Genomic DNA, 72,089 nt, shown 5'->3' with positions numbered 1-72,089 from the left:
CATTGCAAGCATATACCAAACATAGAGTCCAGCATCTTATTGCCCAGTCAAGTTCAACGGCTTCTTAGGTAGACCCTCTTTGGTTTGAAGACAGAGCCAGCAGAGTATCATCCCGATCAGTTAAAAGCTCCAACATACCATCAGCAAAAATTTACATCATTTTTATCTCCTTATCATTACTGTGTGTTTAACACTGTGAAATTTTTTTGCTTCAAAAGACATTGTTCTGAGAAACCTGGAAATTCATGTAAAAATTAAGCTATTCCTATGTTCCACCCAAAATAAATACTCCACTCAAAGTCAATCAAAGTTCTGAATTTAATACCTGAGCTGTGAAGTTGCCACAAAGGTACCAGGCAGCACAAATCACAGGTGAAACATGAAAAAAAGTATAAACAACAATTATTTTATAAGACCCAGGAGAACATGCAACAAAATCAATAATAGACCCAAGATTAATGTATTATGTGTCTATGTTGATAATTTCCTGATTCAGTTTTTTATAACATTGCTTATAGAGCATTTTTTAAAAATACTAGTTTAAGTTTTTTAGAAGAGATTTATTTATTTATTTGAAAGACACAAGTAGGTTTTCAATCCACTGGTTCACTCTCCAAATGGCTGCAATGACAGGAGCTGGACCAGTTAGAAGCCAGGATTTTCCATGCCCCCCCACCCTGTGCAGGGTTCCAAGTCCTTAGGCCTTGCTTCACTGTTTTCCCAGGCACATTACCAGGGACTGGACATCAGGACTTGAAATGGTGCACATGTGGGTTGCTGGCATCTCAAGTGGTGGCACCTAGCTTATATGTCACAATGCCAGCCCCTATTTTAAATTTTTTTTTGAATTTATTCACATTTTGTTTGAAAGAGATTATCTATCCCACCTTATAACCCCACAATATGCAGGGTTGGAGCAGGACAAAACCAGGGCACCTAGAACCCGTCTAGGTCTTGGGTGTATGGGTAGCAGGGATCCAAGTATTTGACCCATTGGCTGCTGCCTTCTGGGGTGTGCCTTTGCTGAAGTTGGGCTTAAACCAGGATAATACAGGAATCCCAAGTGGTGACCTAATTACTACACTGAATAACTACCTCTGAAATGATGATTTTCAGCCTTTTTACTTCCTCCACATTCCCTTAACATTTTAGTTCTCGAAGCTCATTGAGCACAGGAATATGAAGGGCTGATTGGCAGCTGAGCCCTGTGGGTGTTCATGGAATGTCAAGGAAAAGACATAGTCAGCCGATCTTACCCTGAAAACAAAGTGAAGAACAAACTGCAGCAAAAATCAACTGCCATTTCCCAATGTGATCTAAAAGGACACAAATGGCTGACTTACATAGCAAATTATGATTTTCCTTAGCCAAGTGATCTGCATAAAACATCTGAGTCTACCTATGGCTATGTGATCTCATAAACGTGTGTCTTTTGAAATGGTTTTAATATCTACAGAAAGTACATTGCCTACTATCTATAAATCTTTAAAATTTAATGATTTTTTCTGCTATTATTCAAAATTTCAACTTACTTTATTTTTATTACATTATTTTTTAAGATTTATTTATTTATTTATTTATTTGGAAAGCCAGATACAGAGAGAGGAGAGACAGAGAGAAACAGCTTCCATCTGATGGTTCACTTCCTAAGTGGCCTCAACAGCTGGAGCTGCACAGATCAGAAGCCAGGAGCCCAGAGCCTCTTCTGGGTCTCCCATGTGGGTGCAAGGTCCCAAGGATTTGGCCATCCTTGACTGCTTTTCCAGGCCACAGGCAAACAGCTGGATGGGAAGCGGGAGTGCCGGGGTTAGAACCCACACCCAGATGGAATCCTGGCACATGTAACGTCAGGACTTTAGCCGCTAGGCCATCATGCAGGCCCTAACTTATTGATTTTGCAATGGACACAATAATTGTACATATTTCTGGAATGCAGCCCAATACTTTGGCATGTTGAGCACTGATCAGTTCTTGATATTTAGATTGTGCACTATCTCAAGCATTTGTTATTTCGTTGTGACAAGAGTACTCAAACTCTTTGTTTCTAGCTAATTTAAATGCGCAGTCTGTGAAACCATACACCAGAGCTGATCCACCTAGTTTATCATCTTTTAAATTTCTTCACAAAGGTTTACTCACACTCCCGGTCCTACTCACACACAGAGACATACACATATACACACACACAACGCCACAGGCCAGCCACAACTGGGTACTTTTCTGTTAGACTAGCTTGTGTAGATTCGACATATAAATGAGATAATGTGATGTTTGCCATTCTGTCCCTAGTTTACTTCACTTAATGTTATGTTCTCCAGGTCATCTAGTCTCTTAGTCACAAGATATATTCGGATTTTGCTAAAATTTATTGTTGAATATCATCCCATTGTGTATACATAAGATGTTATCTTTTTTAAAAGATTTATTTATTTATTTATTTAATTGTATGTGTGTGTGAAAGTCAGATATACAGAGATGAGGAGAGACAGACAGGAAGATCCTTTGTGTGCTGATTCATTACATAATTGGCTGTAATAGCCGGAGCTGAGCCAATCTAAAGCCGGGAGCCAGGAGCCTCCTCTGGATCTCCCATGCAGGTACAGGGTTCCAAGGCTTTGAGCCTTTCTCCACTACTTTCCCAGGCCACAAGCAGAGAGCTGGATGAGAAGTAGGGCCACTGGGGCACGAATTGGAACCAATATGGGATCCTGGCATGTGCAAGTCAAGGAATTTGGCTGCTAGGCTACCATGCTTGGTCTACCATCTTATCTTTATTCATTCATCTAATGGTGGATACTTCAGTTCAATACACATCTTAGTTATTATGAATGGTACTGTGATAAATGTGATAAACTTTTTAAAAAAATATTTTATGTTTTACCGTTTTGCAGGTCTAGGATTTCCTCCTTCCCCCTTCCCATCTCACTTCTGCATTGTCCCTGGTGTTTTACAGAATATAGTCCTTCAGCTGGAGTCTTGACTCCAGCATTCTGCTCTTTACGTAGGTCATGGCACTGTAGGCATAAGCAATGGTAGAGAGTCTAGTATCTTGCTGTCTAGGTGCATTTAGAAGTTTTCTTGGGAGCCTACTTTTGGGAGTAGAGAGGTACTCTGTCAGTTTTTAATTCTTGGTTGTCTGGTCTCCATTGCATTCTTCGTTTGTGAGATTACGTGTATACTTTGTTACCTTTGTACCTTTTTGTTTAGTAATTTGAATGGCAATTGTCTTGTATTAAAGAGAGCATATATTTGTTCTTTTGGGACTGGCTCATTTCACTGAGCATAACAGTCTCCAATTGTGACCACTTGGTTGCAAATGGTGGAATTCTGTTCTTTTTTCTTTTTCTTTTATTTTTTTCAGCTTAAAATAAATTTATCATACAATACAAAAAGCAGGCATACTGGAAAGAAAGGTACATTATTGAATATGCAAAGCAAATAAAACAAAGCCAAACAACACAAATGTTTTACTCCAAATGTTTCAATACAACATTTATGCCAAAAACAATATATTTCAGGAAGAATACACCAAAAACAGAGAAAACAAGAACTAAAATGCTGTCTTGTAAGATGATTGAATATCAAGAATCAGTGATGACATGAAACATGAAACCCAACAGTACTGGGTACTTTCCAAGAACTTTATTTGAAAAGGTATTAAGAATACTGAAAGAATCAAAATATACTATTAAAACTGACAAAGCTTTCCTTTTTAAGCTTGAGGACCTATTTGCAATATCTTACCTCTTCTCCCAGTTATACCTCCTTATAAAAAAATCAACATTCATTCCAAACAGCAGTCTGTAAAAACAGTAGCTTAGATAGCCTTGCTTCAAGCTAAGTATATATTCAAGCCCTACCAACACTACATTAAATGCCAAATTAGAACCTAACTTTGACATCTACACAAATGTACACAGAAAACTAAATCTTCATGTTATAAAGTTAAATGTCCACAGTTAAGGGAAAAAATAAACCTTTTTAAACCTCAATTCAGGCATTCAGTCACCCCAATTACAAATGGCCCTCACAGAACTAACTCAGATGTGATACTGCCCAAAGCAGTAGGTGCAGTGCATAAGCATCTTCAGAGGATGAGCATCTGCACAATGGAGGGCTACTTAAGAATGCACAAAATCCTCTTCAAACTCCTATGTGATTCTGAAGTTTAGAACTTAGGTTACGCCAAAAAGGATCCTCCTTTTCTAATATCAAAATATTATTTGTTCAACAATTTCTATGTTTACACTAGTATTTCAGTTACTCAGTGAAATCTGTTTTGCTAACATGTTTTCTTTTACAGACTTTGCACATTCACATATATTACTATCGTACTAAAAAGCCATGCCTATTTCCTTCTATCCTACCACTAATTTACAAATTTAAAAGTAAATTTAAAAAACACTTGCGTGTATGGGGAGAACCAGAGAGGTACGTAAGAAGCAAGAAATGTGAGTAGGTCCTACAGATTTTCACAATCACTTTTGCCCAGACTTTGCAATGCTTTGAACAATTCCTTGAGATCAGTTTATGTAGAACCTAGAGTTCTCTTCACAAACAAGTTTTGATTCTCAATATTGCATTTTTGCAACCAAACGAAAGGATTCAAATCTAACAAAATATTTTAGTAGCATTCTTACTATCTTCAGATTTAATTCATTTCATAAGTACTGTAGAAGAGCTTCAACAGAATTTTACATAATAATTCATCACAAAAGTATTTATGAAATTGCTAAGATAAAATTGAAAGCTGACAACCAAGATTTTTCATTTATGCTTAAATATAACAGAAAAAATTACATGGACAGTATGAAAATAAGACTGTTCGGGACAAGCATTCCATGTGGAAGCATTCACTGTCTCTCCTTCTGAGTAACTAACAATTATAGTTTTATAACCATGAAACATGTCGTTAGCGCTCAGGTGAAATTCTTTGGATGAAATGTTTCAGTAACCTAAGACACTCCCACAGACACTTTTGACAGAACACAGGCGTTGCAAAGTAAAAAATACATTTTAAAGTGCTGCAACGAACTTTACATTTTTAAAATTTAAAACCATTCTAACACTAAAAATGGCATCCATATAAATTCAAACCACTCTTCTAATCTCACTGCTATTTTAAATAAAGCAATTTGGGTTAATTATTTTGCCTTTTAATTTTATATTCAGCATAAAAATTGTGAACCTCCGGTGGCGAGGAGAGGAGCGGCCACGGGCATCGTGGGGCATCATCAGGAGCCTCCAGAGCAGTAGGGCAGCCTCTGTGGGAGCCGGAACCACAGCCACAGTTCTGCCCACTCCTCCAGCAGAGTCCACCGTGTTCCATTCCAAGGGCGGCCACTCACACCTGGAGCATCTTCCCCTGGCAAGCAGGGAGGCCTGATGCCGCTGCGAGGCTCAGGGATGCTGTGGGAATTGCTCCTGCAGTCGCCAGGCACCGTCAGTGCTGCTCTAAGGTCGGCACAGCCCCTGTTCACCCTCAGCCAGGTACCGCCCCTGATCACCCTGTGTGGGGTACAGCCCCTGGTCACCCTGAGCTGGGTACAGCCTCTGGTCACCCTGTGTCGCCCTATGCAGGGCACAGCCCCTGGTCACACTGATGGGCATAGCAACTGGTCACCTTGTGTCGGGCACAGCCCCTGGTCACCCTGTGCTGGGCGCAGCCCCTGGTCACCCTGTGCTACCCTGTGCTGGGCACAATCCCTGGTCACCCTGTGCTGGTGCTCTCGGGGTGGGGATTGGCCGGCCTGTGGGGCCCCTGGCACGGGGGCTGCCCAGCTACCCCTCGGAGATCCTGCAGGAGCTAGGCAAGGGGACAACTCAGCCACAGCCCAGGGCATTGCCGCCTGTCACTCCACAGGCACCCAGCCCCAAGCACAGCCAGGGGAGAAGGATGTGTTCTGCAATAACGCAGGTAAACAGCTGGTGGCTGCAGGCAAAAATAAAGTAAAACAGGGTCTGCTACCTAGTTTGGAAGATTTGCTGTTCTATACAATTGCAGAAGGACAAGAGACAATACCTGTCCATAAATTCACTACAGCACTCAGATCTACAGAACTGTGAATATCTGATCCCAGGTTGAAACAGTGTATGGATATGCTAAGATGAACTCTTCAAACAGCATCAGCTGGTGTCATGCTAGACAAAGATCTTTTTTTAAAAAAAATGTGTTCAAAGCAACATTGCTTTGTTGACACAAACTTTTAGAAGAAAGTTGGTCATTCCTGACTTTATATCTTTTACCTCACACATCGGTGAGTTATATGAAAGTGCTAAAATTTACAGGAGGATAGGTTGCAGATTATATTCCTCAGCTGGCCAAGTTCAGTCCTGATTTGTGGGATGTGTCTGTCTGTACAGTAGATGGACAGAGGCATTCTATTGGTGATACCAAAATTCTCTTGTCTGCAATCTTGTGTAAAACCTTTAAACTATGGCGTCACTGTGAATTACCTTGGAACTGAATATGTACATCGATATGTTGGGAAAGAACCAAATGGATTAAAATTCAACAAATTATTTTAAATGAAAATGATAAACCACACAATCCTATGGTAAATGCTGGAGCAATTGTTGTGACCTCATTAATAAAGCAAGGATTAAATAATGCTGAGAAATTTGACTATGTGATGCAGTTTTTGAATAAGATAGCTGATAATAAATATGTTGGATTCAGTAATACATTTCAGTCTGAAAGAGAAAGTGGAAATCAAAATTTTGCCATAGGATATTACTTAAAAGAAAAAACAAAGTGTTTTCCAGAAGGCACAGACCTGGTTGGTATGTTAGATTTCTATTCCCAGCTTGCCCCATTGAAGTGACCTGTGAATTGGCTAGTGTGATGGCTACAACCCTGGTGAACTGCAGTTTCTGCCCAACCACAGGCCAGAGTACTGAGCCCTGAGATGGTTCAAAACACGCTGAGCTTGATTCATTCCTGTGGCATGTATGATTTCTCCAGGCAATTTGCCTTCCATGTTGGTCTTCCTGCAAAGTCTGGAGTTGCTGGGGGCATTCTTTTAGTTGTCCCAATGTCATGGGCATGATGTGCTTGTCTCCCACGGGCAAGATGGGCAACAGTGTTAAAGGAATTCACTTCTGTTATGATCTTGTCTATGTGTAATTTCCACAACTATGATCATTTTAGTCACTTTGCAAACTAACTAACTAACTAAATAAATAAATAAAACCTCGAACCTTGAAGAGAAGGTGGTGATCTAAGGCATTCCTTTGGACCATTGGACTATGAAAGTCTCCAACAAGAATTTGCTTTAAAAGAGACAGTATGGAAAAAAGTGTCACCTGAGACAAATTGAGGACATCTCCACAACTGTATTGTATAGAATGGAAAGTTTTGGAGAGTAAAGCTAAAGAAACAGGTTCTAGTTTCAAAATGGTTCTCTGTCTAACCTTTAAAATACATTTTACAAGCTGCAAGTGTTTGAGTTTTTTTGTGTTCCCATTTTTGAATGCTGGAGCCATAATTTTTTTTTTCCTTTAAAATCTTACTCAAGGACACTAGGTTAAAAGTGACTGTTAATTTTTGAGAGTATTTACAAGTCAATAAAGCAAATTTTCTTTGGTTTTGAAATAATTCAAAAAGGAAAATTAAAAAAAAAATCTTGATGTAATGAAAATTTTAACTACCTGCTCATATAATTCCATTTTAAAACAGTGACAGAAAATTTAATTTCTCAGTTTTAAGACCCACAAATCTACATGTAAATTATAATTCTGTTAAAACAAAACAAAAAAAAAGACCCACAAATTGGATTACTAAATTTTGTTACATTTTGTTTTTTTCTAGTTTTTTTTAAAGATTTATTCATTTTATTACAGCCAGATATACACAGAGGAGGAGAGACAGAGAGGAAGATCTTCCATCCGATGATTCACTCCCCAAGTGAGCCGCAAGGGGCCGATGCGTGCCGATCTGAAGCCGGGAACCTGGAACCTCTTCCGGGTCTCCCACATGGGTGCAGTGTCCCAATGCATTGGGCCATCCTCAACTGTTTTCCCAGGCCACAAGCGGGGAGCTGGATGGGAAGTGGAGCAGCTAGGATTAGAACCGGTGCCCAAATGGGAACCCGGGGCTTTCAAGGCGAGGACTTTAGCTGCTAGGCTACGCCACCGGGCCATTTCTTTCTAGTTTAAAACTGATATGTTGGTTCAGGCCTTGGGTTTGGGGGCAAGTGCCGCTCCTCACAGTGTGGCAGCTGTGGGGGGTGCCGCTGCTGGGTCAGACCCAATGCTGGGGGCTCACACCAAAGACACTGCTGCAAGGCAGTGAACGAGTCCTCGGACTCCCCCAGGGCGGCCAGTGCTCCATGTGGTGCCAGGCTCTGCCTGCTGGCCACTCGGCCAGGGAGCTCTGGGGTATTGGTTTTGTGAATCGCTGCTTAAGTAGGTATGTGAGTCAAGGACACTAAATCACACTGTCTAAGGCAGAGGCCAGGACAAGTGAGGGACTGAGACAAGCTAAGTCAGAGCAACCACTGCTGTGCATGATCTATGGCTAGGAACAGGCCCAGTTGGGGAGGTAAAGGGACACCTTAACTGGGTTGAGGTTCCCATCAAGGGGCACGGTGTGCTGGAATGGGGGCTGCATTCTATCTAGGAAACAGTTGCAATATCCTGAGGCACTAGTGTGGCCTGGGATTGGATGCACCACGCCAGGCCAGACCCCAACATCATCTGGTGTCCTGGAGAACCAGGGTGGATGTGGGACTGACTAGGCTGGGTCTCAACCCCATACTGAGCCATGTGTGAGCTGTACGTGGGTATGGACGAGCCATGGCTGGGCTGAAACATCCAACAAGAACCAGAACGGGGTGAAAGCAAGCCAGGAAAAGCCACTGTTCCTGCAAGGACAGGAGGTGAACTGAATAGGGCTGGCTCAAGGACCCCCTGGTATGTGCAAAATCTGGCATTGGGAGAGGTTCTGATGGAGGAGCCTAGGCAACTTCTCTGGCAGGACACAGTCCCTGCAGTTAAGCGCAAGAAGCATGATAGGAAACAGCCCAGAATAGCCCATGGAAAGTTTCCCACTGGCATACATTTGGCATGGGTCAGGGGCAGACCAGGCTGAATCAGTTCATGTCATGCACTGGCAAATCCGAACACCAGAACAGAGTGTGGGTTGAGCCAGGACTGGTCGCGACAAAACCAGTGCACACTATGGAACGCTAGGGTGAGGTTGCCTGTACTGGATTTGACTGTAGCACCCAACCAGCACATGCGAGATCCAGGAAGGGAGGGTCAGAGCTGGCAGGGAGATTAAGGGGCTGGTCCCCTCGCCAGACAGCCACTCCCACTGGAGAGCTTGGGCTAGGATGGCGACAGACCAGACTAAGCAAGGCTGCAACACCTGTGCCATGCATGTGGACTAGATCAGGGAAAAGCCAGGCTAGGCGGATGATGCCTGCTGGTGCAAGCATAAGTTAGAGTGGGTGAGGGATGTTTGGACTTAACCACAGCATCAACTGGCAGAAGCTGGCACTGGGGACTAATTCTGTCAAGTCAAATCACAGAACCACCCGAAGAGTGCATAAGCTGGGACTGAGAGAGACCTGGGAGGGAAATAGTTAGTGGGTTCCCCCTTCTTGGGCCACTACTCCCACGGGAGGGCATGAAAACTTAGACGAGGGCTGGGGTGGCTAGACAGAGAGGCACTCAACAACATCCGTGAGGGCTGGAGAGTTGAGTTGGTTAGATGGAACTAAGCTTTAATACCCACTGACAAGTACAAGAGCCAAATAGGATGTGGGACAGACTGGACTAGTCTGCTATACATACTGGCAAACCAGGGTAGGGGGTGGGCCTGGTGGGGGTTATTGGGGGTCTCCCCAACCAGGCTGCAGCTCTCACTGGTTGATGCAAGAGCCAAGTGTGTGCTGGGTAGAGCCAGGCTGGACTGCAACACCCATTGGTTCCAATGGAAATCAGTACTGAAAACAGAACCAACTCAGCAATTGCAACCACCAGTTGATCGTGGTGACAGACTGTGCCGGGACCTGTGCTTGCTAGAGCATACAAGAATCTAGTCTGGGAATACCTTAAGGTTTCTTTGGAGATCTCCCCAATCGAACTGCTGGACTCAGAACCCTAGATAAGAAAAGACAGAGGACAGAGCAAGTCAATCAACCACCTCAGCTATATGTTGGCAGCGAAATACTGGGCATATGAAGACTCTATGATGGACTGTGTCAATCAGTGGATGACCTCATCGAGTGAAACTGGCAGTGATTCATAACTGGAGAACTATTAAAACCATTTGAGCAAGGATCTCAGAGCATGCCCCACATCTGGGACTTGGGGTGGGTGGGAAACTGGGTGGAGCTTCTCCGTCAATATCCCCCTTTACCTCAGATACATGATGGAAACAATATGGACATAATACTATTACCCACTTCCCTATACCCCCTGAACCTTTTTTTTTAATCGTAATTAACTATGTAAAGATTGTCAACAAAAATACAATAAACTGCAATAATTAACCAATAGTAATCCCATTAAAAACAACCTGAGGTAGAGCAAGTGACTGACTAAGCAGTTATGTAACCATTTAGCACACCTACATCCCAGAAAAGAGTACTTAGGTATGAGTTCTAGTTCTGTTCTCAATTAAAAAAAAAACTGATATGTTTATAGTGGCTACGGAAAATAGCTTTATAAGTTTTTAAAGATTTATTTATTTCAAAATCAGATATATACAGAGAGGAGAGACAAAGAGAAATACCTTCCACACAATGATTCACTTCCCAAGTGACCACGACATCTGGTGGTGTGCCAATCCGAAGCCAGGAGCCCAGATCTACTTCAGGGTCTCCCATGCAGGTGCAGGATGCCAAGGCTTTGGGCCATCCTCGACTGCTTTCTCAGGTCACAAGCAGGGAGCTGGATAGGAAGTGGAGTTGCCAGGGTTGGAACTGCTGCCCATATGGGATCCTGACACATTGAAGGTGAGGACTTTAGCTGCTAGGACACCACACCAGGCCTGGATTCTTTTCTTTTTAATGACTGATTAGTCTGATTAGTATTCCATAGAGTAAGTGTACCACAGTTTCATTCTTTCTTTCTTTCTTTTTTGGTTAAGATTTATTTATTTTTATTAATAAGTCCAATATACAGAGAGGAGGAGGGAAAAGACAGAGAGGAAGATCTTCTATCTGATGATTCACTCCCCAAGTGGCTGCAGCAGTCTGTGCTGTGCCAATCCGGAGCCAGGAATTTCCTCCAGGTCTCCCACACTGGTGCAGGGTTCCAAGGCTTTGAGCTGTCCTCGACTGCTTTCCCAGGCCACAAGCAAGGAACTGGATGGGAAGAGGAGCTGTTGGGATTAGAACCAGCATCCATATTGGATGCCGGCATGTTGAAGGCAAGGACTTTAGCCACTAGGCCACCGTGTCAGGCCCAACCACAGTTTCTTTGTCTAATACTTTGTCAATGGGCATTGAGATTGTTGCCATGTTTTTGCTTTGCTTGATTGTACTGCAATGAATATAGGGATGCACATTGCTTTCTTGTGCGTATGTATCAGTTCTTTTAGATACATTCCCAGGAGTGGGATTGCTGGGTCATGTGGTAGGTGAATTTTCAGTTACCTGAGCACTCTCCATACTGAGCTCCATAGTGGCTGCATTAGTCTACAGTTCTACCAGAAGTGGATAAGGGTACCTTTCTCCACATGTCCTCACCAGCTGGTGTTAGTAGTTTTCTGTATGTATGCCATCCTTACTGGAGTTAAATGGAATTTCACTGTTTTTTTTTTCAGATTCATGTATTTTTATTGAAAAGCCAGACATATAGAGAGGAGGAGAGAGAGGAACATCTTCCATCCAATGATTCACTCCCCAAGTGGCCCCAACAGATGGAGCTGAGCAGATCCAAAGCCAGGAACCAGGAACTTTTTCCAGATCTCCCATGTGGGTGCAAGGTCCCAAAGCTTCAGACCATCCTTGACTGCTTTCCCAGGCCACTTGCAGGGAGCTAGATGGGAAGTGGAACACCCAGGATATGAACAAGTGCACAAATGGGATCCCAGAATGGACATGAACCTGTACTCATATGGGATCCCAGTGAATGCAAGGCCAGGGTTTGGCCACTAGGCTACCATGCCTGACCCAGTTGTTCGATTTGTAATCCAGCTTGCAATCCAGCCTGCTGCTAATATACTTGGGAGTGCAGTGGTTGAGGGCTCAAATTCTTGTAACCCTGCCTCCCACTTGGACGAAAGGATGGCATTCTGCTGTAAGCTTGGATCTGACCTAAGTATGTCTTTGTGGTTGTTAGAGGAGTGAACTAGTAGATGAAAAATCTCTTCTCTCTTTGTCACTCAGCCTGTATAATAGGAGAGAGAGACAGGGAGAGATAGGCTGACAAACCATTTAGATGTTATAAATTCTCATATGAGGTGATTATTTGTAATTTATAATGTTTAAGAAATATTTATTTTGTATTCCTAAAACAGAAAGAATGAACAGATGACATAACTCATTCATTTGAAGACCGTTTAATGAAGTCTGATCATGTCACCAAAAAGCTTAGCTTTTTTTTTTCCATGAAGAGTACCAACATAATGCAAAGGCTGAATGTTCAGCTTAACACTTCAGCATAAAGTCCTTTCTCATAAGCATCAATGGGATGGCTACAGTGGCTATTATCCAGTCAACAAACGTGTGTTCATTATGTTGTTTTCTTGTCCTTTTGCTCCAACTCTCATTCTCCATCAGAGTACAAGAACAGACATCCACTGTCACAACCGTACTGATTGTACCTGTTTCATCTTTTCTTAATAGATCCACATTCCAACATGCCTAGCAGTGCTTTCATTTCACGTTTCCCACCATTTAGGTTTGATATAAATGAACAACACTTTTAGAGACAGTGTACCTGTTGTGTTCATCTTCCCCTGAAGAGTTAATATTTCTTTAAAACTTCAGCCAGACACACTCTCTTCTGTAAGGACTGAGAGAAAAAAATTGTCAGGATATATACTCATGAAATACATGATTTCCATTGACTTGCACATTGTATGTATTTGGAAGCAATAAAATGACATCTTCATAAAGCTAGCATATTGCTAATGCTTAAAGCTTCACCCTTTTTTTTGAAATATTAAGCTAGCATTAAAATATTCAAATTATTGCCACTAGAAACATGTATTATATGTATAGCAAGTGACCACTTCTTGCATTCTGGGATGATCCCCAAATACTATTTTGATTGATTTCAGTACAAATAAAAAATCCATCAAGAATTATAGAAATTCAGTTTTCTGTGTGCCTGGGTGCTTCACCCATAATGAGCAAACCTGCAGATTCAGCTTATCCACATTCAGTAAGCAATCCCCAGTTCTGACAGAATTCAACATTACTGATACATACACAAGTTTGGACTTAAACTACTTTTTGACAAATTTAGTATTTAGCATATGTTTCCTATTTGCTTAGATAATAAATCATACTTGCAATATTCTTAAAACAGAAAGCTCAAAAAAACTCTTTGCTACTATAACATGAAACTATTTCATTTACAAAATTATTTTAAAGAAAAGTATTTACTTTACAAACAAAAATTACATGCTTATTAGATGTACAAAACACATAAATGAATTTTACTGTTAGTCTCAGATCCTATCCCAAGATAACCCATTAATATAGAAATACACATAAATATTCCAAAATCCGAAGGGAAAAAAACCCTCTAAAAGCAATTATAGTCTTAATCATTTCATATAAGGAAACCTTAGTGTATATTTTCTGGGAAGATAAATTAGTAATGCTCTTATCTGTTACTTTAAAAAAAAGAGTTCTTTATTTTTATTGGAAAGGAAATTTTTCAGAAAGATCTTCCATCCACTAATTCACTTCCCAAATGGCTGCAATCCACCACCGGAACCCAGGAGCCAGGAGGTTGTTCCAGATCTCCCATGCAGGTGCAGGGTCCCAAGGCTTTAGGCTGTCCTTGACTGCTTTCCCAGGCCAAAAGCAGGGAGCTGGATGGGAAGTGAAACAGCTGGAACATGAACTGGTGACCATATGGGATCCTAGAGCTTGCAAGGTGAGGTCTGCTATCATGCTATGCCCTATCTCTTGCATTTTTAGGTGCTGTTATTGCAGAGTTCTCAGCCCATCTCCATCTTACTAAAGGGTCATCGTCTGAGTCATATGCTTCTTACTAGAGAAAACTGTGTGATTAGGATTAGGATCCTTGGGGAAATAGATTTAAAAAACAATTTTCATACCCTCATTATAGGATCTTTTAAGGCGACCCCATAAATCATAAATGAAGCAATCGAAAATGATTAGGAACCAGAAGAAGGTGCTAGGATAGAGATGGTTTCTGTAGGCTTATAGGAAGATGGTGGAGGCTTCATAAAGAAGAAACATAGCCAGATGTAAAACCAGGGGGAAATCCACATTGCTTTGACCTAGAGACCTCAAGGACATTGAGATATCATTTACTGAGATGACATATCTGAAATACCACAAGCCTCCTTGATCATTGTCTCATAATTTTCCTTCTTTGAGTCATCAGAGTTTGGGTTTAGGGTTGAACAGTCACAGCAATAAAAATTGTAGGATACGGTAAGATGTTACCCTGTGAGTAGTAAGTCCATCAACTTTTTTTCTCAACAGAAAATTATTTAGTTTATTTATTTGAGGGGCACAAAGAGAAGAAAAAAGAGTGGATGAGATAAAATACCCATTTATTTGTTCATTCCCCAATTCTGGCAAGGCCAGTAGTGAGGTAGGCAATCGATTAGGTCTTTCATGTGCGTGTGAGATCGGACCTGCTATATCATAGTGGATACCTCCCAGCATGCATGTTAGTAGGTAGCTGGGCATGGCCATGTGTGTGTGTGAGTTCCTACCTCCTATATGATCACCTGGTACTGCCCAGGGTGCACATTAACAGGTAGTTGGGCATAAAGGAAGAGCCAGGACTGGAATCCAGCTACTCCAATATGAATGTGCATGCTCCGAGAGGGACCTAAAATGCTAGACACACCAGACATTTTGTATACATTATTTTGCATTGTCTTTTTATTATATTTAGAGAAGTATGTAAGGTTCTGGCACAGTAGCCTAGTGACTAAAGTTCTTGCCTTGCAAACAGTGGAATCACATATGGTTGCCTGCTCTAATCCTGGTGCCCCCTCTTCCCATCCAGCTCCCTGCTTGTGGCATGGGAAAGCATTTGAGGATGTAATAATGATTCCAAGCAGTCACAAGGATCTTAAAAACAAAGGAATCCCAATCTTCCAAAGGGGTCAGCGTTCACCAAACACCAAGGGCAACCTGGAACCACCAAGAAGTGTGTGTCTCTGGGCCGGCTAGCACTAAAGGTTCACTACAACAATCATTAAAACTTAAAAACAGAACAGCATGCATGGATGAGAAATGCTTGACACACTCAGATCTTCCATTGGAATCCTACCCATGTTCCTTTCAGGGCTGCCTTTAGCAATTCTGGTCTCCTTAAATGCAAACCTTGGTTGAGATGGTGAGACCCAGACAGGAGGCCACAAATGCATTTAGAACCCCAGAACATTTGCTCATTTTGGGCTCCCGTACTGTCCTGCACACCTGCCATCTTGTCAGCTGAGGCAGCCATCCGTGTGAGAACAGAGCTGTGAGAACAAGGCCCTAAACACTGAGAAGTTCAGTGGCAAGAAGAGGGCCTCCAGCTCAGGAAGCAGAGGTGGGAGCCAGCTCTGCAAGCAGAGTTAATGCAGACGCTGCCGTGATGTGGGCGCTCTACCACAGGGGAGTGTGTAATCGCTAGAGATGGCTGGGATGTTCTTTTATCCAGATTCTGACCTGCAATAAGCAACCACACAAAAATTCCTACTAGGCCCTAAGTGGGCCCTAAGAGCCTACTGCTGCAGTAGACCAAGGTATCAGCACTTTACTACTCATAGTGACTAGGTTTGAAGAGTTTCGTAGAGCTACTGAACTCGGACCTTGAGGAAGAACAGGGAACAGGCAGCAAGGACACAGGGAAAAGTGGAGACAGATGAGCCGCTCTGCATGCTGACATTATATCTTGAACTCCTTAGCAGGTCTGCCTGACTGACAATGACTCAGCATGCACTCTGGGCCCCATGGAGCCTCTGCAAAGGGACAACTGACCCTCCGGAATTGATGAAGGTCTCTCTTTTGTTGGCCTGTACTGGTGTTCAGGAGCAACTCAGGCTTGCATGCAGCTGCTTGCTGGGACTCTTATCTTTCTGGCTGCCCAGGGAGCAGATCCCAGCCATCATAGATTCTAAAGCCTGTAGTAGCTCAGTGAAGGGTCTAATGTGATCATAAAGTACCTTCACCTGCCCCAGGGCTCTGGGGAACATTGTAAATGGAGAGAACAGACAGACCCTGTAGGAGGACATTGTGACCCTAGAAGGTCAGCTGGCACAGGATTACAATTGATTGGATAATATCTGTATGACAACCCAATGGATACCTTTTGTATAACTGATTGGATATCATTTGTATGAGAATAGTTGAGTGGATAGCATGTGAATGAGAACACTTGGTAGACTATACAAAACAAAAGGAGTTCCAAACAAAAGTATAGAAACTGTTGATGGGTTTTGTTGATAAGCTCAATATCTCCTCCCTTATCCCATATGACCCTCAGTGTATAAAGTCTGATGCCACTGATAAACTTCGGCTTTTGATCACCAGTCAGAGTCCACGCTAGTTATTATTGGTTCTATGCATCAAGTCATCACTGAGGGACAGAGACAAGTGGCGCCTGAACAGGGACTTGAAAGAAGAGAAAGAGCAGCGGAGACCCCCACAGAAAGTGGTGAGTGGGACAATGGGCCAGAACCAGTGTAGAGCACAGTCTTTTATCTCTCTTATGCAGAATTTTTTAGTGAAAAGTGGAGCAAAAGTAACTAGGCAGAAATTGCATTCCTATTTAGAGCTTATTGGTGAATATAATCATTGGTCTCCAGATGAATGGACACTAGAAATTAGATCTAAGAATTTTACTCAGAAAAATGGTGAAAAGGCTGGAAGGATAGAAGATATTCAAGTTAGTTTTTTGGATTATATCGGGTTTAATTAGAGCTGTTATAATTTTAAGAGGGGAATCTGCACGAAACTCCTCTAAGAAGAGACATCCCCGAAATGTAGCTAAAAAGGAAATGTTACATAGTATGAACAAGGGAGAAAGAGAAAGGGAACTCTTAAGAGGTCCACGTAACAGGAAAGGCCACAGTAATAAGGCTAAAAAAGCTATGTTTCAAATTACAGATGAGGAGGATGGCAAAGAGGAGCCCATGAGAGATTTCCCTAATGGGAGATGCCACCGTAAGGTGAATGGGAAACTAATGGCTTATACTACAGATGAAAAAGATGAGAAAGAATGTGTGAGAGACCCTCCTAGGAGGAGATGCCACTGTAACACAGCTAAAAGAGAAAGGCCTTATACTACAGATGTGGAAATTAGGAAAAGAAAACTCAGGAGAGATTGTCCTAATGAAAGATATTGTCATAATGTGACTGAAAATGAAATTAGAACTAAGAAAAAGAAGAAAATTTTCAATGTTAAGCCACAGGATTTCTCTAGTGAGGTAAATGATGGGAAAAAGGAACAGTTAAATATCAGCCCAGGCCATTTCACTCTTAAATCTGATCAAAGATGTTTCCAAATGTCTGATGTTCCCCGGAGACCTGAATTCCCATTGCTTTTTCCAATCATACTTAGTCAACAAAATTATTAACCTACCTATGAAAGCCTAGATGTTAATGCTATCACAGCTTTTAAAATGACTTGCATGTCCTATGGACCTGCTTCTTTGTATGTGTGGGAATATTTAAATGGCTGGAGTCAGGGAGCACACTGGATTCCTTATGATTTTGAAGTAATAGCAAAAATAGGGTTTTCTCCTTCTCAATATTTACAATGGAAAATGTGGAGAAGCGATATGGCTAAAGAAAAAATTGCAATCCTTAGGAGTATCAGGTTGGCAACTCCCTGGAGGGGGGCCAATTGACTTATGATATGTTAGTAGGAGATGGAAAGTGGGTTACTACATAGTAACAGATACAGCTACCTCAAGTTGTGCTCATTCATATACGAGACATAACATTGTGGGGATGGGAGAAAATTGAAACTGGGTCTGAATTTGCAGGCAGTTATATAAAAGTCTTTCAAGGAGCCAGAATGATCACTGGCCTCTATCCCTGATATGCAGCCTAGGGTCATTCTCTGGTTAAAAAAAAAAAAAAAAGAGGATGTTGAGGAGTTAGATGGAATGATAGGCAGTTGGGTATGTGGTCCCTGGTGAAGTCATCTTTGTATAATATATAATGTTTCTTCCCATTTTTCTGCTGTTCTAAGAACATGTTCCCCCTAGCTACATCTTCCAGGCCTAATTTTACAAAACACAGAAGGGAGATTTGTAGAAGGACATTGTGGCCCTAGAAGGTCAGCTGGCACAGGATTACAATTGATTGGATAATATCTGTATGGCAACCCAATGGATACCTTTTGTATAACTGATTGGATATCATTTGTATGAGAACAGTTGAGTGGATAGCATGTGAATGAGAACACTTGGTAGACTATACAAAGCAAAAGGAGTTCCAAACAAAAATATAGAAACTGTTGATGAGTTTTGTTGATAAGCTCAATATCTCCTCCCTTATCCCATATGACCCTCAGTGTATAAAGTCTGATGCCACTGATAAACTTCGGCTTTTGATCACCAGTCAGAGTCCACGCTAGTTATTATTGGTTCCATGCATCAAGTCCATCACTGAGGGACAGAGACAAGACCCAGTTCATTCTTAACCGTTCTGCCCTGCCTTACTTCCCCGCACCTGCTGAGCAACCCCAAGGAATCCAACTGGGAGGATGCTTGCTGGACCCTCTCAGATATCACTGCTGGCAACAGGGTGCAGAGATGCACATCCTTGTGTTGGTTGATGTCCTTCTGAAAGCAGAGTTCCATGTAAGAGGCAGCCAGCATCATCGCCAGTGCCTCCTTAGGAGGAACTCCTACACAGACCAGGTACTTGGTCATGGAGCTGCTTCAAACTCCTGTGCGACTTGTTGACTGATGGATTCAAAGATGACATCAGTGGACCTCAACTGAAAGATCATCTTGAGGCTTGCATAGTGGCTCAGGAGTCTGTCCATGAGCTTGTCTCTTCAGCTGCATCAAGTTGCTCCAGTGCTGTGACCCCCATGAGATGGACTCAGCTTGGTTCCCCAAGGGGCTGGAACACAAAAACAGTTCATCTTTTAGCAGCCTGAGACCCCCGAGGAGTGCTTCCGGTCACAAAGTCTGCCTCCGGAAAGCAGGGAATACCACCAACCAGGAGGATCCCTGTCCAACACCTGGCACACAGCTCAGCTGTCCAGGAGACCATGCTCTTCACCTGCCCCTTCCTGGAGGGAATGCCTCCGTGGACACACAAAGCCATCAAAGGCTCCTGTTGGGGTATTGTGAGAAGCAGACATGTCAAGCTGACTTCCTTACCCTGGGTTTTGGCCACACATGCTTAACTCTGGAGCCCAGAGTATTACAAAGGAGGGCTGAGGTCATTGCATTTTTTACTTTATCTTCTGCTTTAATGATGATTCCCCTTCTGTCTAGCTTCAACATTCCCAGTTGTGTGCTTTGAAATTTACCTCTTCAGTACTGGGATAGATGGAATATTCTAGAAGCAGGAGGTAGGCAGGCAGGAGACAAATCCAGACAAAGTGTCTTTGTTTAGGCAGAACATTAAACTGTGTGCTTGAATTATGAAATATGTTTATTTTTCTTTTTAACATTTTTTTTCTTGGATTAAACTTACTCTTTCCTACAGCTAGGAGTTTCTCCTTTAAAAATACCAGCTACCAGTGTTGTCTGAGATGGGAAGACTGACTTGGGACCAAGGCTTCTCCCTCCCCACTTCCCTTTGTCCAGACCCCTTAGTTTGGGAGCTCCCCCTCACTTTCTGGGGTCTCTATTCCCCTGGAGGGGTGGTCTTCAATGGAGGCTTTCCTGTGGATAGATACGGGTCCCTCCCTTCCTATCACTTTCCAGATCATGCACCTGCCCTTAGGTCTTTACATGAAAATACCCCTTGGAGCTGAAAGTGAAGTGGCTGTTTTCCCCTGGGCTAGAGATGGGGAGCAGCAGTCCTTCCTCCTCCTGGGGAAAAGTTCCCTGTTCCCAAGGTTGTAGATAGATGTTAGGGTGGAGGACTTGCATACTGTGATTTTTGGAAATCCCTGCCTTTGGCCTTTCTCCCACTGTGTAGTTGAATTGAAATGAGTTTATTTCCAAATGAGAGCTGTCAAAAAGTTCCTTATTTTTTATATTCTGGGTGTTACATAGGCTCATCTTAATTGGTCTCCAAGGAAGAAATGCCTGTAATTTCTGTATGTAGACCAACATGGGGAAGACAAGAATTGGGAAAACTCTCCCTTCGGAGGCTTGCTCCTTTTTGTCTCTGCCTGGGCTCTGGACTGCTCCTTGGGATGGACCCACATCAAGTGGGTCTCTCTCCAAGATGCAAGAAGTAATGATGTCCTCAGGGCCTGGTGAAGGCCACCATTTCAGGCCTTGCAGCTGAGTACCCTGCCAGAGAGCAGCAGGGTTTTACTCATCCAATCTGAATGGTTTTTTCCACAAACATCATCAGGTATGGTGGCCTCTCTTATCACAGAAATTCAGCCACCAGAATAGCACTGTATGCTGGTAACTTTCCTAATAGCAATCCTTGCACATGGATTTTGTAGTCTCCTTTCCTTGTGATAATTAGCATCCAAATGCCTTCCTTTCTCTTTGCATAAAACTAGTGGAGTGCTACCCTGGCCCAATGGCTGCAGAAGGCTGTAGGGGAAGTTGTGAGCTATGTGTAGACCTGGGGGTTGGGGTGTCGTGAAGTCCGGCCATCTCCTTGGTATGGTGAATCAAACACATCCTGCTCCAGGTTATACATTTTTTTTCTTTTAACTCAGTAATGTCATTCATTATTTCTTTGCTCTGCATTGCTTCTAGCTTAGGTAAACCATATCCTTATGCTTAGAGATATAGTTTCAAGGGCTTCTCATCTGCCTTGGTCTTGAAATTACTCACTCCTCCTAATGTTGAGATCTCATCACAAGCCATTTTCTGGAGGAAAGTTCTTTTAGGGCAAATACTGCTGAAAAATCCCCCCAATATTGTGGTGCCTTGGTAAGGCAGGTGTCCTTTATCAGCTGGGAGTGAGGACTACCAACCTCTAATCTCCCAGAGAGGCAAGAAGCAGGAGCATTTTCACTTGACCTGATGCTACAGTTCAAAATATCCAGAATATACAAAGAGCTACAAAACAACCAAAATGTCAAAACAAGCAACCCACTCAAGAAATGGGCACGGGAAATGGGCAAACACTTCACAAAGGAACAAACCCAAATGGCAAATAAACATATGAAAAAATGCTCAAGTTCCCTGGCAATAAGGGAAATCCAAATTAAAACATCAATGAGGTACCTCCTAACGCCAGTAAGACTGGCCCACATGAATAAAAGCACCAATGACACTTGTTGGCGAGGTTGCGGGGAAAAGGGAACCCTACTCCACTGCTGGTGGGGCTGCAGGCTGGTACAGCCTCTATGGAAATCAGTATGGAGAATATTCAAACAACTCAAATTCGACATACCGTATGATCCAGCAATAGCACTCCTAGGAATATATCCAGAACACTTGTTCTATGAGAAACCAACATGCACTCCTATGTTCATAGCAGCACAATCAGTAATTGCAAAAACATGGAAACAACCAAAATGCCCATCAACAGAGGATTGGATAAGAAAGCTATGGTTCATCTACTCCATGGAATACTACTCAGCTATTAAAAAAAACAAAATGCAGTTCTTTGTGGCCAAATGGGCCAAACTGGAAACCATAATGCTAAGGGAAATGAGCCAATCCCAAAAGGTTAAATACCACATGTTTGCCTTAATTTAAGATGATATGATGTTATGTATAACATGTTATGTTTTGAATGTTATATGTTGTGTATAAACTAAAATTGAAGTATAGGTGAGGTGGACACAGAAGGTGGCTGGGAACCCGCATTTACTTTTAACATATTGGTTACTCATTACTATGTCAATTAATTCCATAATGATGTAAATTTTTGCTGATGGTATGTTGGAGCTTTCAATTGACTGGGATGATACTCTGCTGGCTCTGTCATCAGACCAGAGAGGGTATACCTAAGAAGCCGTTGAACTTGACGGGACAATAAGATGCTGGACTCTATGTTTGGTATACGCTTGCAATGGGGAAATCTCAACTGAACTTGAGCTGTGGTTATGCAACAAGGTGGAGGAATCCACCATGGTGGGAGGGTTCGGGGAGGGGTGGGGAGAACCCAAGTATCTATGTAACTGTGTCACATAATACAATGTAATTACTGAAGTTAAATAATAAATAATTAAAAAAAAAAAAAAAGAAAATCACTGCCACCCTTAAGTCATTCTTGCCATAAGGAATAAACTTTTAGGCTTGGTTCTGTACATTGCAGACAACAGTTGAGTTCCTGACATCGGAGCCAGATTCTTAGTGTGAAATGTGCATGTTCTGATTCACCAACTGTTTCTCCGAGCTCTGCTTTGGATTCAGTTCTGACCCAGATGGGTGACCGTGCTGGTTACCTGGCTGCTACTAAAAAGTGCATTTGTATCTAAGGGCTTCAGAATGTGGATTGTATTCCTGGCATGGTGTGGCCTCTGAGAGAAAGTTGGCCTCTAAAGAACTTCTGTTTGGGTCTTTCCAAAAGTATGCCTCCTCGTTGTCCTCCTCAAAACTCCTTTTAATCTACAGGTGAAATTCTTCCAGCCCAAATCACAGTTGTCTTCCTTTTCTACTTCTCTGCTTTGGTTGCCTTCTGAAGAGCCTCTTCATGGGCACTCCCTTCTAAACACCAGTGCCTGAACTCTGAAGATTAGTTTCTGGTCTCTAAATGGTTCCCGCAAGTAGAAAGGACCACCGGCTTGCTGAAGCAAATAGCCCAATTCGAAGCATATTTTGGGTTGCTCAATTTTTAGCCCGAGGCCCAGATAACTATTTTTAGATCCATGAAACTGTACGGTTGTCAAAGTGTATATTAACCAAACAAGAAGTTTTTCTTCTTCTTTGTTAATGAACTGGAAGACTCTTCTGAAGTGTACCTGCTAGTCTCTCTCAGTAATCCCTCTCATCTTCCCTGCAGGCATCACATCCATAACCATCTTCTCTGGCACTTAGCGTTTCTGGTCTCAGAACTGCCTTCATCTCCTACCTGTTCCTAGTAATCACTTGGCCTTGATCTTAACCAGACAAAAACTGTTCTATGACCAGAACACTGCCAAATGGATGCAGTTATTCCATTGTCCATTCCTGTACTCACTCCCAGATTAAGATCTTGTCAAGTAAAGAATTAGAGGACAAATTTGTGTTCCAGCTCTTTCTTTTCCAGGGAGAGCGCATGCTGATTCTGTACTGGCTGTTTGCAGAAGCAGAGCAGATGGCGAGTTAAGAATGGCAGCAGTCTGGGCCTGAAGCGATAACATAATGGCTAGGGTCCTCTCCTTGAATGTGCCGGATTCCCATATGGGTGCTGGTTCTAATCCCAACAGCTCCTCTTCCCATCTAGTTCCCTGCCTGTGGCCTGGGAAAGCAGTCGAGGATGGCCCAAAGCGTTGGGGCCCTGCACCCATGTGGGAGACCTGGAGGAAAGAAGTTCTTGGCTCCTGGCTTCAGATCGGTGCAGCACCGACCATTGTGGCCACTTGGGGAGTGAATCATCAGACAGAAGATCTTCCTCTCTGTCCTCTCTGTACATCTGCCTTTCTAATAAAAGTAAATAAATCTGAAAAAAAAGAATGGCAGCATTCCATCTGGGGTACACAGTACCCGTAAAGGAATAGATTTGTGTTGCAGAGTGCAAGAGTGATCACACTGCTCCCAGGTGTATGATGTTAGGACAAGTCTTTATTTCCTAACCTTGGTGACAGCAGCTCCTGCTACACTCCAGGAGCTACTGCACCAAGCCACTAAAGTCAGGCATTTCTAAACTTTCATCTTCAGGTCATACTAAGAATCAAGCAGTAGAAACAAAGTTTCAGGCAGGCAGTGAGTTACCAGAGCCTAAAGTTACAATGAACTAACCTACAGGAGGCAGGAGGGCCCTGAAGCCTCCTGGGTAACTTCCACACTATCAGTTGCTCTGAATGTTAGGAAAGGAGAAACAGGATGCACTTTTCTAGCCTTCAATTAACTTGAGTGGCGGGAGAGGATGTAGAAAGGATGGGGTGTGGAAATGTGAGACATAATAGGCAGACTTGGACACTGTAACAGCTAAACCAGTATTCACAACTCTTTCATAGAAAGTAGACATACAACAGAAGGGAAACTTAGAAACAGACTGGCCCAGCTGTCTCAGTGGCCTAGCAGCATCTAAAGTCCTTGCCTTGTCTTGAAAGCACCTGGATCCCATATGGGCACTGGTTCTAACCCCGGGACCCCTGCTTCCCATCCAGTTCTTTGCTTGTAGCCTGGGAAAGCAGTCAAGGATGATCCAAAGCCTCGGGACCCTGCACCCATGTGGGAGACGCAGAAGAGACTCCTGGTTTCAGATCAGCTCAGCTCTGACCATTGTGGCCACTAGAGGAGTGAATCAATGGAGGAAAAATCTTCCTGTCTCTACTCCTCTCTTTTTATCTGACTTTTCCAATGAAAATAGATGTTAAGAAAACAACCAGAGAAACACAGACTTAATCACTGGAAGTGATTAAGTTAGAGACTTGGAAAGGATATCTGACCTTTAACCTGGAGGCTTTTAGAATGCTGCTCATTGGCCTAGCATGGTAGCTTAGTGGCTAAACTCTTCGCCTTGCACACACTGGGATCCCATATGGGCACCAGTTCCAATCCTGGTGGCCCTGCTTCCCATCCAGCTCCCTGCTTGTGGCCTGAGAAAGCAGTCGAGGACGGTCCAAAGCCTTGGGACCCTGTACCCATTTGGGAGACCCAGAGGGACTCCTGGCTGCTGGCTATGGATGGGCACAACTCCAGCCATTGCGGCCGCTTGGGTGGTGAATCATCAGATGGAACATCTTCCTCTCTGTCTCCCCTCTCTGTAAATCTGAGTTTCTAATAAAAAAAAGAAAGAAAGAAAAAGAATGACTGAAATACACAGAGCACTCCGTGTCATTGGGAACTTCAAGAGATCAGTATAAGCCTCAGACGGAAACAAATATGAGATGGGAATATATTATTTTTGGAATTATAATGGCTTCAAACTCCTAAAATTGGATCATAACTTTAAATCTACAGAATGAAAATCCTCAATAAAGTCCCAGTTCATCTCTTCATCTCTCTCTCTTTCTCCCTCTCTCTCACTCTTACACACATACACCCACCACAAACAGAAAAACAAAACGTCTCATTAAAATTACCTAAGGTCAAGGATAACAAAATTTAATAAAGGCAAACATTTGGTAAAAGAGTTAAAATTTTATGTGCAGTAACAGAGTGTGCTCCGGTACTGGTTCTTGGATGAAACAATTTCAAGGCTTTTGAGTAAAAACTCAGCAGTAGGATTGCATGACCAAGTTTAAGTTTTGTTTCTAGCTTTTAAATTAAATTCCAAATTTTTCCACACTAACTAAACTAATTGATATTTCTTTTTTTTCTTTTTATTAATTCATTAATTACATTGTATTATGTGACACAGTTTCATAGGTACTGGGATTCTCCCCACCCTCCCCAAACCTTCCCACCATGGTGGATTCCTCCACCTTGTTGCATAACCACAGTTCAAGTTTAGTTGAGAATCCCCCATTGCAAACATATACCAAACATAGAGTCCAGCATCTTATTGTCCAGTCAAGTTCGTCAGCTTCTTAGGGACACCCTCTCTGGTCTGAAGACAGAGCCAGCAGAGCATCATCCTGATCAATTAAAAGCTCCAACATACCATCAGCGAAAATTTCCATCACAATGGAATTAATTGACATAGTAATGAGTAACCAATATGTTAAAAATAAATGCGAGTTCTTAACCACCTTCTGTGACCACCTCATTGACATTTCAATATTGGTTTATACACAACATATAACATACATAACATAACATGTTATACATAACATCATATCATCTTAAATTAAGGCAAACATGTGGTATTTAACCTTTTGGGATTGGCTCATTTCCCTTAGCATTATGGTTTCCAGTTTGGCCCATTTGGCCACAAAGAACTGCATTTTGTTTTGTTTAATAGCTGAGTAGTATCTTGAAGAACAGGAAGTTAGTAGGGTGAATCACAGTTCCGGACCTCTGGATATACTATAAGGCAGTGGTTATCAAAACAGCCTGGTACTGGCACAAAGATAGAGAGGAAGATCAATGGAGCAGAATAGAAACACCAAACGGGAACCCACACAGATACAGCCAAATAATCTTTGACAAAAGGACAAATGATAATCCTGGCAAATGGGAAGGTCTGTTCAATAAATGCTGTTGGGACAACTGGTTGATAGCTTGTAGAAATAAAAAGATAGACCCACATCTCTCACCATACACCAAGATCAAATCTAAATGGATACAAGATCTAAACCTGCATCCAGAAACCTTTAAACTTTTGGAAGAAAATGTTGGAAATAGTCTGCAAGATCGAAGGGGTAGGTCCTTACTTCCTAAGAAGGACTCCAAAAGCAGTAGAAATCGAAACCAAAATAAACAAATGGGACCTCATCAAACTAAGCTGCTTCTGTACAGCAAAGGAAACAATAAAGTAAAAAAGCAGCCCACAGAATGGGAGAAGATCTTCGCACAGTACATAGACGATAGAGGACTAATCTCCAGAATATACAAAGAACTACAAAACAACCAAAATACCAAAACAAACAAGCCACTCAAGAAGTGGGCACGGGAAATGGGCAAACACTTCACAAAGGAACAAACCCAAATGGCAAATAAACATATGAAAAAATGCTCAAGTTCCCTGGCAATAAGGGAAATCCAAATTAAAACATCAATGAGGGTACCACCTAATGCCAGTAAGACTGACCCACATGAATAAAAGCACCAACAACACTTGTTGGTGAGGTGGTGGGGAAAAGGGAACCCTACTCCACTGCTGGTGGGGCTGCAGGCTGGTACAGCCTCTGTGGAAATCAGTATGGAGAATATTCAAACAACTCAAAATTGACATACCGTATGATCCAGCAATAGCACTCCTAGGAATATATCCAGAACACTTGTTTTATGAGAAACCTACATGCACTCCTATGTTCATTGCAGCACAATCAGTAATTGCAAAAACATGGAAGCAGTCAAAATGCCCATCAACAGAGGATTGGATAAGAAAGTTATGGTTCATCTACTCCATGGAATACTACTCAGCTATTAAACAAAACAAAATGCAGTTCTTTGTGGCCAAATGGGCCAAACTGGAAACCATAATGCTAAGGGAAATGAGCCAATCCCAAAAGGTTAAATACCACATGTTTGCCTTAATTTAAGATGATATGATGTTATGTATAACATGTTATGTTATGTATGTTATATGTTGTGTATAAACCAATATTGAAATGTCAATGAGGTGGTCACAGAAGGTGGTTAAGAACTCGCATTTATTTTTAACATATTGGTTACTCATTACTATGTCAATTAATTCCATTGTGATGGAAATTTTCGCTGATGGTATGTTGGAGCTTTTAATTGATCAGGATGATGCTCTGCTGGCTCTGTCTTCAGACCAGAGAGGGTGTCCCTAAGAAGCTGACGAACTTGACTGGACAATAAGATGCTGGACTCTATGTTTGGTATATGTTTGCAATGGGGGATTCTCAACTAAACTTGAACTGTGGTTATGCAACAAGGTGGAGGAATCCACCATGGTGGGAAGGTTTGGGGAGGGTGGGGAGAATCCAAGTACCTATGAAACTGTGTCACATAATACAATGTAATTAATGAATAAAAAAATAAATAATAAAAAGAATTGATTATTTACTAATGGATAAAAACAATTTATTTGTTTTAGTCTGCACAAATGTAAAGCTGGATCTCCTAGGTTAATGTAAGACATAAAATAGGATGGGCCCTGCATGCTGGCTCATTGACTAAATCCTCATCATGTAAACACTAGGATCCCATATGGATACTTGTTTGTGTACCAGCTGCTCCACTTCCCATTTGGCTCCCTGTTTGTGGCCTGTGAGGGTAGTGGAGGATAACTCAAAGCCTTGGGACCCACATGGGAGATCTGGAACAATCTCTTGGGTTCAGATTGGCTCAGCTCTGGGCATTGTGGCCACTTGGGAATGTAGCAGTAGATGGAAAATATTTCTGTTTCTTCTCTCTTTGGATCTGTCTTTCCAATAAGGGTGGATAAATCTTTTTAAAATTAATCAAAAAGGAGGACACAAACATACATAGTCCCATTTAGTCACATTGATTACATGGGAAGTAGGTTTGACTCTTTCTGGAAATTTAGGCAATTGTGCAGTTATGGTTACCATGGAACCTAACCATAGACAAACAACTCATTAGAGAGGGCAACTGCTCAGTGGGGGGAGCAGCAGATTGAAGCCAGCTGCAAAATTTCAAACTAATTCAGATAACATATGAGTATCTGATATTTTCAACAAAATTTGGGGTTTTCCATATTCTGATGCTCACTTTGAGCGGGAATAATTATGAAACATAGCTTCATTTAAACTTCACTAAGTTTAGTGCATATTCAAAGATGTCATTGAGTGTAAACAATGAGACATGTAGAGCAAGGATCATTACTATTATGCTGTACACACAACTATACATGCATAAGATGCATGAATAAGAGGGAGAAAAGTGTGATATTGAATATATTTGTTTATATGCTGTCTAACCGTTGTGATTATTTGGCTCTAAAAAATGCCATTAGAAACTAGGGAATGGTACTTAATACATGATTGATCTATTTCTTTTCTGTATAAGAATTCAGATTTTATGTGCAGTTCAATTCGGCATATTTTCTCCATATGATACTTTATGAGTCATCAGAATGGAGTCACACCAACACCCCAAAACAGGAGAAATGCTTCTGTAATAGGGGTGCTAATGTTTTCAACAATATATAAACTTTACTTTCTGAACTTATAGTTATGTCTGTTCTCAACATTTAGCTCATGATATTCAGAATATGTATAACTTATAAAGATGAATGAAACACAAACTGCTCATTGAATGATTGTTATTCCATTCTCTATCAATCACAGACTTATGTAAGGGGGAATCACCACCTGGGAGCATTTTGGATGACAAGATCCTGGTCCAAGAGGGAGAAGATACATCTTGAAAGTTGCAGTGCTACACCCGTGACTCCAGTTTGTGCATGTCCTATGATGTTGGTAAGGAGATAGGATGCTCAAGGTCAGATAAATCAGGGCAACAGGAGGAGGAGCAGATCTGTAGCCACTAAGTCAATCAACAGCTGTGATAGAAACTCAGACAGCAATATATGTATAAGGTGCTGTTTTCAAGATAAACTGTAGTGCTGTCGTAAATAGGGGTTAAATACATTTTTTAAGATTTAGGTGACAAGAACAGTGTAAAACCGTTAATGGAATAAATCTGTTCAGCAAAAATAAATTCAGAGAAATGAAGATCAGGAACCAACTCTGTGCTAAGATGTTAGTAGGTATGTGATTGAATACTAAAATGCCTCTACAAATAAGCGCACTTATACTGGTGATAGTAGGTCAGATACAAAAGAATGTGTGCAATCGCACATCAAGCTGGAGTGAGCTACAAAGCCCAACCCTGATTGGCTTCACTTTCCCTCTAATATAAACAACTGCTTCCCAAAGAAAGGCTAGTATTGATGCCTTGAGGGAATGACAAATAGGGATCATTTCTGCAAGAATAGGACACAGTCCCTCAGTTCAGAGTTACCACATTTGATTTGGGACAGCTGTGGGGGAGGTTGTGAGCACTGCAGCTGTGTGCAGAATGTGATTGCAACCTCCCCAGCAAACTGAACACCTGCCCACATGTTCTACTGTTTCTCCCCAGCAATCCCATTTCTCCTCCTGTTAACTCACTCTTTCAAATGAAATAAGAGTGATTATTACACAACTTGTACTCCATGGCTTTCCCATATACCATTTCCCCCAAAGAAAAGGAAGCTAATCATGAATATCAGACTTAATTAACTGACTTCATCTTCTGCTTGGGCATAGTCCCAACTTTTCAATATTCTGTGAACATCTTCAGCAATGTCATATCAGAGATACTCAATCTTACTGATTTCTACCACATACACAATTTTAACAACTTCTCTTTTCTGTAGCAATTTGCATGGTTCAGTTATCTGTGAGAGCAAGTCCCATGGTAGGTGGTGGACAGGGAGGGAGGCAGTAATGCCTGAAGCAAAACAGCCACTTAGTATGCTCCTTTTAGAATAGACACAGTTAAGCCATGACACAATGTGTTTTCTTGTAATTTCCTCCTCAGAGTTGCAGCTGTTTCAACAAGATGTGCCTGAGCCATGTGAGGTCATGGAGATTGAAACATGAAGCCAGGCATCAGGAGAGAGTGATTCCAGCTTAGAATCAGTCTCCTCTTCAAGCACATCCAGAAATTCTAATGGAGAAGGCAAGGCAGATGCAAATGGAGTGTCTGAAGTTACCGAGGATATTCAGTTAAGCTGCCCAGGTCACTCCGTAATTACCTCACACTACCTCCAATTATACAAAAGTATTTTAAGGAAGAGTAAGACTGAAGCCTTGGGGTGGGACAAACAAACAATGTGTTCCCAAGAAAGAGCAGAGTCGTTCAGCACAGCATTGTCCAATGTGAGCCCTGGGAAAGGTGGCTGCATTGGGTGAGAGTGCCAACAGGTGTATGGAATCTTGGCTGGAATTTCCCCATGCAGACTGGCACAGAATCATGTTCATAGATCTCTACAAGCCCCATCACCTCAGACCAAAATGGCTCTCTCCTTTCTTTAAATTGTTCTTCTAACTACACTTCTCATGCTCTGTGCCTCTTTCTTTCTGTAGTCTCATTATGTGGGTACCTCTTGTATCATCCTCCTTGCAAACAGCCTTTCAGGCCTAACCTGTTACTGACTAATCCCTTGAATACCATACACACACTGACAGGACACCTATCTTAACTAGCCCTGGGACTAGACTAAACTAAAGAAAATCCTTGCATTTTGAGAGAATTCAGTTTCTAGTCAGTCTTTCTCTTATGTTGCACATTCACACTATCTGCAGCCTTTCAGAGATGCTTGATTTGACTGCTCGTGTGTACTTCCTATGACACTTTGCCTGCTCTCTCAGACAGGAGCAAAGATAGGAACATGCCTGTACTTGCTCAGTTGTGTTGCACATTACACAGTGTGTACACACACACACACACACACACAAACACACACAGCACCATCTTTTATAACACCAGAAAAATATGCCAAGTATGTACAAGATCACAGAATCATCTCTAGCAGATATACCATGCCCCTATTGTCACATACAAGGCTTAGTAGTTCCATCACATCTAGGACGTAGCATTTGAAGACACCTACAAGTGAAGAGTCACATTTGTGTATACATCCATCACACACATCCCATGGGCAGGGATACTCTGAGTGCCCTAGAAACACTACACCTTTATACAAACTTAGTCACGTTTTCTAATCCTTGAAATTTTCCTTCTTAGATATACATCAAAGCCAGCAGGAAGATCTCAGTGTAAGATCCTCTGACAGGCCTTTACCCCAGGATATGGAACAGATGACCTCCAACACCTGGAGTGATATATGCTTTCATGTGCACTTAGCCAATGAGCCCTGCTCAGATGCATTACATAAGAGAAAGGAGCGGGTCATGAAAATATATTATATGTATGTTAAAAGGCAGAGAGAGGCCAACACTGTGTATGACACACAGGAAGGCTTGCTGCCTCCCAAGAAAAGGGCAAGAATGCAAGAACTGAGCTGTACTGGGAAAGTCCCTTCGGAGGCCAGCTGTTCTTCTGTGCTTACACGAGATATGACAATCGAAAACGAGGCCAGGTTTAACACAGTAGATGAAGACAATTTTGAGGCTGAGGGCCCAGCAGAGCTTCAAGCCCTGGAGGAGAGGCCCAGAATGAAGACACCTGAGTGGCTCTTGTGGCCTGAGAGTGGCTTTAAATGCATGGCATGTTGCCGAGTGTTCCCCAGCTTGGAAATCCTTGAGGAACATGTGAAGAATGGGGTCAAGGAGGGTTTCAGTTGCCGAATTTTTCATCTGGCCTTTGCTTGGATGAAATCAAAAGAATAGTAAACCAGAAGACAAAGAAAAGAAGAATGCAGAAAAATCATGTGTAGAAGGCAGAAATGTTTTTACATGATGAAAACATCAAGCAAATAAGCAAAGTGCTTTCAGCCCATGAGAAAGAGGATGGGCAGCAGCCTCACTGTGCTGACACAGCTGCATTCACTCCAAGCACCCACTCCAAGCAGCTGGAAAACCTAGTGACCCAAAAGACCATGGAACCCTGGCAGATGGCATCTGCAATTCTCTACAGAGAGAAAGAAAAGAAGGCAGACCCTAATAGAAAGACCATACACCCTGCCAACACTAACAAACACCCTGATGTTACCACCAGCCCAGGTGAGAGGAAACTTACTCCCTGGAAATACAGACTGCTGTGGTCTCCAATTAAAATAGGTGAGAGGTAACAGGTAGGCAAGCATCCCCAAACACTCAGCAGTAGGATACCTGCTTGGTTGACAACACTAGGGCCAGGGTCCTTTCCAGGTCCTGCCAGTGAATTGGAGCAAAGGCTATTTTAGCAGTCAGCAAAACAGAGCAGGCTGCACTGTTTCTTAGATGATGCAAGCTTTGGAGCAGTCACACCCCCCTCTAGCAGTAGTCCTTGGTTCACTTCTGTAAGAAGCAAGACAGGCCTGAGGGCTCTCTGACCCTGAGGAAGTGTGCATGTGTACACCTAGGATGGGTCAGCCCCTTTCCCTGAAGGTAAGGCCTCAGGCTCTATTTTCAGATGCTCATGTCCAGGAGGAGCTGAATTAGAAATTATGACCCCCTTCAAGACCCATCACAATTGGGATTATATTTATTCCTTGGAGAAAGTTTCCATGACATAAGCTAAGTTTGAAGAATGAAGCTTCTTTCCTCAGTGTGTGCAGGAGTCAGAGGACAGAGAGGCAGAGGGGCTCTTTGCCAGGCAACCTTGTTCATGATTTCCATCCTGGGAGCAGAGACACATGTATTCATCCTCACAATGCTTATAGATACTTTCTATTGCAGAATGAAGTATTCTGTCATGAAACAGCAGCGAAGACACATGGAATGCAAGCACCACTGCAAAGAGTTTGCAAAACTAGCTTTGTACTGCAACAAATGTGTATTTGGGTAGCTGGCTGTCAAACGAAGGGCTTTTGATCCTTGTTCTGAATACTGTTTATACAGTGTGAGAAAAGAGTCTTGAATTTCTTGATCATGCTGGGAATTCTGAAAGAGGCAAACTCCTAGTCACTGCAATAACTTAGACTGCCTTTCTTACAGAACTGATCATCTTTGTTTTGATTTTCTTGTAGTGCCACAGGCTCACTGGTCTGCATCGAAGGTGACTATTACCATCTAAGACAGCCTTCTTCATGGCCCTGACTGCATCAAGTGAGGGCTTGTCTCCAGAAAGAAGCAAAAGATCCTTTGCAGCTACTCTCCAATTCGTTGGTGAAACTGTGGTGCCAACAGGAAGGAGAATATCCAGGCATTAGAAGCCCCTAGGTACTCTGGAAACACATCTTCTTGAGGTCTCTGCCTGACAACCCCTCAGGAGCCATGGCACAATTGATCACATCTTAGAGACTGTCTTGTGGAGACAGACCAGGACACATAGGACATAGATGAAGATCATGGAAAGTGAACCATACATTTGCAGAAGCCTGGTAACAGCTCAGCAGGAATTTGGGATGGAGATTGCTCAACTGACTGAATATTTAGGATATTCTTGTTAATCTTCCCATTGAGTCCTCTACCTTAAGACCATTTCATTTCATGTTTCCTTGAACACCTGGTGCATAAGCTCACACCCCAGACCAGACATTGCTCTCAGTCCTCACCTTCATTACCTCTCCTTTTCTCCTCACCCATAGGCACATCACTATGTGCTTCATGTAGAAAGCAAATTATATAGGACCTGAAAGATACAAACTGTAACATCCCATCACCGAGTTCCATTTACTCTCTGAGTGTTCTTCAACAACCATTTGATACACGTTTCTGCATCATTTTTAGCACAGACCTTTTCTCACACTTCTCCTAATATCCTTACCTGTACATTATCTGGTGAGGGGGGACAAATTTTTTTTGTCAGAAGAGGGAAATCAGATGCTATATGGATAAAACCAAAAGCAACTCAAAGCTAGTATTTGGCTCTCCTGAGCAATGCGCACATAGGGGAACAAGTGCTGCTTCTGTACTCACAGTGGAAGGATGGAACACATCATCATCTAAGACATTCAAATCTATGTCTCTCTCTCCTTTCCTTAAATTGTTCTTTTTACTACACTTCTCTTTTCCTTTCTGTAGTCTCATTACATGGGTACCTCTCATAACATCCCCCTTGCAAACAGCATTTCAGGCCTAACCTGTTACTGAACTTTTTTTTTTTTATTTGGAAAACCTCATTGCATATTTTATTTGCTTGCTATTTCTTATGTTGCCTCATGTGTTCACACAGAAAAGAAGTGTCACTCCTCACCTGCAGAAAGGTATTGAGTGGACTAGAAATGGGAGTAACTCAGCTTTTAAATGATGTTTTAGCTTTTACCCTCTTAAAATCAGTAAAGCTTGAGAATGCATTATGGTAGTTGGGCATCTGTCAGATACATATATTTAATTACCTTGAATTGAGTATGTGTTTCATCCTTCCTTCCTCATAACTGTGTGTATGAGAAGAGTAAATGACCCTGTGTGTGTGTGAACTCATCGGAGATGAGAGGTGGACTGCAGTTGCTTTTGCTTTTGCTTTTGTCTACCTACCAGCCTTCCCCTCTGCTTTCATACAAATACCTCCATTGCAGCTCTGTACATGGGCAAGTGGGCCACCTAAAGAGTGAGGTCTGTTCTTCTCCACTTGGCTTCTGGGGCTGACCTAGGAGTAGACATCTGTCTGTGTTAGACCAATCCAAGCTATATACTAACATTCAGAAAAAAAAATCACTATATCTAAAAAAGCCCAAAATACAGAACAAGCAATCCTATCTGAGGCTGTGGGCATTTGCTTTGGGTTGCATTTAGTCTGTGACAGAGTTTCATAGTTCTCTGCTGCTGAATTTGTGTCAACCCTCTTTTCTGATTTGCCTGGATATAAGTGCTGCTGCATTTTGCTAAGCATCCTACCAAACATCTGTGTTAGACCAATCTACATCTTTAAGACTAAGATGAAAGATTTTGTTGGTTTTTAATAAGTCATCATCTACCACTTGAATTGAGTTTAAAAAATTATCTGCCATTGCAGTATCTCCAATTACTCTTTGAAATATTTCATTGTTTTGTTACTTGAATTTACTTAACTTTCAGTAAAGGTTTATGTTATCTCCATTATCCTGAGTCCTTTACTGTTGTTATTTATGCACATTAGCTTTAACATGGTAATTTCTTCCCTTTTAATCACTGAAAGCCTATGTTCTGCAAAGTACAGCAAACCAAATTCCTTAGATATTATGTTACAGCAGTAAGGCTCTTCCTTGAGTTTAGTGGACACGATATGGACTTGATTAAGGAGGTAAAAATGAAGATGTTTCAACATCAAAACAAAAAGGTTTGGCTTCAAAACAGTAAAGCTGGGTATAAATTGCTTTAACAAGAGCCAGCTCTCTTAATGTGAAAGCAGATACTATAAAGTACGATATTTAAATAACACAGTGATGAAATGCTTGAGATAGTTTTTGTGAGCACGATAACACAGATAATAGCACACAATACAGTTCCTGATATACATTGCTATTCAGCACAGTTTTACTTATTTTTGCTCGTCTTTCACATGTTGTGTCCATCATCTAATGACATCTACATTGCAGAGGATGAGGTTAACATTCAGAACAGTGGAACTACTTAAATGCAAAATCCAGTGTGGCTCTACTGTCACACTCTAGACATTCATGAAATTTTTCTTCAATGTGAAACATGCATCATACCTAGACATATTTTAATTCCAAGATTGGCTCTGTTGAATAGTAACAATACCTGTGTTGATGGACTACTGTGTGACATGTCAGTACATTTATACAGCATGCACTGACAGATCAAATAAGAAGAAACGGTAATTTTCCCTTTGACAAGAGTTTTTGGTTTAAGGCTTAGAGCTCTAGTTTCTGCTAAAGAATTTTATAGAGGTTATTGTGAACTAAACTGCTCCCACTGTGCTATACAACACTAGGGACTTAATCTTTCAATCTGATTCTGATTTGATATTTATAATCCAAAATGCCTCTATACCTCTCATCCCTCCCAGCCTCTAAAAAATAAATCAAATTCTCTATTCATCTTGAAGCTCTCATTATTTTATTTTATATGTATTTATTTTTAAATGTTACATAGGTGAATGGATTGCAGACACGTACAAGCCTTTGGGTGGGATGGGAAGGGATGTGGGGATAGAAGATGGATGAGATAAATTATCCTGCATTGGGCAGAGCAGGAGTGCTCAGTGGCTAAAATCCTCACCTTACAAGCACCAGGCTCCCCGGTGGGCACTGATTTCTGTCCTTGTAGCTCCCCTTCCCATTCAGCTCCTTGCTTGTGGCCTAGTTATGCAGTAGTGGGTGGCCCAAAGCTTTGGAACCCTACATTCACATGGGAGACCCAGAGTAAGCTCCGGGCTCCTGGCTTGAGATCACCTCAGCTCTAGCTGTTGCAGTCACTTAGGGAGTGATCCAGTGGATCAAAGATCTTTGTCTCTGTCTCTCCTTCTCTCTTTCACTTCATCTTTCCAGTAAAAATACACATAAATCTGGGCCCAATGCAATGGCCTAGCAGCTAAAGTCCTCGCCTTGTATGCACCAGTATCCCATATGGGTGTTGATTGTAATCCTGGCAGCTCTGCTTCTTATCCAGCTCCCTGCTTGTAGCCTGGGAAAGCAATCAAGGACAGACCAGAGCCTTGGGACCCTGCACTCACCTGGGAGACCTGGAGGACGTTCCTGGCTCCTGGCTTCTAATTGGCACAGCACCAGCCATTGCAGCCACTTGGGGAGTGAATCACCAAACCCCAGTAAGTGTCGCAGCCTGGCGGGAGTGTCCCCAAAGATCCCCTTACCAGACCTACTGTCAGTCCAATTGTTGCACATCCTGATTGGTGCTGTAGCCCAGCCCACCTGGACCCAACCTCAACCCCAACTTTCACTGATGGGTATTGTGGCATAACAACAATCCTAAAGAACCTAACCAGCCCAAGAATGGGTCTCCTCAGCAGCATCAGGTGCTGCAACCTAGCCTGGCTTGGTCTGACCCAAGTCCCAGCTCTTGCACTTACAGGCAGGTGCTTTGGCCTGATTCAGGGAGGTTCCCTGGATTCCTCTTTCTGGTCCACTTCATCTCAGCTCCCTTGATTAACATTGGATTTTGCAGCTGGGTCCATGAAAGTCCCCAGTTGCTGATTCCTACTTGCTTCTGTCCCTGAGCCTCTAGGAATGCATGCCTTTCCTCCATATGTGATCATGGTGGCAGCGATGGTGTCTGGGTGGCCCTGGCTCGCATGCACTCATGGTGGCATGGAGAGCAATCTGTTCTTTCACTGCAGCTCCTTTAAAAATTAACAGAGAGATAAATTAGGCAACTGTTCTGGATGTAAGAATAGTTAATGCAGTGTTGGCATCAACCAGACCAGAATGCCTACCAGCTTTTGGCTGCTTTTCTCCCAGCAGTGCAACCTTTGTATAGGTACAAGACAGCCTACATCACTGCATACAGTTGGAATGTATTGAGTTCTGAGGGAAGACATGCAGTGTTAAGTTTATTGATCTCTCTGTATCTTGCCTTTTCCACTTAACATGATGTTGACTAGTTTCTCATGCATTTGACCAGTTTCTCATATATTTTCAATACTAAATGTGCCATTATGTGTTGTGATCAAGTTTTTGTTATGTATTCATCTTATTTTTAATTGAAAGTGTATGTGAAAGGCAGAGCATCCAAGAGAAGGAGCAAGAGGGAGGGAGGGAGGAAGCAGAGAGGTGGAGAGGTAGAGAGGAAACAAGTGAGAGGAGGAAGACTTTTTCATCTGTGGATTCACTCCCCAAGTGACTGCAACAGACAGGCTGCACCAGGTGGAACTCAGGAACTGGGACCCCCATCCAATTCTACAGAGGTCTCAGGGTTCAGGTGCATCACCCATCAAATGCTAACTTCCCCAAGTGCATCATCAAGAAGCTGCATTGGGAATAAAGTAACAAGATCTTGAATCATTGCATTTGGGGATGATGTTAGTGGTAGTTTAGTTTTAAATGTTTAAATGTATTTTGAAGTTAGAGTCACTGATTGAGAGTATAAGAGAGGGAGCTATCTTCCACCCACTGGTTCACTCCTCAGATAGTTGCAATGGCCAGGACTGGGACAGGTTAAAGCCATGAGGCAGGAGCTTTCTGCCACTTGGGTGCAGGAGCCCAGGAAATCGGCCATCCTCCATATCTATCCCCAGAACACCAGCAGGGAGCTGGATCAGAAGTGGAGCTGTAAGGACTAGAAATAATGTAAATATGAGATGCTATGTTGCAGGTGGCAGCTTCATGTGCAATACCACAACACTGGCTCCAACTGTCACTTCGCCTTGATCTGCGATAACACCTGCCTTGCATTGTTAGGGGCAGTAGGTGTTTTCACATCTTGGTTTGTGTGAAAAGTGCTGTAATAAGCATTACAGAGCAAATACCTACTGGCTACAATAATTTCATGTATTTTGGCTGGGAATGGAGCAGGGTAATTGCTGGATCATATAGCCATTCCATTCCCAGTGTTCGATGTAGTTTCCATACTACTTCCCACAGTGACTGCACCAGTTCACATTCCCACCACAGTATGTGAAAGTTCTCTCTCCACATTGCCACCAGTATTTGTTTTTCCCTGACAGATATTTTGATTTTAGAAGGTATTCAGTTGCAGTGTTTTCTTTTAAAAAAAATCTATTTTATTTTTATTGGAAAGGCAGATATACAGAGAGGAGGAGAGACAGAGAGGAAGATCTTTGAAGTGGGTCTGCCAGGATTAGAGTTGGCACGCAAATGGGATCCTGGTGCATTAGAAATGAGAACTTTAGGCACTAGGCCACAGAGCTGGGCACTGATTAAGAATTTCTACTAGTAAAAATACAAAATAAGAAGACCGCACTTCAGTAATGATATAGGCAAAGAATAAAAACATTGCCTTTTATTATGTGCATAATTTACTGAAATGTCTCATGCAGTAGTTTATGCTTTCTAGAGTCTACTAGAATGACACACAGTGTAAGAGAATAGGGCAGATACTAATCATCTTCCATGGGCCAGACATTGTAATGGCTGCCTGAGGTTGCTTTAGTTCTTTGTTACCATTCTACATATCAAGAAATCTCATCTATCTTAATTCTACAATTCTGAGATCAATATTTTCAGCCAAGGCTTTGTGAGACTGCAACCCACACATGCATCTAATAGTTCACATCCTCATTTGACTGTCTCAGGTCTGACCTCAAAGGCAACTTGTTAATAATGAATTCTTTTTTGTAAAGTTTGATGTGAAGATGTTTCTCTTTTAATATTTTCTGCCCTAGGAAATGGCTTAGACAACTCTCCATGAATTCAAGTAAACACCTAGGAAGACTTGTTTGTTTTTCCTCTGTAGCATCAATTCAATTCTCCTTATTCTGTTACCTTATAACCTCTAAAACGTCTCACCTGCATCTATCATTTATTCATCCAAAGGCGTATTTAGTTTATTTTTAAACCAGAAGTTTGCCTAATTTCATGCAATATAATTAGCTGAATTGTGGGGAACATTACACTAGGTATGATTATATTAAAACATACACAGTACACTTCAAGTATTTACAGTTCTTAATCTGTAAATCATACCTTGTTATGTTGGAATAAAAAGTTAAATTTGTTTCTCAAAATATCTGCAATGAATGACCATTAATTTTGTCTTTTAAGAGGCATTGGAAATGGAGTTCAAAATGTGGAAGATCCTCAACTTGATTACTAGCTTCACTTAGTGAATCCAATTTCCCACCTAAGATCACCAGGAAAGGAAAGCTAGAAATGTAACTCTTCGGAGTGTTTGTGTCACCCTTGCTCAGGGGCTATACTGATCTTTTCTATTCCCTTCCAGTTTAAGATATTTACCTTGGCTGACAAATAGTTTTTTGTTTTAATTTTCAAATAGTTATGGATGGCTTCTTTGGTAAAATACAGTGATTATCAAATGCTAATCTAACAAAATGGAAAGGGACATGCATGCAAAATAAGAGCCCCAATTCTTAATTATTAGATTTAATAAACATAGAATTGCTCTTCATTTTATTGTATAAGTTTCTAAGTGTTTCAATTTTTACCTCTTTTATCGCACACTGGTAACGTTTGCAAACCGGTGTCTTCCATTCATGGACTTTATTTTGAGTAGTACTAAGGAGAGAGAAAGAGAGAGCACAAAATTGATCTTAATTTTAAAAATATGTTGAGCAACCAAAGGGCACTACTGCATACTTGTCAGAACAACCAATACACAAAGCAGCAAGCTAACAACACCCAAGCTTAATAGGCATGTGGAACAACAAAAACTCTCGGGCCTTGCCCTCTATGACAACGGACAGTCATGTCAGAAGATGGTTTGGCAGTCTGTGATAAAATTAAATGCACACAATCTAAAACCACACACCTTAGTTATTCCTAAAAAAGTTGTCAGCTTACATTTTAAACATAAAAATAGCTGCATGTAGATGTTTCTAATAACTTTGCTCATAACCTCCAAAAGCTGCAAGCAGTCAACACAAGCAGTCAAAATTATGACTGTACAAATACAAAAGGGAATTTCATTCTAAAACAAATAAGCTGCTAAGACATGAAAGAATGTTCAGGAAGCTTAGATGTGCTAAAATTAATTATAAAATTATTAAGCAAAAGTGAGCCTAAGAGGATCTCTCATACAAACAAAATTTACAGGTGCAAAGGTTAAGCAAAAGGAGAGAGACATGAGTGTGTGCAACACATTCTCAGCACCAAGCTTCAGGCTTGGTTCCATCCCCCAAGGTCAACACACCTGGTCTATTGTACGTGTTCTTCAAACTGGCTTCTGGGGTCTCTGAAGATTCCATGATGGAGTCTAGCAGACAAGAGTCTAAGAGCTTCAATTACTTCAACTCAGTGGCTTTAATTATTATATGTATTGAGATATTCACATAGAAGGGGCTCCACATCAGAAAAAAAAAATCAAGCCATGCCACTCTGTTATTATCTCTATGAAGCAAATTAACCTTAAAGCTATTTTTTCCACATTAAGTCTAAGCTATTTGATATCTAGATCAAAAAGATGGTGGTCACATGTTACTCTGCTTCTTGTCAACTGTCCCTGGAATTCATGTCTTTCACTTTTCTTTATCCCCCAGCACAATATTAAATGATATTTATTTTAAAAGTTTATTTATAATGATGTATTTACTCCTTTTATTTGAAAGGCCATTTTCACAGAGACAACGAAGTAGAAACAGAGAGACAGGGAGCGATCTTTCATTCACTGGTTTACTCCCACAATAAGCTCAATAACCAGAGTTCAGCTGATCCAAAGATAGGAGCCAGTAGTTACTTCTGGGCCTCCCATGTGGATTCAGAGTCCCAGGGACTCGTTCATTCTCTATTTCTTTCCCATATTAGAAGCAAGGGAGTTGAAGCAGAAGTGGGGCAGCTGACACAGGGACCAGCAGCCATAAAATGGATGCTGGTCCTAGCAGGCAAAGAATTATCTTGTGCTGGTCCTCCAAAGTTGTGCTTAAAAAGAGCATGTATTGTGTGATTCAAACTCTGACATTGTAGGAAAAGCAAAAATGTTGGGATATTATAGAAATCAATGTTTGCCAGGATTCAGGGAATGGAGGAATGAAGATGCAGGTAAGATGGCTGTGGCAATGAAGCTATTCTCAGAAGTGACAGCATGATGCACTCAAGTCATTACACATTTGTCCCAAACCACAGAATACACAGCACAAAAAGTGAATTCTAATGTTATCTATGGCAATTAGTTACTGATGATGTTTCCAGGTATGTTTATTTAAAATAATCTATATGCAGCTCCAGGGCAGAATATTGTTGAGGCTGGAGATTCAACATGCTTGGAGCCAGGGATAAATGGGAAATTTCTTCCATCTTCTCAATTTTCTCTGAACTTACAACTGTGAAAAGTTCATACATATATATATATGTATATATACATATATACATTGTATATAATATAAAACATTTGTTCACCTAACTATGTGATATATATATATATATATATATATATATATATATATATATATATATATATCCTTAGTTTGTATTTACAGAGGAGAATGTCAAGAATCAATAGAATGTGAAGAATCAATCAGGATGCCCACATTTCCGCTTCCCAAGGATAATTAGAGAGTTTACAGTTTATGGTTTGTGTGTGCATGTGTGTGTGTGAGAGCTCAGAATATATTTTTAAGCATATTTATTTCTATGTAAAATGAATGACATTACAGAGTGCATACTCTTCTGTAACTTTATTCTTCATTGAATTTAACATACTTTTGGAACATTTTATGAGCACATACAAAACACTGTTCTTTTAAACTATTGAACATTATTTGCATGAATCCACATGAAATTGCCAGTATATAATTGTGTTTTGACCCACCACATGGCAATTCCCTGTAGACTAATGGTGTATTTCAACTTGACCACATTTTTATAAACATTTGGTTTATTTTAGTGTTTAACTTGTAGCATCCTTGCAAGCTACGAGTAGATTGTGGTTTTGGCATATTTCCTGGGTGTGATCATAGAACTAATCTTTTTCCTATAAGTTTACTTCTTAGAAACTAGAAATCAAGTATAATGCATTTTAAAAAGGTATCCCTGCTTTGATTCTCAATCTTGAGCAATCTGGATCTTATAACTACTTAAAGAATATCAACAATATTACAGAAAGTTAAAGCAACTGCTAATGATAAGCAATAGTTTCACACTTATAAATGCAAGTGGTTTCAAAGGGCAGGGGAAGTGCTCATAAAATCCATCACTGTCTGCTCACAGAGGAAATACAAAAACCAACTCAAATAGCTAGCAAATGATCAGTAATAAAGGATGTCTGCATTGCAAGCTTTCATTTCCACTTGCTAGCAATGAAAGGGCCCACAATAACTGTCTGGGACAATGGCAAAATATGCTATTTTCTGTTTAAAACCAATAGCTAAATGAATACATTTACTACATGAGCAAAATGAAACAGAAGAAATAAAATTTGTGTCTTCCAAACCATGAAACCTAGATTTCACATCCAAGAGATAAACTCAGGCCTTGAGCAGAAGAGTAGCAGTTAAGTCCTTGGCTTGAATGCCTTGGGATCCTATATGGGCACTGGCTCTAAACCCAGCAGCCCCACTTCCCATCCAGCTCCCTGATTGTGGCCTGGGAAAGCAGTCCAGGATGGCCCAAAGCCTTGGGACCCTGCACCTGCATGGGTGACTTGGAAGAAGCTCCTGGCTCCTGGCTCCTGGCTTCATATTGACTCTGCTCCAGCTGTTGAAACCACTTGGGTAGTGAATCATCAGACAGAAGATCTTCCTCTCTGTCTCTCCTCATCTCTGTTTATCTGATGTTAAAACACAAATAAATAAATCAAAAAGAAAACATGCTGTTACTGTGATTGTTAGTCACTTTTCTAAGAATCAGAAGTCAGCACAGTTTCTTCACAGAGATTGCGTATAGGAAGAAGCTAGGCAGCTGCATTGTTCTGTAGAGGAACCAAAACTATTGCTAGATTGACAGGAAAAGCAGTTAGCTCTGAAATATAAAGGAGCTTTCTTTGAGGTAGCTCTGCTTCTAGGATCCTCTTGCCCCTGTCAGGACTGCAGGGGTGCCTGGAGGCATTCCCCAGGACCATTTCTCTTACCTAGAGGAGATTGCAGGGGCAGATTTCTGTCCTTTCTCTCCTTCCTTGTCCATGAAAGGACAATCCATGGAGAAAGAAGCATGTGACAAAAAACTGCAAATCATTAAGCTGCTGAGGTGAAGCCTAGAAGCTAAAAGCAAGCTTTCTCAACAAGAGCCAGGCTCCTGGGTCCCACAGGAGCAAGGGCAGGCATTCCTCTGATATCTGTGTGATTTGAAAGAGCATACTGCATCTAGAAAAAATCCATTTTCTAAATAATGCCTGAGCTGTCTTATAGACAATTCACTAAGTCATAATTACCCACTGAAACTGTGAGATTATACCTGTGTGTTGTGAAACTGCAAGTTTGCACTAATTTATTATGCAACAGTAGAAAACTATTCAGATTTTTTAAATTCTGTGCAGAAAAATGTAGGGTATATAACTATGGTAAAAATGAAGAAAAGAGGACACTCTTCTTAATTTAACTCCAAATTTTATATATTCATAATATGCCAGAAGGCTATAAATGTCTAGTAGCTAACTTCTCACCTTCCATGTGCCAGGATGCCGTGTGGGCACTTGTCCTGCCTCTTCCCTATTTGTGTCCTGGGAAGGCAGTAGAGGATGGTCTAAAGTCTTCGGATGCTGCACCCACGTGGGAGACCTGGCAGAAGCTCCTGGCTTCAGCTCAGCTTGCGTCTGGCTATTTTGGCCATTTGGGGAGTGAACCAGTGGATGGAAAATCTTTCTCTTTGTAAATCTGCCTTTCCAATAAAATAAATAAATCTTAACAAAAGTTTTAAGTTGCTTCTCATGATGTATAAACAGCTAGCCACAGAGTAAAAAAAGAGAACAAATCCTTTGGCATTTTTCTTTTTTATTAAAAATATTTTTATTATTATTATTTGAAAGGCAGATTTACAAAGATGAGAGAGACATACAGAGATCTTATGTTGGCTGATTCACTTCCCAAATGGCCAGAATGGCTGAAGCTTTGCCAAGCGAAAGCCAGGAACCTCATCCAGGTCTCATATGTGGGTGCAGGGACCCAAGGACCTGGGCCATCCTCCACTGCTTTCCCACAAGCAGGAATTTGGGTGCAAAGTGGAGCATCTGGGACATGACCCAGTAAGCACACGGAATGCCAGCACCTGCAGGTAAAAGATCAGCCTGGTGAGCTACCGTGCCACTCCCTCTATTCTTGTTTCAGCTTTGGGAAACTTGTCCATCAATTTACACAGAAATAGAAAGCAAAATACAGAGTCACATTTTAATAAACTGTTTGCATCCTAAAACGGTGTAACAAGACCAGATATGCAAACTAGCAGTCTAAGATATACAATCTGTCAACCCAGTTTAATACAGCATCTTCTGTGAAGTAATTTTGGTATTCACAATGAAGTTTTTTTATTTAATCAAAAATACAATTTTTTTCTGTTAAAATTGAGGCAATTTGTTAGGCATGAACTGAGATTAGTCTTCGAAAAATATATGTCATCTCAAGTGCCTTTTTTATCATGAAACTTATTCCATTTATTCTGTGAATACCTTATAAAGCTAACTCTAAATATTGACATAGCAACCAGGGCTACCTTCACATTCCAAACAATTTCCCTGAAATATTTTGTTTTAGATTCACCTATTTTTTAGCATTTTTCTATCTAACCTCTTATGTAAATTTACATATATACAGACACACTATTTTTTCCTGAAAGAAGGGAAATTAGTATATCCTAATGTGGAACTGATGATAAAGATTACAAAGTGAGGGCCCAGTACAGTGGCCTAGCGTCTTAAGTCCTGCCTTTCAAGTGCCAGGATGCCATATAGGTGCCAGTTCTAATCCCGGCGGCTTTGCTTCCCATCCAGCTCGCTGCTTGTGGCCTGGGAAAGCAATTGAGGATGGCCAAAGCCTTGGGACCCTGTAACTGCGTGGAAGACCAGGAAGAGGATCCAGGGTCCTCTCTTAGGATCAGACAGCTCTGGCCATTGTGGTCACTTGAGAAGTGAATCATGAGAAGGCAGATCTTCCTCTCTGTCTCTCCTCCTGACTATATCTAAATTTGCAATAAAAAATAATAAATCTTAAAAAAATTTACAACGTAAAGAAGGAAGGATAAGAAGAGTATGCTGTTGGGCAGCCAAGGTGCGCACTCGGGAGGAGGGGAGGGGCCTCGGTGGTGGCAGGGGCAGCAGTGGGCAGTGACCTTGTAAGAGAAGGAGAATGCAGAGTGCTGTGGGGGCATCGCAGTTCTGTGTATTGAAGGCCACAGTGCACCATTCTTGATATGGCAGTGGCCGCACTGTCGGGGTTGCGGGAGATGGGGAGGGGCTGGCCCGGCACTGGGTAAGCCCCACTGGCCAGGGAGATGGCCCAAGGCCCCGGTGGTGGGGACAGCGGCAGCAGTGGCACCTGAGCACGGGCCAAGAGGCCAGAGAGCACGGGCGGCTGTGGTTAGCCCCAGGGTGGAGGGCACATAGGGAGAGGCGGCTATGGCGAGCAGGAGCGAAATTGTCGCCTAAAGCGGTGTGGCGGCCTCACTGGACCTCAAGCTTGCCACGCTCAGTCTCCTGCTGTGTGCGAGCCTGGCGGGCCACATGCTATTAGCGCTGCTCATTATGCAGTAGGGCAGTTGCCTGCTGCTCGACCTGTGCCTTGCTGACGCATAACACGCGCTCCCCTGCCTTCCTAGCAGTCGTGCTGGCTGTGCATTGTGCTGTTGCCGCCATGGGGACACAGTTGGGCGTGCTGGGCTGTGGGCTGCTCGCCTTCCTGGCTTGGCTCTTCTGCTTTCATGCCTTCTTCCTGTTGTTCAGAGGGGGCATTACCCACTATCTGGCCATGGGACACCACCTCTTCACTGAGCACCTGGCTGGCCATGTGCCACCATCCTGGTTTGTGCCTCCTGGGTGTTGGCACTGGCCACGGCTTTCCCACCTGTGCTGGACAGCAGCAGTGGCGGCGAGGACAAGAAAGCGCCATGTGCCCTTGAGCAGTGGCCTGCCGGTCCCCTGTGCTTGATTTCCTGCGGCTGCTGATGAATAAGGTGGTGGGCAACACACACCTCATCTACCTCTACCTGCTCTTTCTCATCCAGGATTGCCATAGGATGAGGCCTGTGCGCCTAATACCTGCCATCAGCCACAACTGGACTGGTCAGATGGCCACCAACTGGACAACAGGCTTTGGCAGTGAACCTACGCAACCCATGCTCTCGGGCATCCAGGGGTGGGGCAGGGCCATGGTGTGCTACCGGCTTGTGCTGGAGGAGTTCAAGACCAAGAAGAAGCTGTGCTGGATTTTCTATGCCACAACACTGCTCTTCCTGCTGCTCTAGTGCCCCTGCTTCGCGGGTCCTGGTGCAGCCCAGCGTCATGCCCTAGGCCTACCTGATGGCCTCAGTGTGTCTCACCTTCGCGCAGGCTGGCATCAACCCTTCTGTGCTTCCTGTTCAACAGGAAGCTCAAGGACTGCTTCTGTTCTCATTTCTTCTGTCAGATCGCCCAGGAAGTTGAGGCCACCCTCCCTTGTGACTTGAAAGGCACAGGACAGTGAGGGCTCCATGGAACCCGGGCGCTGGCACATCCACATCTCTGCCCAAAATGCTTCTGTTTTCGTTTACGGTGAAGAAACAGCCTTGAAGATGGCTCGCAATGTGAACAAACACCTGGATTGTAGGGACTGTGGTCTTTTGCGGGGGCATGAGATTGATAACGTCGGAGGCTGGTTTGGGGGTTAAGAGGGAAGGTTCCATGTGCCAGGCTTGCCCCAGTTCCAGCCTCTTCCAGCAAAGGATGCTGTCAGGCTTTCTGGGCGGCAGTAGGCTCTGCCTTCTTGTCCTGGGTCTTGGCATCCTCTCCATGAGTGGTGACTTTTCTCCTTTCTTTTAAGTGCAGGTTATACTCATTTTATTCTTGGACCATTTCTTAAGGATCAGGGCCAGTTTCCTACAGAAGCTGTCTCTAAGGTGGCCTCCAATGACTTTTTTGTTTTTGCAAAGGAGAAGAGTGACCTGGGGAGGGATTGGCTGCATGTGTCCCATTTCTTGGGAAGGAAGCAGGTGGTGGAGGGGGAGTGGGAAGGCTTCTGAACTGCCTTTGGTGGGTTTGACCTGCTGTGTGGTGTTGCTGTGACTTTGAATGAGCAGACAAGGGAGTAGGTGGGAAAGGCCATCTTTTTTTCTTTTAATGCAGGAGTCAGTGACAAAGGCCATTTTTTGGTTCTTTACTTCCCACTGCTGAAAACTAACTGGGCAAGTGTTCTCTTTGTATTATATCCATTTCAAATGGCAGCGTTTCTATAACATTGTGGCTTCTAAAAGAGTAAAAACTGTCTTGGTTACTGGTGATGTGGGACATATAGCATTGGATGTGGCTGTGTGTTCCTGTGTGTTACTGGTGGTTAGGTCTGGGACTGGCGAGGGTTCTGGGACAGAGTACCAAATCAAAAGTTTAAATCAGGTTCTTTTGGGTTTTTTTTTTGGGGGGGGAGGAGGTTTGGGCAATAAACAGTTAAAGTGATGGATCATGATTAGAGAGGCCTGGATGTATCCTGTCTTCTGAAATGAATTTGAAAATTATTCTGATGTTTGTTGTATGTATGAATGGCCTTGGCAGGTACCCCAGTTCTGGGAGACCAAGTGTTCCCTGAAAGTATTTTGCTAGGTTAAGTTGTGCTATTTGTTCTCCTGAGGGTTATTTGAAATGAATACTGAGAACAATAATTTTGACTGATGTTTCTTTGCTAGACACTGTCACCTTCAACTGAAAGACTCAATTTGGCAAGTATAATACAGTTTTTCTTGCTTCTACTGCTACATTTTTTTTATTCATTGATTACATTGTATTATGTGATACAGTTTCGTTGGAACTGGGAATCACCCCACCCCTCCCCCAACCCTCCCACCATGTGGAATATTCCACCTTGTTGCATATCCACTGATCAAGTACAGTTGAGATTCCCTCTTTGCAAGCATAAACTAAACATAGAGTCCAACATCTTATAGTCCAGTCTAGTTCTTCAGCTTCTTGGGGAGACCCTGTCTGGTCCGAGGGCAGAACCATCAGATTATCAACCCGATCAATTAAAGACTCCAACATACCCTTAGCAACAATTAACTTCGTTGTGTAACTAATAGTTATAGTATTGAGTAACCAATATGTTAAAAACAATTGCGATTTCTTAACCAAACATGTGGTATCTGACCTTTTGGGATTGACTCATTTCCCTTAGCATTATGGTTTCAAGTTTGGCCCATTTGGCCACAAAGAACTGCTACATTTTTATTGATGTACATTCCGTTTGGGACATTTATATCTGTATTTTTCTTTTTTTAACATTTTTTTTAACTGTAGGTAATTTATTTTATTTTTTTTAATAAAGCAAACATTTATTAAACTATAATAAATACATTCCATCAAATTACAAAACCTGAGCAAGAAAAACAAATGGCACATGCTTAACTGTAGTTGACATTCAAATAAAATTTGCATTCCCAAAATATTATACAGTAATTAGAAAATACCAGCCAAAGTAATATTAGGATACTTTTACGTGCGATCTCAACAAATTTGAACAGAAGCAAATTTTAACAAAGGTAAATTTTACAGTGAAACATAGCAGTAGATTAAGGATCTTAACATGTTTATTTTACTGCTATTTGACACTATGATACAAAAAGAAGAAGATTTACTTGACATTTTTAATAAATATCTCATGGGCTGTTGAGTGCGTTACTGGTGAAAAGATTTAACTGGCTAATCTCATCAATCCATTTTGTACATTTAGTAAGCATCATCTCTGCCCTACATAACTCTTAATGCAATTCACAGCACACAAATGGTTATCATATTAAATACATAATCAACTCGGACTTCTCAACAACGAGGAAATTAGTAAACCATCAAATGGACTGCTTACCATACACTTTCCTCATAACTAAATAACACACAAAAAAATCAAAATAATATTTGTCATCACTCTAAACTATTGCCAGCAACTGACGGAAACTGCCAATTTGCCATATTCATATTCACAACATGCTAAATATACTCTGCTGTTACTTCATCCATGAAATGCCAACATGCCTAGAATAGAGAATTTTCACCATCTCTTGCCGTGGGACCTGACTTGCAGCAATCTATATTTAGATCAGAACTCCATGGGCACTTGATGAACTCCACCTTTCCATGTTGGCTTCCTTATATGAGAGAGAATATATGGTATTTATTCTTTTGTGATTGACTCATTTCGCTGAGCATAATAGTTTCTAGTTGGGACCACCTGGTTTTGAATAGAATAATATCGTTCTTCTTGACAGCTGAATAATATTCCATTGAATAGATGTACCACAGTTTTTTTAACCATTCTTCCTTAGACGCACATCTGGTTTGTTTCCATGACATTGTTATTGTGGATTGTGCTGCTGTGAATATAGGATTACAGATCCCCTTCTCGTATGCAGATTTCACTTCTGTTGGGTATATTCCTAAGAGCAGGATTGCTGGGTCATATGGCAGGTTTATTTGCAATTTTCCAAGCACTCTCCATATGGATTTCCACAATGATTGTACTAGCCTACACTCCCACCAGCAGTGAAGGAGGGTACCTTTCTCCCCACATCCACGCCAGCATGTGTTGTTTTTTGAATTCTGAATGTAGGCCAGTCTCACAGGAGTTAGGTGGTACCTCAAGGTGGTTTTCATTTGTATGTCTCTGATGGCTAGAGAGCCTGAGCATCTTATCTTTTTTAACATTTTATTATTATTATTATTTTCTGATACAATTCCATAGGCTCCTGGCATTTCCCTTATCCCCTCCCCAATTCCCTCTCCCCCACCTAGTTCCTCTATTTCATTACTAAAATATAGTTCTTTATACACAGTCATATGTCCATCATTCTGGGCATGGACAACGGCAGAGAGTCCAGCATCCTATTGTCAAGATATAGTGAACATAATTAATGAATAAATTTAATAAAAAAGATATAGTGAACAGTTTCATTGTAAGTCCATGATTGTCTGGAAGTAGAAATGCATACTACATTGTATCCTCACATCTGGATATGTTAGTCTCCATTTCAAAGATACTGTACATCCCCTCAAATGAAAAGTCATAATACAAAATCAACAAGAGGAAGAAAAATAGAAATTTACAATGCCATGAAGTTAAATAACACATTACTAGCTGTGACAGTCTCCATTACACAGCTACTATACATCCCCTTAAATGAAAAGCCACAAAACAAAATCAACATCAGGAAGAAAAAAGAAATTAATAACACCATGAAATTAAATAACATGCTACTAAATTACTAACGTGCAGCTGAAGAAATGAAAATTAAGAACCTTCTTGAAGAAAATGATGGTACTGTATGATCTAGGAGTCATTGAATGATTTAATCAGAAGAAGGTGTTTTGAATAGATGAAACTAACAGAAAACAACAAAACCCAGGAGATACAGTTCCTGCTGAATGTTGTCGGTGAAGTGTGTCTCTTCTAGACAACAAATAGATGGGTTTTGTTTTATAATCCAGTCTACTAATCTATGATGTTGATTGATGAGTTTAAGCAATTTACATTCAGGGTTAATATGTATGGGTGGTACTTTGGTCCTGTCATTTTAGGAATGGGTTGTTCATTGGTTTAGTCTTCTGTTGTCATTTTACTGGGAGGTTCTTCACATTTGCCTTCGGTCTTACTGGGTACTATTCCTCTTCTCTGTGAAGAGAACATCTTGAAGTATCATTTGTACGGCAGGTTTGGAAGAGGCAAATTCTTTTAGCTTTTCTTTACTGTGGAAGAATTTTATTTTATTTTCAAAGACAAAAGAAAGCTTTGCTGGATATGTTATCCTAGGCTGACAATTTTGTTGTTCTTTTAGAATCTGGAATATGTCACTCCATTCTCTTCTTGCCTGTAGAGTTTTGTGTGAGAGATCTCCTGAGAGTTTAATTGGCTTTCCTTTATATGTCAATTGATTTTTTTCACATGCACATTTCAGAATCTTTTCTGTATGTTCAGTTGAAGAGAGCTTGAAGATCATATGTTGTGGTGAAGATAGCTTTTGATCAAGCCTGTTGGGAGTTCTGTGCCCCTGCTGGATGTTGTTTCCCAACCCTTTCTCTAGATTAGGGCAATTTTCCCTTATTATTTCATTAAATAAATCTGTAAAACTAGTTTCTCTTTCTGCACTTCTGGGACTCTCATAACTCTTATATTTGGCCTCTTACTAGTGTCTTTCAATTCTTGAATACTTTTTCTGTCCTGATCCAGCTCTGCTTCCAGGTTTTTGCTTGTTTCCCCCTGGTGACAGGAAATACATGCCATTTCTGAGATTCTCTCTTCTGCTTGCTTCATTCTAGTTTGCAGACTCTCCTTGTACTTTTACTTTGCTCTACTGTGTTCTTAATTTCTGATATATCAGCCTTGATTTGCTTTATTGCTTCTTAAATTCTTTAAACTCTTGTATGTGCTTCTCATTTTTGATCAGAACCTTTAAAATGAGTCTTATGGATTCTGTGTCCCCCATTTTCTCAATGTCTTCCTTGGTGAACTCTGAGGTTGGCATAGGGTTTTCCTCCTTTGCAGGGGAGTTTTCGGTAATATTCATTGTGCCTTTGTCTCTTCTTTTGCTCTTGATCATTGTACTTCTGGTTAGCAGAGTCTTCTCCTTAGGGCAGGTTTCTAAGCTGTGTCACCCACAGGTCTACAATGCGATTTTATTTATTGCAGTTGGTACACAACTTTTTGCTGGCAGCCACTTGTGCCACAACCTCCAGTGAGTTCCAGGTCTGGGTTCTTATGTCACATTTCCACCATGGTCTCCGTAGCCCCAACTCCTGGCTCACCACTCTCCACCTCCTGTGATACCGTGGTGAGGCTGCACTGTTGTCTCTGCAACCTTTCACTTCCAGTTGGAGCAGGTCCCAGAATTAAAGAGACACCAGGTGTCCTATATAATTAGGTTGTTGGTATGCTGATCTTGTGGGAACCTGTTGGACGTTACATCTGGGTGCCACACGGACCTATTTTGATTGGTACGATGCCACAGTCGGTATTATTTTCCTGTGGTACCAGTGAAATGCACGGAATTCATTAAGTTCTCGCAAGCTCAGCACATGTGCAGGTCACTGTTGTCCCCTGTAGTCCTAAAGCTATTGCACAGTGCACAAAATTATGGCTGACGTACCACTACTAGAGTTCTTGATCTACTGTCTGCCAGTTCCGAGGGCCACCCAGACCTGTCTTGGGTGGAACCTGTAGAACGCCATGCTGTTGCAGTTCACTGAGTCAAAAATGAGTTCACTAGCAGCTCAGCGTATGCTCAGTCCTTTCCCTTGCCTTTGCCTCCTTTATACAAAATGGTGCCCAATTCAGCTCTAGGGGGCTGACTTGGCTGTGAAATCCACCGTGTTCTCACACTGTCCATCTGGGATCTGCTGCTCTGGCTCTGCTCTTGGTCAAATTAAACAAACCAGCAGGATGGACGGTTCTTTGTCTGGGTTCACCTCCCAAGCTCCCAGTGAAAGTCCCTTCCCACCTGGTTGCCGGTGGAGTTTCTGGATGCTGGTGGAGCTCAGATTGCTGTTAGCTGAATGCTGCTGAAGTATCAGTCACTGTAACACCACACATTTGTTTCCACTGCTTTGCTGTGTCTGTCAGTCTCCAGGTACCCCCCTGCTGTTGTTTTGTCCTTTTCCATTTCCTGGAATGTGTCCTCTCTGCTTCATCCTGATTAAATGTTTTTCCATCCTTTTATATGTGTCCTTACCCTATTCCACCATCTTGATTCTCCTGTATTGGGCCTTTTAAGTAATGTCTCTCAATGAGTGATTTCCAGTGTTGCTGAGTATGACTTCAGCATATATATATATATATATATATATATATATATATATATATATATATATATAACAAAACCAAATTGTTGGTACAAGTGACAATATTTTCATGACTTTTTGTCCCAAAAATATTCACTTGAAATACTTTTAATTTGCTCCACTGTATTCTTCATTTCTGATGTATCAGCTTTCATTTGACTCATTGCTGCTATTTCCTGTGTAACATATTACTTAAAATCCTTGAACTTCTGCATTATGTGCTTCTCTTTGTTGATAAGAAGTTTTATAACAAGTATTTTGAATTCCATATCCCTCATTTTCTCGATGTCTTTCTCAGTTAACTCTGAGGTTGGCAAAGGGTTTTGCTCCTTTGCACAGGAGTCTTCAGTAATACTCATTATGCCTCTGTCTCTTCTTTTGCTCTTGGTCGTTGTGCTTCTGGTTAGCAGATTCTTCTTCATGTGGCAGGTTTCTAAGCTGTGTCACCCACAGGTCTACAGTTCAGTTTTACTTATTGCAGTTGGTCCATGGCTCTTTGTTCGCAGTCACTTGTGCCATTGCCTACAGAAAGTTCCAGTTCTGGGTTCTTATGTTAGATTTCCACCATGGTCTCTGTAGCTCCAATTCCTGGCTCACCACTCTCCACCTCCTATGATATCATGCTGAAGCTGCACCATTTTTCGTACAATCTTTCTCCCACTTCCAGTTGGAGCAGGTTCCAGCATTATGGACACACCAGGCATCCTTTATAACTAGTTTGTTAGTGATACTTATCTTGCTGGAACCTCCTGGCCATTCTTTCTAAGAGCCACATGGACCTATTTTGACCCATACATTGCCATAGTCTGTTTCATTTTCCATGTGGGACTAGTGCAATGCACTGATCTCAGTAAGTTCGCCACACCCAATGCATGTATAACTCACTGTTGTCCCTTCAGCCTTGAGGCCTATGCCACATCATACAAAATGGTGCCTGATGTGCCACTACTAGAGTTCTTGATCTGCTGGCCATCAGGTCTAAGGGCTACCTGGACCTATGTTGAGTGGAACCTCTATGATGCCATGTTGTTGAAATTTACAGAGTCAGAAATAAGTTAACTCCCAGCCCATGTACATGTGCAGTACTGTACCTATAGTCTTTGCCTCCTTAGACAAAATGGAACCCAATTCAGCTCTACAAGGTGGACTGGGCTGTGAAATCCATCCTATTCCCATACTGTCCATGTGGGTCCTGTTGCTCTGTCTCTGCTCCTGTTCAAATCAAACAGGTCAGCAGGACAGGCAGTTCTTTGTTGGAGTTCACCTCCTGAGCTCCCCATGAATGTCACTTCCCACCTCATTGCTGGTAGAGTTTCAGCTGCCACTGCAATTCAGATTGCCACTAGCTGAATGATGTTGATCTATCAGTCACTGCAACACCACACTTGTGTCGACAGCTTTCCCATGTCTGTTGGTCTCTAGGTATCCCTCTGCTGTTGTTTTGTCCTCTCTTGTTTCCTGGAATGTGCCCTCTCTGCTTCACACTGCTTAATGTTTCTCTGTCCATTTAAATGTGTCCTTACCCTATTCTGCCATCTTGACTCTCACTAAAACATAAATCTTAATTGCTTTTTATCAGAAAAGGAAATTGAACTTCTGCTTACACTTTTTATGTTTTGATTATTTTACAGATTTTAGGAAATACTATTGATTTGAAAGTTAGACATACACAGTGAGGGGCCCGGCACAGTGACCTCACGGCCAAAGTCCTTGCCTTGAACACACCAGGATCCCATATGAGCGCTGGTTCTAATCCCGGCAGCTCCACTTCCCATCCAGCTCCCTGCTTGTGGCCTGGGAAAGCAGTTGGGGATGGACCAAAGCCTTGGGACCCTGCACCTGCGTGGGAGACCTGGAAGAGGTTTCAGGCTCCTTGCTTTGGATTGGCGCAGCACTGGTCTATGTGGTCACTTGGGGAGTGAAACAGTGGATCTTCCTCTCTGTCTCTCCTCCACTCTGTATATCTGGCCTTGCAACAAAAATGAATAAATTAAAAAAAAAACTACACAGTGAGAAACAAGAAATACAGAGAGGTTTTCTATTTCCTAATTCATTACTCAAGAGGTGGTTATAGCCATAAATATATTAGGTTGAAGCCACAAGCCAAGAGTTTTATCCATTATCCCATTTGTGCTATCCTCTGCTGCTCTCCCAGACACAAGAATAGGAAGCAGGATATACCTCTTTGTGAGCCTCTTATCAGGGTGGATGGGACATATGTTTGTCTTCCCGCCTCCAGCCCAAATCCACAGGTGAGGTGAGGGAATGGGCTGCTGGCATACTACATCAGCACCGAGGAACATGGGATAGTCTTGATGATGCCCTAAAGACACCATTGTGGGGAATAGCATGGGAAAATGTGTACTGATTTACTTGCATAATTTTGGTTGTTCTAAAAGTTGTTAGTTTCATTATCCCAGGGTAGAGAAATTTTTTCCAAGGTCTCTTGGTTGGCAAAGTCCACCTTAGTGCATCCACTAAGTAACATCTAACAAATTTGTCCAGGAGAAATGTCCAACCCATTCTGCTTTCCATTCTGTGTTGAGGCAGTTGAGGTCTCCTGTTGGCCTACATGAGCTGGCTGTCTTATACCCCATATGCTGTTCACTGTGCAGGCATCAGCAACCAAGAAGTGTCTCATTATCATGGCTTTGCCTTGCCCTTCAGTCTGTCTGCAAACACCAACCATAACAGGACTACCCTGCATGGAGTTAACAAGTCTGAGTCAACAAGCACATTGAGAAGCGATAGAGATATTCCAGTGAAATGAGAGCTTCTGCTTGATTTCCAGCAGACACACAGCTTGAGAACATCCAAATCTATTGTCCACAGTCTGTGCATTACTCTTAGGCTTCTGTCAAAGAGTGCTTGAGAATTATTTGTTCTTCTTTTTGGGGTATACATGTTTGTTTTACAGGTGATTTTGCCAAATTGCAACACAGTACGAAATATGCATACACATGAACAAAGCTCAATTACACAAACCAGCAGCCATCACACCCTTTAAAACTTGCTGTAAAAATTGGCTTATTCTTACCCAATCCTCTGCTGATGGGCATTTTGGTTGTTTCCATGTTTTTGCAATTACTGATTGTGCTGCTATGAACATAAGGATACATGTTGTTTTCTCATAAAACAGGTGTTTTGGATATATTCCTAGTAATGATATTGCTGGATCATACGGTATGTTGATTTTGAGTTGTTTGAATGTTCTCCATACTGATTTCCATAGAGGCTGTACCAACCTGCAGCCCCACCAGCAGTGGAGTAGGGTTCCCTTTTCCCCACATCCTCGCCAACAAGTGTTGTTGGTGCTTTTTTTCATGTGGGCCAATCTTACTGGTGTCAGGTGGTACCTCATTGATGTTTTAATTTGGATTTCCCTTATTGCCAGGGAACTTGAGCATTTTTTCATATGTTTGTTTCTTTGTGAAATGTCTGCCCATTTCCCATGCCCATTTCTTCAGTGGCTTGTTTGACTTGGCATTTTGGTTGTTTTGTAGCTCTTTGTATATTCTGGAGATTAGCCCTCTATCATCTACGTAGTGCGCGAAGATCTCCCATTCTGTGGGTTGCTTTTTCACTTTGCTGATTGTTTCCCTTGCTGTGCAGAAGCTTCACAGAATGTGATTAAGAAATCGCATTTGTTTTTAACATATTGGTAAATCAATACTGTATCAATTAATTCCACAACAAAGTTAACTGTTGCTTACGGTATGCTAGAGTTTTTTAAGTGACCAGGATGGTACTCTGCTTGTTCTGCCCTCGGACCAGACAGGGTGTCCCTAAGAAGCTGAGGAACTTGACTGGTCTATAAGTTGCTGGACTCTATGTTTGGTGTATGCTTGCAAAGAGGGAATCTCAACTGAACTTGAACTATGGTTATGCAACAAGGTAGAGTAACCCATCATGGGGGAAGGCATGGGGAGCGGTGGGGAGAATCCCAGTAACTATGTAACTGTGTCACATAATACAATGTAATTAATGAATAAAAAAATTGGCTTACTACAATTATGCATTCCAAAAATATGACCTTGAAATCTGGAGGCAGAAAATCCACTTCCTCAGAAAATGATACCTTTACATTGAAGATAACATTTAGAATTACACAGATAGGGAAGATTCCTTAAGAAAAATATTCCCATCACGTGCTCACGGTGATTCCCATTCTGTCACACTTTTTTTCTCCCCTTATGTTTGATTTTTTCCTTTGTACAAGTACAGACTCTGATTGGTGTCTAAAGAACTTTACATAAATAAATAAACAAACAAATAAATAAACAAATGAATGAATAGCAAACAAAGCCCTAAGGGCACATTTGAAAATGACAACTGGCCTCCTGAAGTGAACTAACCCACTTAACAAGCTTACATATTTAGCATTGATATGGGGATTCTTGTAAGTGGTGACAAGTGTCATTGCTTCTGATATTAGTGAGAACTTAATAATATCTAACATTTAGTAAGTACCTATTTTGTTTAGTTTAATAGTTATACTGTGGGGATGGGAGTCCCCATGTCTTGTCTCTGAGCAGGAGATGAATTCAAACAGACATAGATAACGAGCAGGGGGCAGGGAGGGAGGAGAATGGAGAGAGCTGAAGGAGGCAGTGCATACTCAGAAGTGAATGCAGGCATCCCCGTGAAGAGACTCTCCACCCCAGTGTGAGCTCTACCTTGATTGAGCAGTGGGTGGAGTTCAGTGTCCATGATGATTTCTGGGAGTTTTCTCATGGGGTTCAGTATAGTGTCTTCATAATGGAGGAGGATCAAGTGCAACATGAGAAAATGGGTGTGGGAAGTGGGCATGGTAGTGGTGAAATTTCCAGGGATGTAGAGCTGAGATGATGGCTAGGTGCCTCACAGCAACATTACATCCGCATGCAATGTGTGGGAATCACCCAACGCATTATAATCCCATCAAGGATCTGTTGTGCACTTGGTCCTGAAATAGTGGCCTCTCACTTGCATATTTGTATAAAATCTGTCTCCACCGAACTCACACCGGGCAGTGCTTGTTTCCATTACATAGTTGCTTTACATGCTGACAAAAGAGTGTGTGTGTGATTCTATACTAAATTCATCCATGTGGATGATGTTAGCACCTGCCATGGCCACATAAATGTTGCTTTTTCTAGGCCTAGCATTCTTCAAGCTGGAAAAATAAACCTGGGATTGTTTTGCAAGCTGGGAAACGGAGGCCCAAGGATGCTAAAATGTATTGTCCAATGCCGCACAGTTCTTAAGTTCAGCAGCTTTGAATTAAATCTGGATTGGGTTCACTCTACAACGTGTTGTTATTCCACTGTGATGTGGGTGTTAGGTTTTAGAATTTTAAAGTTCAAAGCAGTAGTTTAGGGAGAACAGAAAAAGAATGAAGAGAGAGTGAGCAAGGGAGGTTAAGATTGCCCTTCCATACGGCTTGGATTTCTTATTGTGTTGCATTCCTTTTAAGCTGCAAGCCAAGTGCCTTACATGTTGGGGAAGGTGCAGAGCACCCCAGAGATCCTGGTAAGGTGAATCACAGCTATGCAGGAAGGCTCCTTGCTGATACACTGCATTGGTCTAGCAGTTTAGACTATCCCCAGGTCCAGGGTTCTTCTGAGCATCAGGAATTCCACCAGCTTTTCGGTGAATTATCTGTACTGGATTTCATCAGGGCTGAGAACCATTCTGAAGGTGTATCTCTGACTGTGCATGCGCATGTGTGGTCTTGCACGTAACATACTCACTCCTTTCATCCAGAAAAATGGATCTGACAAAAGAGTTGTAAGCACACAGCTGACCTCTTAAGACCTTGCAAAAGTTATACATCAGTTTATAGTATTGAATCCTTAGAAATTGTTTGCTCAAGCCATGTTTAAGGATTTGATCTGATCTGGTCTTTCAAGAATTCTCTTTTGAACTTTTCTCTTTCAAGGAAAGGATCATTTTCATTTGTCTGTTTTTATCTCATTAATTTAAGAGACAGAACACCAGAGTAGAGCAGTCAAGAATAGAGCAATCATAATCATTCATATGTAAACAATCCAAAAGGAATAAAAAGCAATCTGAAGTGTTACCCAAAGTAGCCAAGTAAACAGGGTCTACTAGGATTTACAGTCAGAATTTGAAGAAAAAAAAAAAAAAGAATCAAAGCCACACAAGGCCACACACAGGCTCCTAGACCTAAGTGCACTTATTGCCACCCTTCTGTTTAGTGAGCTCAGATGAAACCAACAGCTTCATTATTCATAATTAGCATGCCTATGATAATTATCAAGGAAATTGCCTGGCACTTCTAGGAAAAAAAGGATTTCTTAATGGAATGATTTAAGATATTGAACCAGAGCTTTGGTTTGTCATGTCTTGCATGTGACATAACATGAAATTTGTGTTGTGTTTACCTGTATGGATCCCTGGAAATGTATACATTCCACACCAGGAGCCATCACTCAATAGCAGTGCACCTCTAGCACCGCTTTCTGCCCAGAGGTAGTCTGAATTCATTTCACACTAACTTCTGATATCTTCTCCTGCCTGATTCCCACAGATTTGGTTGATCATGTTATTCTAGACATCTCCCTGCTCATGCCCTTATTTATCCTTGTTGCACAGAACATTTTTAAGTAATCTTTGTCAAAAATGTGTCCTCATTGACTTTTGGGTTAATTATCTTCTATTGAATAGCAAATCTGCCTCCTACTGTTAGGGTCCGGTTTTGTCAATTCCCCAGAAACACCAAAGAGCCTCACTGATAATGCAAAAACAAGCAGAGTTTATTGTTCCAGCATGCTGGGTGGGGGTCAGACCAATTTTGGGGAATGCAGGCCAGTCAAGGAGGGGTTAGACCCCAAACCAGAGAAAAGTCAGTGATTACACAGGCCCTTTCTGCCCTTACATGCATCATAGCCCACACAAATCCAAACACAGCAATCAGGTTAAATAGTAACAAACTTCAGACTTGTTATCTTTATGGCTTCCAGGTGCAAACAATCCACTCCATTCCCAGAGACATTGTCTTTATGACTCATTGTGTTGCTGGGACAGGATGATTGTATCACTGCTCTCCTGCTTGTGGGTACATTCTATAGATAAGGCTTGTGACAATATTCACAAGGTCACAGAGAAACAAAGAACATATTTATCACTGAAGTGAAGTTTTCCCATGGTCCAGACACATCCTGACCTAGGAAAGTGGAAGTTTCTTGGCAAAAAGGGGCCTAACGTTGCCTAATGCTAATATTCTAGCATTCTAACATATTATCGCTATACTAACACTCTAACACTACAAGGATTCTATTTGTGTCTGATCTTCACTTGTGAATAAAGTTTCCAGACTTGCCTGCAGGCTTCCCAACAAAAGTGAAGCAATTCCCTCTCCTATTTCATTTCAGCCCACTTTCTCAATAGCCCTTCCGCTTCCTGGGCTTATAGTAGCAACTTTCCATGATCGTCTTAGCCATTTGTGTCTTTCTCTTTCCATTAAACTGCCTGGTCATTTAGCATCACAGATAAAACAATCTTAAAAGTTGTTCATTTCTGGGGGAGACACAATAACACTGAGGTAGGAGGGGGAAGATTCTTGTAGACACCAAGGCATCTGAATCAGCTGGACGGGAAAATTAGGTAGGAAGAGTTGAGTGGAACATTTTCTCACAGTTTCTGCACAAACCCTCCCCACATGGTGGATTGCTCCACCTTGTTGCATTACCATAGTTTAAATTCAGTTGAGATTTTTTTCGTTGGAGGTATTTACCAAGCATAAAGTTCAGCATCTTATTGTCTTGGTAAGATCAATAGTTTCTTGGTGAGACCATCACTGGCCTGAAGGTGAAGCCAGCAGAGTATCATCCCAATCAATTAAAAGCCCCAACATAATGTTTACAACAATTTACAACATTAGGGTATTAATTGACATGGTATTGGTTAACCAATATGTTAATAGGAAAATGCAGAAAAAATGCTTCACACTTCAGAAAACTGGCAAATTTAAAGCTTGATTACAACTCTTAAATCACCAAGACAAACTAGAGACCAAGAAGTAATGAGAAGTCAAAAAAATTGGTAGGTGTGCAATTAAGGACATATAAAATGTTGAAAGCAGGCTGGCATTTTAACTTGTGATATTGACTTTGGCTGATTGATGGCTGTCTTTATATAATAATCCCCTGCATTATGGAGAAATTGTTGAGTCTCTTTTACCCTTTGTTAATTTTATGGTTCTTGAGATAAGAGGTAAGGTCTCAAAGAGGAATTAATTTAAAAACTATAAGTAGAATGAAAACTTAAAAGAAAACCAAAGTGCTGGCATGATGCACGCTATCCGATTTGAGTACCAATTTGTGCCCCATCTACTATACCTCTGATTCAGCTCCATGCTTACAGCCTGGAAAAGCAGAGCAGGATGACTGAAGCTCTGGGCCTCTGCACTCATGTAGGTGACCTGGAAGAAGCTCCTTACTCCTAGCTTGGCTTGTATTCAAGCTTCAGTTCATGAAGTGGTTTTAAATTAATTCATTTAAGGGGAAAGACAGAAAGACACAAAAAGTGAGAAGCAAATTGAAAGGGAGATGGAGAGGAAAGCAAATTAGAGGGGAGGGGAGAGAAGAGAAGAGGAGACTCCCTAAATACTAGCAGTAACATCTGGACTTGGTTTGGGTTACAGCCCATGCAACAAGCCAGAAAATCAATCCAGGTCTCCCCTGTAGACAGTAGAAATTCAGTCACTTGAGGCATCACCACTGATCTTAGTGTTGGCATTTTCAGGAAGCTGGAGTCAGGAAACAGAGAACCCAAGTACTCTAATGTCAGACAAGGGTGTATCAAGTAGTTTTCACTAGAGCAAATGCACAGCACAGAAAACTGTTTGAAACTTTGGCCCAAGTGACTGACATGGTATTAGCCCTGTCATCTGGAGAGACAAAAAGTGTCATTTTAGGATTTGAGTATGATACTGGTTTCAAATATGGGAGAATTATTTTGAGGAGGAGACATGTAACAATATGAAAGTTATTATAAAATCAATTAATGCAGCAACATATTGTGCTGGACCCTGTACTGGCATGCATCTTAAAGTTTCTTTGGGGATTCCTCCAAATGAATTGCTGATCTCAGAATTCCAACCTATGAAGAGAAGTGCAGGTTCCATGGTCTTACCATGGAGTGCAAGTGTCGAACCTGAGCCTCCTCAGAGGCACAGACAGAGCAGTGGACATCATAAGCAGGTGCACAGAGAGGATATGGCAGTCCATCAGAACCTGTAGAGGACACCTGGCACCACAAGAAAGGACGGAGGAAACAATAAATCAATCAACTACTCCAGCCATGTATTGGCAGTGAAAATGTGGGGGAAAAGGAGACTCTAAGGTGGACAATGTCAGCCAGTGGATCCTAGAGATTACATCGTGCTTAGAATGGTGGGATTGGCAGCAATTCAGAACTGTGAATTACCAAAACCTCTTGAGCAGGATCCTCAGAGCATGCCTCACGTCAGGGACCTGGGATGGGTGGGAGGCTGGGTGGAGTTTCTCCCTTTATCTCCCCCGATACCCCAGATCTAGAAAATAAAATAAAAAGTGCAGAAATAATGGTCTTACCCACTTTCCTGTAGCCCTTGACCCTTTGTATCCTAATCAACTATATAAAGATTATCATAAAATAATAATTAAAAAAGAAATAATGATAATGTTAATTTTTATGCCCAAGGTACCATTTAAAAACTCTTAACATTCATATTAGACCTAAGTCCTGTGTGTATATAAATACATGTTGCTGTTATTATATGTGGCACCCAAACAATGCCCCGAACGTGACATGGCTTGATAGCAACAAAATTGGGTTCAGAACTTGGGAACTGGGTTAAAATTCCTAGCTCCGCCCAGCTGCTAATATCTTGTGGCTAGGTGAGTTTGGGAGGGGTTCGGGCCTTGGGTTTGGGGGCAAGTGCCGCTCCTCACAGTGTGGCGGCTGTGGGGGTGCCCCTGCTGGGTCAGACCCAATGCTGGGGGCTCACGCCAAAGACACTGCCACAAGGCAGTGAATGAGTCCTCGGCCTCACCCATGGCGGCCAGTGCACCATGTGGTGCCAGGCTTTGCCTGCTGGCCGCCCGGCGGCCTGCTCTGGGGTTTTTTAAGATATGTTTGCTACCTGGGGACACCCATGACTAAGTCCAATTTTAGTGTAGGTGAGTAGTGAATCTTGGGTGATTCCCAGTGACAGGGTCATGGAAGGTTTAGGCATGCGTGGGGACTGAGACCTGGTGGTTCGGAGGGAAGTACCCAGGAGACAATTACGGTTAGTCAGACACACCAACCCAATTCAAAATACAGAAATGGCCTGTTTGTCTAGAACATCACTGATCGTTACACACCAGCCCACACCAAAACTATGAATGGGGGCCTCTTTGGCAATGATGGGTATCATTACCCAACTGTTTGGTGGAGTGGTGGAGTGGTCACATTTGGCAGGGTCAAGACTGTATCCAGCACGCAAGAGAACTTGGTCTGGGGGTAGACACTATGGGGTTGTGTGGGCCCAACCCTGTGGAAATACTAGTTCTCCTAGTTGGACACCCTAACAGTGTTGAGGTTCCCACCAAGGGGCGCGTGTGCTGGAATGGGGGCTGCATTCTATGTAGGAAACAGTTGCAGTCACCCGAGGCACTAGTGTGGGCTGTGATTGGATGCACCAGGCCAATTCAGACCCCAACACCATCTGGTGTCATGGAGAACCAGGTAGATGTGGGACTGACTAGGCTGAGTCTCAACCCCATACTGAGCCATGTGTGAGCTGTATGTGGGTATGGACGAGCCATGGCTGGGCTGAAACATCCAACAACAAGAACCAGAATGGGGTGAAAGCCAGCCGGGAAAAGCCACTGTTCCTGCTAGGACAGGAGGTGAACTGAGTAGGGTTGGCTCAAGGACCCCCTGGTATGTGCAAAATCTGGCATTGGGAGAGGTTCTGATGGAGGAGCCTAGGCAACTCCTCTGGCAGGACACGGTCCCTGCAGGTAAGCGCAAGAAGCATGATAGGAAACAGCCCAGAATAACCCATGGAAAGTTTCCCACTGGCATACATTCGGCATGGGTCAGGGGCAGACCAGGCTGAATCAGTTCATGTCATGCACTGGCAAATCCGAACACCAGAACAGAGTGTGGGTTGAGCCGGGTTTGGTCACGACAAAACCAGTACACATTATGGAATGCCAGGGTGAGATTGCCTGTACTGGATTTGACTGTAGCACCCAACCAGCACACGTGAGATCCAGGAAGGGAGGGTCAGAGCTGGCAGGGGGATTAAGGGGCTGGTCCCCTCGCCAGACAGCTACTCCCAGTGGAGAGCATGGGCTGGGATGAGGACAGACCAGACTAAGCAAGGCAGCAACACCTGTGCGCTGCATGTGGACTAGATCAGGGAAAAGCCAGGCTAGGCAGATGATTCCTGTTGGTGCAAGCATAAATTAGAGTGGGTGAGGGATGTTTGGGCTTGGCCGCAGCATCAGCTGGCAGAAGCTGGCACTGGGGACTAATTCTGTCAAGTCAAATCACAGAACCACCTGAAGAGTGCATAAACCGGGACTGAGAGAGACCTGGGAGGGAAATAGTTAGTGGGTTCCCCCTTCTTGGGTCACTACTCCCATGGGAGGGCATAAAAACTTAGATGGGGGCTGGGGTGGCTAGACAGAGAGGCACTCAACAACATCCGTGAGGGCTGGATGGTTGAGTTGGTTAGATGGAACTAAGCCTTAATACCCATTGACAAGTACAAGAGCCAAATGGGATGGGGGACAGACTGGTCTACTGCTACACATACTGGTAAACCAGGGTAGGGGGCGGGCCTGGTGGGGGTTATTGTGGGTCGCCCCGACTAGGCTGCAGCTCCCACTGGTTGATGTAAGGGCTGAGCATGTGCTGGGCAAAACCAGACTGGACTGCAACACCCATTGGTTCCAGTGCAACTCGGGACTGAAAACAGAACCAACCCAGCAATTGCAACCACCAGCTGATCGGGGTGATGGACTGTGCCGGGCCTTGTGCTTGCTAGAACATACAAGAATCTGGTCAAGGAATACCTGAAGGTTTCTTTGGAGATCTCCCCAATTGAACTGCTGGACTCAGAACTCTAACCAGGAAAGGAGAGAAGACAGAACAGGTCAATCATTCATCTCAGCTATATGTTGGCAGCGAAATATGGGGCAAACGGAGACTCTATGATGGACCATATCAATCAGTGGACGACCTCATCGAGCAAAACTGGCAGCGATTCATAACTGGAGGACTATTAAAACCACTTGAGCAAGTATCTCAGAGCATGCCCCACATCCGGGACTTGGGGTGGGCGGAAAACCGGGTGGGGCTTGTCCTTCAATATCCCCCTTTACCTCAGATAAAAGATGGAAGCAATATAGACATAATAGTATTACCCATTTCCCTATACCCCCTGAACCTTTTTTTTAAACCGTAATTAACTATGTAAAGATTGTCAACAACAATACAATAAAATTAAAAAAAAAAAAAAGAAAAAAAATTGGGTTCAATGGCAAAACAACTGTAGGGGCACTTACATTGTTCTTACCCATCCGAGGATGAGATTTTAATGAAAGACTATTTTTATTTGGAAGCTAGTGGGGTAGGGTGAAGAATTAAGCAGAAAGAATGGGAGGCGTCGGGAATGAAAGTTTGGAGTATCTTTTAGCCATTGTTTCTCTGTTCAAAATCAGAAAAAATGTGGAGTTTAGACAGGTCAAAGGCAAGTGCTGGGGACTCTATCCATGTCTTTCTGCATAAACCAAAGTTTCTGAGCCATCATCCTCTGCCTCCCAGGTGTGTTAGCAGGGAGTTGGGTCCAAGGGTGGAGGGGCTGAGACAGACAGGACCCTAGAATGTGGAATGCAGAGATCCCAAGCAATGGCTTAGCTTGCTGGGATATTATAATTGAGATTTTAACTGGAAAAAAATCTTGAGACATATTTATAGCCAAGATTAAGGTAAAGTAAGTGAAGTAACTGTGGCAGAAATATAAAAGGGCACCTCTACCATCTTTATCCTTGTTCCTTTGTCTCAATACAGACATATCCTTGAGTTAGAGGCTTGGAACTACCTAACATGGACATAGGGCTTCCGTAAAGACATAAAGAGAGAGAGGCTGAGTGGAGCAATTCAGGTCAGAAAATTTCAGGCCCAGATACTGGGAAAAATGAAGCACTACAGCAATGAGTCAGGGTAAAAATTCAGGGTATTGATACGTTTCAGTGCTCAAAAAGAGGAAGTGACCATGCTAGGAAACCAATTCTCTGAAAACTTTGTGACACAAAGTATGCATGTAATCTGCTCAATTAATGTGCAAATCGCTGGGAAAGGGGGTGGGTACTGCTCAAAATTGGTGCCTCCCTGGAAAAGCACAACATGTTAGGGGCAATTCAGCAGCTATATCCAGAATCACGCAGACTGAGGACTCACTTCCGGTGTATAATGCTGCAGTCAGTTAGGTTCTTCTTACCTGGGGAAAAGACTGTATCATATCTCATGGCCTCAGTCACACTGTTTTAGCATGGACTCTCAGGCTACTGTGGCAAGGCAGAGGGATCCAGGAGGATACTATATTCATTTTGGGACCTGGCTGGCCATACAAATCACATAGCAGTGTTTCTGTCACATTCTCTGGGTCAAAATATTTGTAGTCTTTGCCAGAAAGAGGGGAAATGGTCTTTTCTTCTTGATGTGGAACATGAACTTTCTAAATGACTATGGAAGATTGGAAGCATCTCCCTGTCCTTTTTTTTCTTTTGAAAATAACGACCTGTGACAAAGTATAACAAAACAACGTTTAGCTGAATACTAGGATTGGGAGTGGAGGGAAATGTGATTTTGTATTTTGAATGATGTAACTCAGGATTATGGCAAGTACAGAGCCTGGCCTTGAGAGAATTTACTAAAAAAACAAAGGGTATGGGACTGAAATTTCAAAATTTCAATATTCAGAAAAAAACATATATACGTATATATATGTATGTGTGTATATATATGGCAAGAGAGAGATTTGGAATAAACAGCAAATCAAGAAATAAATTTCATAAGAAGGCTGAATTGTGACACAGAGATTTCAGCCATTTCTTGGAATGTCAGCATCTCAGAGTGCTGGTTCAAGTCTCAGATGCCCAGCTCCTAATTCAGAAACCTACTCATGCAACTATTTCAATCATCTTGGCAGGACAAATGTACTGGGGCTATCATGTGACAAAGATGCCCTCGTCTTTTCCTTGGTGCCTGGTACCCAAGGTTTAAACAGTTAACACATGCAAAGTAAATTGTCATAAATGACTCTTCTGGATACAAATGGAGCATATGAAACACAAGACTTTCAAGCTAAAAAGCTATTTTCATTTTTTAAAAACAGCTTTAGTTATTTGAAAAACAGACACACACATACACGCACAGAGAAACCAGCTTCCATCTGCTTATTTACTCCCCAAGCACAAATAAAAACTGAGGCTGAGTCAGACTGAAGAAACTCAGTCTAGGACTCCCTCATGGATGACTGAGACCCAACTGCTCAAGCTGCCTTTGACTCCTTTCCTTCTGTCAGAGAATGAAATCAGGACTGGACCTAGAACTTGAACCCTGGCACTATGACCAGGGATATGAATTTCCCAAAATATGAATGTCTGAACTACTGCACCAAATGCTTCCTATTTCATTTCCTTGAAGAAATAGAAAGGTCATTTTGCTTTCTTGCATCTGATCTAGTCTAAATAAAAACTCTATTATATTCGTAATATTGACATGGTATTGATGTATTGCATCTTAAATTGTTGTATCAGCATTATATGAGTGAGACAATGGCCCATAGGTCTCACTGATTGCTGCATCTCTCATAAAAAAATGCACACCAACCTTCATATTTGGCTGACTCATCAAGGATGCTTGGTAGTGAACAGGATTTAAACATGGGAGAGTGGCTCCCACAAGCAAAGAACAGAGGTAAGTTAACCGATATAATGAAGCTTCTGATTCCCTCCCTGGCTGTCAGGAGCCACACTGAAGCCATTTTGTTTTTTCAATATATATTTTTGTTAATATTTTGCATTATGTGACAGTTTCATAGGCTCTGCGAATCCCCCCACCCCTCCCCCTCCCCTCGCCCGTGGTGGATTCCTCCACCTTGATGCAGTATTACAGTTCAAATTCAATGAAGATTCTTTCCTTGCAAACATATACCAAGCATGGAGTCCAGCTACTTATTGTCCAGATGGGTTGAACAGTTTCTTGGGGAGACCATTTCTGGTCCGAAGTTAGAGCTGGTAGAATATCATCACAGTCAATTAAGAGTCCCAATATAACATCAACACCAATTTGCAATATTATGGAATTGACATGGTTTGGAGTAACCAGTATGTTAAAAAAAAAAAAAAAAAAAAAAAACAAGTCCTAACCACAACCTATGATTAGCTCATTGACATCTCAATTTTAGTTTATATACAGGAACGGACTGGCTGCTATATACCTTAAAATGGCTATAAGGTACCATTCAGCTGTCTTGTGTCTATTTCATTTTAGTATTTAGCCATTTGTTGTGTTGGAGTATAATTTTGTTGATCTAGGCAGATTTTGGGATAATCTAGACTGGCTTGTAACTCTAACAAGATATTTGTCGACATTTAAGGTGCAGAACATTTTTGGGGGGGTGTGCAGGAAAATCCTCCACACCTTGGTGAGGAGTGACTAATCTTTGTGTCCCATCCAGCAAGGCATGAGCCAATCCACGCCAGCTCTTTCCTGTCAGATTTCAAGCTCTACTTTTTGTTGTTTGTCTATTTATTTTAGGTTTTTTTTTTTAGTTTGTATGATTGTTTGCTTGCTGTGAGGGCTTTTCGAAGCGATCCCGATGGTCATTGTGAGGGAGGGTGGGGGTACAGAGCCGGAGCCAGGCTAGGACCAGAGAAAGCTATCCTCCCTGGTACCAAAGGACATTTATTGTTCTTCTGTGTCTGTGGACCGCTCAGGGTCTCTGGTTGTCTTTCCGATGACATTGGACTTCTTCCATCCCCTGCAGAAGCTCCGGTTGAGGGTGGGTGACCTCAGAGTACTCAGCCTCTGAGGGCATCCAATTCCCTGTGGCCTCCTTGGCAGTTGGGATATAGTCCTTGTTGCTCGTATTGTTTGTGGTGAAGGTCTGGGAGTCTTCGTGGTTGGGATCCAAGCTTCCTCCTTAACACCTGCTCTACTCTGGAGTGCCCCCCTGCTCCATGCACATGACCTCCTGTTAAGAGGTTGTCAGAATCGCACCCAATTCCCCCCTCATGCATTGGTATAGTAGTTTTATTGTTGTTTAGTGCCGCTTTGAGTCTGTTGTCTATGAATTACGAGATTTGATCTTGATAGGCTATATTGTACTTTTTTCTCACTCTTTTTCTGGTCCTGAAAGATTTCCCTGCACTCCCTCCCCATTACCGGTTAACATAGCGTATTGAGGGTATAGTAGGTTTTACAGTTTTTCGATGTAGATCTTAAATATTCTGACATTAATTGTTGGTTTATAGATTATATCACATTATCTTATTGTATTGGATACAGGTTGTTAGAGATTGCACTAATATTACAATATACAGGTACTATCTTTCAAGTTGTCATCTTTTCATCTCAGATTAAGGCAAACATGTGGTATTTAACCTTTTGGGATTGGTTCATTTCTCTTAGCATGATGGATTCCAGTCGGGCCCATTTGTCCACAAAGAACTGCATTTCGTTTTTTTTAATAGCTGAGTAGTATTCCATAGAGTAGATGAACCATAGCTTTCTTATCCAGTCTTCTATTGATGGGCATTTTGGCTGCATCCAGGTTTTTGTGATTGTAGATAGTGCTGCTATGAACATAGGCGTGCATGTTGGTTTCTTGTGTAGGAGATCTTTTGGATATATCCCTAGGAGTGCTATTGCTGGATCATATGTTGTGCTGATTTTCAGTTGTTTGAGTATTCGCCAAATTGATTCCCATAGAGACTGTACAAGTCTGCAGTCCCACCAGCAGTGGAGAAGGGTTCCCTTTTCCCCACAACCTCGCCAGCAAGTGTTGGTGGTGTTATGTATGTCTGCCATCCTTACTGGAGTTAGGTGGTACCTCATTGTTGTCTTCATTTGGATTTCCCTTATTGCCAGGGAACTTGAGCATTTTTTCATATGCTTGTTTGCCATTTGGGTTTGTTCTTTTGTGAAATGTCTGCCCATTTCCCCTTGCCCCTTTCTTCAGCAGTTTGTTTGTTCTGGTGTTTTGGTTTCTCTGTAGCTCTTTGTATATTCTGGAGATCAGCCCTCTATCTCCTATGCAGTGTGCAAAGATCTCCCATTCTGTAGGTTGTTTTTCTACTTTGTTGATTGTTTCTCTAGCTGTACAGAAGCTTCTTAGTTTGATGAGGTCCCAATTGTTTATTTTGGTCTCAATTTCTACTGCTTTTGGAGTCTTTTTTAGGAAGTGAGGGCCTACCCCTAAGTGTTGCAGTGTGTTTCCAACATTTTCTTCCAAAAGTTTGAAGGTTTCTGGGTGTAGGTTTAGGTCTTTTATCCATTTAGATTCGATCTTGGTGTATGGTGAGAGATGTGGGTCTATCTTTCTGTTTCTGCAGCCTATCAAGCAGTTGTCCCAACAGCATTTATTGAGCAGACCTTTCCATTTGCTTGGGTTGTTGTCTGTCTTTTTGTCAAAGATTAATTGACTGTATCTGTGTGGGTTTCCATCTGTTGTTTCTATTCTGTTCCACTGGTCTTCCTCTCTATCTTTGTGCCAGTACCAGGCTGTTTTGATGACCACTGCCCTATAGTATGTCCATAGATCCGGTACTGTGATTCCCCCTATTAAGTTCCTGTTCTTCAGAGTGGTTCTGGCTATTCGTGGTTTTTTGTGTTTCCAGATGAATCTGTGTATCATTTTCTCCAGTTCGATGAAGAATGCTGTGGGTAATTTGATTGGGATTGCATTGAATGTATATATATATTGCTTTTGGTAGTATAGACATTTTGATGATATTAATTTTGCCTATCCAGGAGCATGGGATATTGTTCCATCTTTCGAGGTCTTGTTCTATTTGTTTTTTGAGTGTTTTGTA

The 72,089-nt window shown here is 42.0% G+C and overlaps 3 pseudogenes; 2 read left to right on the top strand and 1 right to left on the bottom strand.

The window, feature by feature from the left end:
- The first annotated feature begins 6,300 nt into the window (after window positions 1-6,300).
- Window positions 6,301-7,166, top strand: LOC101532111 (glutaminase kidney isoform, mitochondrial-like; annotated as a pseudogene).
- Window positions 7,167-32,019: 24,853 nt separating this feature from the next.
- Window positions 32,020-47,680, top strand: LOC101532352 (probable G-protein coupled receptor 27; annotated as a pseudogene).
- On the bottom strand, window positions 40,271-40,370 carry LOC118760063 (U6 spliceosomal RNA; annotated as a pseudogene).
- Window positions 47,681-72,089: the final 24,409 nt, after the last annotated feature.

Source organism: Ochotona princeps, chromosome 11 (assembly GCF_030435755.1).
Source record: "Ochotona princeps isolate mOchPri1 chromosome 11, mOchPri1.hap1, whole genome shotgun sequence".
NCBI classification, from domain to species: domain Eukaryota; kingdom Metazoa; phylum Chordata; class Mammalia; order Lagomorpha; family Ochotonidae; genus Ochotona; species Ochotona princeps.
Note: the sequence above shows the minus strand (reverse complement) of the source record. Positions and strands in the feature narration are given on the sequence as shown.